This window comes from Apteryx mantelli, chromosome 5, assembly GCF_036417845.1.
Source record: "Apteryx mantelli isolate bAptMan1 chromosome 5, bAptMan1.hap1, whole genome shotgun sequence".
In the NCBI taxonomy this organism is placed as follows: domain Eukaryota; kingdom Metazoa; phylum Chordata; class Aves; order Apterygiformes; family Apterygidae; genus Apteryx; species Apteryx mantelli.
Window position 1 is genome coordinate 87,371,346 of NC_089982.1, and position 61,008 is coordinate 87,432,353.

The window sequence follows — 61,008 nt, forward strand, 5'->3', positions numbered from 1 at the left end:
TGCTCTCATCCCCGAGCGGCGACATCGCATCCCGGAAGCCAGGCGGCTGGTTCTGGGAAGCACCGGCGGGCCTCACGGTGTGGAGGGGGGGATTTCCCAGCAGCGGGTGGGGGGTGCTGGGCCCCTCATGGGGCGGCGAAGACCCGGGCACGCCACTCAGCGCCCCTTCCCTCTGCTGCCGCTGCCATCCTGCAAATCCCCCCCGGCTTCGGTAAACTGCCCCCCGGCCCTGCCCGCCGCAGCCCCTCCGCCCTCGGCTTGGTGCGGAGCGTTCGCTGGGGAGGGCAGGGACGTCGGGGGTGGCGAGGGCAGCGTTTGCGGGTGGGTCTTTCCGCTCGCTGCCGGGGAGCGAGGGCTGGAAAGGCCACCGAGGCCGCTCGGAGAGCAGGGATGCTCCTGCGCTTTATGTCCCGGACTGGGACTCGGCTGTCTGCTCCTGCTCCTGCTTTTTTCCCCCCCTTCTCTTCCAGGCAGCCCCACAGCCAGCCACTTGCACAGCAAGTGCTCAGCACCCTGCGCTGCTTCTGTGTGAGCACCCACCAGCCCTGAGGGCACCCACCTCCTGCATCCTGCCCCCTCCCTTGGAAAACGCTGGATTTTGGGGCTGCCCCGATGCCCTGCAGAGGTGGATTCCCCGGTGCAACGCCTCGTGCAGGCCCCTGCAGCGCCCGCTGCGGTGGACGAGCCCGCGCATCCAAGCCCCTTCGGACAAGGAAGCCACACAGAGGAGGCCATCATGGGAACAACCTGTGATTTCTGGGGAATATATCCGAACCAGACACCCAAGTTCCAGGTCCCCTTTGTGAGCCAGGCTGGTTTGGGGGATGTAGATGTGCCTCCGGACACCAGACGCCTGGAGCTTTAGCCACGAGCCCTGGGTGCTGCCTGGAGCCCTCTGCCTTGGGGGGTCTCCAGCGCCGGGAGCCCTGTGCGGCCCCTCTGGATGCGGCCGTCACAGTGCCGCAAGGCTTCCTCCGGTTGCTCCACGTCCAGGTCCGGTCTCCCCGGGTCAGGCCACTGAGGAGCTCGGGGTCCACTGATCACAGCTTCACCCTCGGGTGCCTGCAGCCCCCTGAAGCCTGGGTCCCCCCAGCGCCCGCTTTGGCAGCGCTGCTGGGACTGGGGAAAGGGGCTGCGGGTCTCGGCTGCCCCTTTCCAAACCCAGTCCCTGAGCCGTTCCTCCACTAGGGGCTGGGCTGGGGATCCTCTCCCCTGGCTACTGCCTGGCACAGACACACCCCTCCTTGCACACACACCCCTTGCACACACACTCCTCCTTGCACACACACTCCTCCTTGCACACACACCCCTTTGCGCACATACACTGCCCTTGCACATACATCTCTTTGCACACACGCAGCCCCCAGGTCCTGGGGCCCAGGGGTCCTGGCATGGGTGTCCCTGGGCATGGGGGTCCTGCAGCCACGGGGACCCCGGGGTGCAGGGAATTGAGCTGCAGGGCCCCTGAGGCTTGGGGTCCCAGCATACGGGTGTCCCGGGGTGCGGGGTCCTGGGGGCCTCAGGGTGCAGGGGTCCTGGAGTGCAGAATTCCCAGAGCGTGGCTGTCTAGGGATGCAGGGTCAAGACATGCAGGGTTTCCACTGTGCCGGGACCTTTGGTGTGGGGATCCCAGAACGCCGGGATCTTGGGACATGGGGATCCTGGGGTGCAGGAGTCCCAAGGTACGGGGGTCCTGGGACATGGGTTTCCCTGGGGGCATGGGTGGCCGGCAGTGCGGGTGTCCCAGTGTGTGGATGTTGCAGGTTATGGGGATCCTGGGATGTGGGGGTGCAATGGTGTGGGGGTCCTGGAGCAGGGGTTTCCTGGGGGACACTGAGGTCCGGTAGCGTGGGGGACCCAGGGTGCAGGTTTCCTTGGGGACACAGGGGTGCGGTGGTGCAGGGGTGCCAGGAAGCAGGTTTCCCTGGGGGTCTGGCGGTGTGGGAGTCCCGGGAAGCAGGTTTTCCCGGGTGCTTAGGGGTCCCGCGGTGTGGGGTTCCCAGGTGCGGGTTTCCCCGGGGGTCCGGCAGTGCAGGGCTCCCAGGTGCGGCTTTCCCCGGGGGTCCGGCGGGGCAGGGCTCCCAGGTGCGGGTTTCCCGGGCATCCCAGGTGCTGGGTCCCGGGGCGCCGCGGGACCCGGGCACCGGAGCCGTAGCGCAGCGCCGGGAGCGGCGGAGTGTGGGGGGAGGGGCCGGGCGGCGGGGGAGGGCGCCGAGGCGGGGCCGCGGCCGGCGCGGCCGATAAAGCCCGGCGGAGCGGCGGCGGCGGCGGCAGCAGCGGCGGGGCCGCCCCGTCGGGGCGCCGCGGCCATGCAGGCGGCGGTGGCGGTGGCGGCGGTGGCGGCGGGGAACGGCTCGCAGCCCGCGGCGCTGCCGGCGGGGCTGGCGGCCTGGGCGGCGGGCGGCGCCGCGCCGGGGCTGCTGGTGCCGCTGGGCGCGTTGGGCGCCGCGGGGGCGGCCGGCAACGCGGCGCTGGCGGCCGCCGTGCTGGGCGCCGGCCCCGGCGGCGCCGGGCGGCCGCTGCTGCTGGGGCTCTGCGCCGCCGAGCTGCTGCTGCTGCTGGGCTGCCTGCCCGCCCGCCTGGCCGCCGCCGCCGCCGCCCGCGGCCCCGGCGCCTTCCTCTGCCGCACCGGCGACTGGGCCCTGCACGCCTGCCTGCTGGCCAAGAGCTGGGCGCTGGCGGCGCTGGGCCAGGCCGGCTCCCGACGGCTCCCGGCAGCCCGGCCCGCCGCCCTGGCCGCCGTCGCGGCGCTGCTGTGGGCGCCGGCGCTGCTGCTGCCGCTGCCGCTGCTGCTCTTCACCCGCCTGCGGCCCGGCGCCGCCCGGCCCCGCTGCCTCTTCCAGCCGCCCCCCGCCGCCGCCGCCTTCGTGGAGGTCTTCGGCAAGGCGTTCCCGGCGCTGGCCTTCCTGCTGCCCGCCTGCCTCGCCTGGGCCGCCTACGGGCGGGCGCTGCGCCGCGGCGGCGGCGGCGGCGGCGGCGGGCGGCGGCGGCGCGCGGGCGGCGCGGGGCCGTCGGGGCGGCGGCTGCGCTGGGCGCTGCTGGCGCTCAGCCTGCTCTTCCAGGCGCTCTGCCTGCCGCTCTGGGGCCTGTGGCTCTGGGAGCGGCGGCCCGGAGCCCCGGCGCCGCCCGCCGCCCTGGCCGTGCTGGCGCAGGCGCTGCTCTTCGCGCACAGCTCGCTCAGCCCCGGCGTCCTCCTGGCCGCCTCGGCGGAGAGTCGCCGCGGGCTGCGCCGCGCCTGGCTCGCCCTGCGCCGCGGCCGGGCGGCGGGCGGCCCCGCGGGGCCCGTGGAGGGCGCGCAGGCGCTGCGGGACGTGGGCGCGGCGGGCGGCGAGCAGGCGCCGCCCGACGTGGAGCTCTTCTGGCAGGAGCGCAGGAAGGCGGCCGACGGCGAGGAGAGCGACCCGGTGCCCTGGGAGCACCAGGGCGGCCCCTGAGGCGCCGCCCGCCGACGGGGCGCACGGAGAGACCGCCCGCGCCGGCAGCACCGGGCAGCGCTCGGGATGCCGGCACCGGGATGGAGGGAACGAGGGCACCGCGGAGCGCTCGGGATGCCGGCACCGGGAAGGAGGCACCGCAGAGCTCCCGGGATGCCGGCACCGGGATGGAGGGAACGAGGGCACCGCGGAGCGCTCGGGATGCTGGCACCGGGATGGAGGGAACGAGGGCACCGCGGAGCGCTCGGGATGCCGGCACCGGGATGGAGGCACCGCGGAGCTCCCGGGATGCCGGCACCGGGATGGAGGGACCGAGGGCACCGCGGAGCGCACGGGATGCCGGCACCGGGAAGGAGGGACCACGGAGCGCACGGGATGGAGAAACCGGGAATCACGGACCGGGGGCACCGGGGACGGAGGCACCGGGGGATGGGGGGGGGGGGGCACCGGGGCCGCCCCGTCTCCCCGCCCTCCCCCGCCGCTCTCCAGGGTGCTGCGGACCGGAGCGGCGGGGAGCGAACCGGGGGGTGGCGGGGTCGGGTCGGGCCGGGCCGGGCTGCCGTGCGCCCCGCACCGCGGGACGGGGCCACCCAGAGCCGCAGCCCCGGGAGCGCCCGTCGGTCTGTCCGTGTGTCCATCGGTCCATCCGTGTGCCCGTCGGTCCGTCCGTGTGCCCGTCGGTCCATCCGTGTGCCCGTTGGTGTGTCGGTGTGCCCGTCGGCCTGTGCATCCGTGTGCCCACCAGACTGTCCACGCGCCTGTTGGCCCATCCATGGATCTGTCGGCTTGTCCGTGTGCCCATCAGTCCAGTCCGTCTGTGTGTGCATCAGTCTGTCTGTGTGGCTGTCCAGCCGTGTGCCCATCGGACCGCCCGTGTGCCCGTCGGTCCGTCCAGCCGTGTGCCCGTGTCTCCATGCGGGAGCGTGCTGCTGTCCAGGCGCAGCTCTGCTAAGCCAAGCAGCAGCTGCCCGTTCGCAGGCAAAACCCCCGGCAGGGCCCGGGTTCCTCGGAGGCACCACGCAGCCTCCCTGGGAAGGCGAGGGCAGCAGGCGAGCCCAGGAGCTGGGCACGGTGCAGAGTCCCAGGAAGCGGAGCAGCTCCAGCAGCAATGGGACTCGGCCCGTCTGGCTGAGCAAGGAGTATCCCAGCAGCCAGGACGGCCTCGGTCCTGGACACAGCGTGGTGAACCCAGGCGATGCTCAGCGGCACCGGGGGACACTCGCTGAGTGGTCACGAATGAACCCTGGAGAAGCCGAGTGTCCTGGACGGTGCCGGACACTCCATCAGTAGCAGCACCCCGACCAAACCCCCTCGTACAGCCTCGGTGGCAGCTCTGTGTGTCTGTGACCATTAAAGGTTTCCAGTAGAGCCAGACCCAGTGCATGCGTGCTCTGTGTGAACAGTACAGCCTTTCCACGGGCACTGCCAGCCCCGGCTGGTCCCTGCTCCCCAGACACAGCAGAGCCAGTCCTTGCAGCCCCAGGGAGGCAGGAGCTGCACCAGTGGGGAAACTGAGGCACGGACTGAGCGTCTGGGGATCTCCTGGGGAGATTACAACAGTGCCGGGGACTGAAGGCGGCTCTGGTTGGTCTCTCCGTCACAGTGCAATACCACGCGCTTCTCTGGCCCCCAAGTTTTCCCTGTAAATGTGTCTGCAGGTGGGTGCACAGCCCCCCACGCCTGCAGGTGCCCCGGGGCCCTGTGCTCTCCCAGGCTGACCCACTGCACGGGGTCTGGCGGGGGCGATGCCGCTGTCCCAGTGAGGCCACCAGCTGCTCGCTGCTGCAAGCACGTCCCTCACGTGGTGCATCACAGCCCATCGCAGTGCTGGGGCTGGGGTGCTGCTGCAGGGTGCCCCCATCCCAGCTCGCCCCACACTCGCATCCCCAGGGAGCCCCAAACAACCCCCCTGGCCCCGGACTGGCAATGGGAAACAGGGCACGGCCTAGCCTGGCACTTGGCCTAAAATCATCTTAATAAACTAATACAGAATAAAACTGCAAATCTTTTAAGCTGTTGTGGCCATTGGTGCTCGGTCACGAATGCAGAGACTCTTCTCCGGTCTTGCAGGGTTTGCTGGCGTGTTTAAATGCGCTTCGATGCACAGGTAGTAGTGATGCTCTGTAAACCGGCACCAGCCTCTCCTCTTAGCGTCTCAGAGCACATTACAGGGGAGAGCGAGCCCGTCCGGCCATGCCAACGGCAGGCGACTTGGGGCCAGGAGGCTCCCGCGTCTTTGGGACCAGGGCTTTGCAGCCAGAGCAGTGACAGCCACAAGCGCCCACTCGCTTCAGCTTCTCTGCAGTAAGAGACTTGGCCAATGCCTCTCTCGGGTCGTGTGGCAAAGGCGGCTGATGCTGTCTTGGGACACCCGTGCAGCTGGCAGGGACATCTGAAGCCAGGACTAGGTTGGGTGCTGGCCAGGGACCCCTCCGGGCATGCCAGCTCCCCGGGCAGGACTGCTGGGGAACGCATCAGCTCTGCTCGTGCAGCGACCCCGAAGCATCCCAAGGCCTCGGCAAGAGCCTGCAGCAGCGTCCCGCCGAGCCGTGAGCTCAGGGCTTTGCCCAGCCGCCTGCACACGTCCTCGGCGGGTATCGGGAGCTCGCAGGCACCGGCCCCGGGGCGGGAAGGAAGCCACAGGCGCCGCCTGCAAAGCCCAGCACCGAGCTGCAAGTTACAGCCAAGCCTTTCCCGGCCAGGCTGCCCGCGGGTGCTCTGCTTCCCTGCCCCTGCTCCCTGTGGCTGGGCGGCGTTTCGGCAGCGCTCCCCCGGGCCAGCGCGGGGCCTTTCTGCCCACATCCCTTTTTATTCTTTGAACATGTGTTTTTTTCTTGCTCCCAGTGATGCACCCGGGTGAGTCCTGCGGGTTTCTGTGCGAAGAAGTGAAAACAGCCTCCTGCAAGGATGCAGGGCAGAGGGCCCCCGGCTGGTGCCGAGCTGGTGCCCACGGCCCCACCGCAGAGCCGAGAGGGAACCAGCCCTCGTTGCTTGTGTGGCCCGACCGGCAGGAGCCGGACCGGCAGCGTCGGGGCAGAGCAGGGCTGCCCCGTGTCCCCCCCCCCCCCCCCCGAGGCAGGGCTCGGTGCCGCACCGTGGCTCGGAGCCCCCTGCGTGAAGAGCCTGGCCCAGCCACAATCCACCTGCAGAGCAGGGGAGCAGCAGCTCCCCCCCTTCCCGCACCGCCGGCACATTAACGAGGACCCCACCAACCCGAGTTTAATTGCCTGTCATCCCAACTTAACCAAACCGCCGGAGACGCCTGATTGCAGTGCTGATGGGGCCGGCGGTGCTGCCTGGGAGAGCCAGGCACCTCGCTGTCTTCCAGCTCAGCATTGCCCACCAGGATCCCAGCCCGGCAGCGAGGGCATCCGTCCAATCCACCCATGTGGACGGGGGCTTGGGCAGCAGGAGCCTGTGCCGGGTCGGACACGCACCCAGGCTGAGCAAAGAGCCAGGGCGCTCCACGGGAAGCAGCGGCGGTGTCCTGCCCTGTCCCTCTCGCCCGCGCTCACTGCCTGCGGGTTGCATCAAGCCGTCCTCTGCCGCTCCTCCGGCTCCCTGCGACAGGGCCCCGCACGTCCCCGGCACAGCCAGGCACCGGCTGCCGGCAATGGGAAGCGCAGAGCCCGGCCCAGCCCTGTCTGGCTTCCAAGGAGCCGTGCGGGGAAAGAGAGAATTTAGGAAACGGCTTTGCAAATATTACCCGAGCATCAGCGCTGGCTTTATTAACCCCGAGGTCTAACACCTTCTACGCAGGTCCATCGGGGACACGCTGCGCTGAGGAGCTCACAGCACGGAGCTGCCCCGCGGCTCCCTTTGCTCCGGCCTGGGATGGAGCAAACCCAGGGAACAGGGCAGGTTTGGAGCAGACCCCCCTGCCTCGGGAAGCGGAGCTGGGGGCCCCGCTGGCGGGACGGTCTGGTCCCGATCCCGTCCCTGCACAACAGGTCATCCTTTGGGGGGGGGGGGGGAAGGCGTAACTGCCCAGCTGTTTCCAAAGGAACCTCAGTTGATCCCGAAGGGCTCCAGCTGATCCCAAATGATCTCAGCCAACCCCAGAGCCCCCCCCGATCCCAGCTGATCCCAAAGGATTCCAGACGATCCCTGAGGGCCCCAGATATCCCCAGCCAAGCCCAGAAGGCCCTGCTCCCAATCCCAGCTGATCCCAGAGAAACCTCAGTTGATCCCAAAGGGTTCTGGCTGATCCCAGAGAATCCCACCTGATCCTGGTCAACCCCAGCTGATCCCAAAGGATCTCAGCCAACCCCAGGGGACCCCCTCTCCCAATCCCAGCTGATCCCAAAGGATCCTGGGTGATCCCTGAGGCTCCCCCGGCCAACCCTGGTGGATCCAGGAGGAGCCCAGCCCCGCCGGGAGCAGTCCCTGAGGCCAGGGCCTGGAGCCGGAGCGGGACGCAGGCCCGGCCGGAGCAAGGCACAGCCCCAGGCCCGCCGCAGGCCCTTGATGCCCATCTCTGGCACATCAACTTGTGGGGGGGTGAGAAGGGGAAGGCAAACCCAGCCCGGCCCCACTGAGGGCCCCCAGCACCACAGGGGACCCCAACCTGCCCCCCCGGCCCCGCAGCGCCCTGTAGTACCCCAAAACCACCTCCCTTTCCCGTACCCAAAATGGCGGCCGCAGCCTCTCCCCGAGCGCCTGCCCTCACTCAAGATGTCTGATGCCCCGACTGGGCAGGGCGAGCGCTCCGTGACGTCATCCAAGAGAGCCGCGGCCTTGCCAAAATGGCCGCCCGCCCTTCCGTCCCTTCCGCGGTGCCAGCGCACTGCCCTTATTCAAGATGGCGGCACAAACAAGGGGGAGGCGGGGGCGCTCTGCCCTGCTCTAAGATGGCGTCCTCGGCGTCAGGGCCGGTCGCGCCGTCGCGCAAGGCCTCTCTGCGACGCCCCGAGCACGTGGCTCGGGGTAGGGGCGTGGCGGGAGAAAGCGAAAGTGTCGGAGGGACCGGAAGGGGAACGAGAGCGGGAACGGGAGCGGGAGCGGGAGCGGGGCCCGCCCCGGCGGGGACGCAGGCAGGCAGGCAGGCAGGCAGGCCCCGGCGCGCCGCCACCGCCGAGCGGCGCCGCCGCCCCCTGCCGGGCGCGGGGCGGGGCTGGCGCCCCCTGCCGGGCGCCGCCGGCGCCGCGCGGCGTCGGGGGGGGCCCGGGACACGGGGACCCCCCGTCTCCTCCCCCGTCCTCCCCCGAAGAGGGGGCCGGGGACAGGGCTCCCCCCGCAGGGAGGGGGCCCGGGACACGGGGACCCCCCTGTCCCCACCAGAGAGGGGGCCTGGGGCAAGGGACCCCTTCGTCCCCCCTAGAGAGGGGGCCGGCACAGGGGGCACCCCCCCAAAGGGGACACCCAGGACACGGGGACCCCCTTGTCCCCCCCGCCCCCCACATCCAGAGCGGGGACACGGGGTCCGTCCGTCCATCTGTCCCCCCGGGCAGCACACAAGAGGGGGTCCCCGGCGGCCATGTCGCGGCTGGAGGCGGTGGCCAACGTGGCGCTGCGGGTGCCGGGGCTGGCGCTGCTGGACCTGCTGTACCGCTGGGACGCGGCGGCCCTGGCCGACCTGCTGCGGCCCAAGCACGGGGACGCCTTCCTCCGGCCCCGCGCCCTCTGGAGCGCCTACTGCCTGGGTGAGGGGGGCCCCCGGGGCGGGCGGTGCGGGTGACCCCGCTCGGGGCGGAGGGGACCGGACGAGCCCACCTCCGGAGGCCCCTTCCAGCCTCGACCCTTGGGCGATGCTCCGCATGGATGCGCCGTGCATCCTCTCGGCCCCGTCTCAGCACGAGCGTCTTCCGCTTTACCGCCAGCCTCCCCCCCCCCCCCCGTAGCGAGGGACACGGCGGTGCTGGAGTTGGCCGCGCTCCGGCAGGACGACGGCCGAGCCCGGCTCTCGCACCGCGCCAGCCCTTTCCTCCTGGTCTGGCCGCTCTCGTGGAGGGCTGCTGCCGTGTGGTTATCCGGTTTGCCGGCTTTTTTTCCCGCCCTGCCAAGTGCCCGTCTCAGGCAGCTTCGGGACATGTTTTTGTGGGTGAAATCGCAGCCGTTATCTGAGCAAACGTTGCCCTGTCTGCCAGCCCCCCGGCACCGGCGGAGAAGGGTGGTTGCAAGCAGGGGACTGGGAAGGCGCTGGCGCGCAGCCTGGCATCCCGGGCTGTCCTGCGCGTCCCTGCGTAGCTCCTCCGTGGCCGTCACGGGTGGGAGCTGCCCGGCAGCAGGCTGTTCCCTGCTCATCCCGCTACGGCAGGCGGGGAGAAAAGAGACCCCTGCTCCGCTCCTCCTACCCCACGAGGGGTTTCCTCCCGGAGGGAGGGTCCCGGGCCGGGGCTCGACGGGGCCGGGGGCTCGGCGGGGCCGTCTCACCTCCTGCTTTCCTTCCCGCCCAGGCCACGTGCTGTGCGTGGTGATGCTGATGCTGCCGGTGCGGTCGCTGGTGAAGCTCTACCTCTACCTCCTCACGGTGCTGCTGCTCTCTGTGGGGCACCAGACGGCCAGGTGAGCCCCGCGGGCGAGCCGTGCGGGGGGCCGGGGCAGGAGCCTGGCGTCTGCTCCGTGCCCGGGGTGCAGCCCGGAGATGGGACAACCGGTCCCGCTGCCCCCGGAGCTGGGGCTGCCGGGACGTGCGGTTGGGGGCAGGACCGGAGATCCCCGCGGGTCCCCTGCTTCCCTCGTGGTGATGCAGCGGGGGAGACGTGGCGAGGCTCTCCGCAGCAGGGTGCAAATGCCCCCCCCTTTGCCGGGCTGCCCGGAGCAGTCTCGGTGCCGCAAGCGTGGCCCTGGCACCGCGGGAGGCGGTGGGGCCATTCCCGGGCGCTGGGCAGGTGCCGGGTGCTGAGCCTCTCTCCCGGCAGGGACTACATCCGCCGCGAGCTGGAGTACGAGTTCCAGGGTGCAGTGTATGACGATCCCGTTGTGCTCGGCCGCTTCGTCACCGCTCTCGCAGGTGAGACCCCTCCCGAGCTGCCCCTCTGCCACCCTCCTCCGGCAGGCGAAAGCCCCCGGCTCTCCCCGGGGAACAGGCGACGGCGGGCAGGTCACCGGGACCTGCGGGAATGGGGAAGGGCTGCAGAGCTGCGGACGGGGCAGAGCCTGGGCTTGCCTCCGCGGGCTGTGAAGCTGGTGTCTCCCCTTAGCCGGGAGGGATCAGACGAAGCAGGGCTGATCCCTGTTGAGGATTGTGCCCTCCCGGGGGAGAAGTTTCCTTCATTGCCCCAGCTCTCCCAGCATCCCGCGGGATCGCGTGCTGGGTGGCGGTTGCCGAGCGGGACGGTCCGAACCAGCTCGGCCGCGGCCAGCGGCTCGCTCCCGCGTGTCCGGGAGCCTGGCGTCTCCCCGGAGCTTGTGCCGAGCTTCTCGGGGGCTCTGGGGGGAAAGGCGGGGTGGCGTGGGGAGGGCGCACGTCCTCCCTGCGTGCCCAGGCCGTCTTCCGTCCCCTCCGCAGGCCAGGTCTCCGTGTGCGCCCTCTGCTCGCTCCTGATGAGGACCAAGCAAGTGTGGCTGTTCTCCGCCCCGCTGCTGCCCTTGCTGGCCCGGCTCTGTGGCTTCCCCCTCCACGTGCTGCCCGTGGTCAACACCTTCGCCACCGTCCTCACCGGGCTGGAGGTGCTCTACGTCGTCACCTCCCACATCCTCGTGCCCTTCCAGCTGGCTGCCGTGGCCTGCAGGGAGCTGGCGCAGGTGCGTGGGGCTGTGCCGCAGCCCTCCCGGGCTGGGTTCGGAGGGGCGAGGGCGGGACTGAGCGCCAGACCTCGGCCTCGCCGAAACTCCGTCCTCTTCTTTGGGCAGAGGAGCCCCCGGCTCGGCGGTGGGAGATGGCATGCGGTGCCTTGTCCCGACGCAGCCTCCAGGATGCTCCGCGTGAGCCCAGGGGTGTCCAGCTCGGGGGAGACCAGCTTGGTGCAGAGTTCGCTCCAGGTTGTCCCCTCTGTGTCGGGCCCTCCGTGCCCCCCTCTCCCATGCACGTGGGAAGATACAGAGCCACATCGCTGCCTCCTGGCCTCTCCAGAGCCAGCGATGTCCTGGAGCTCCTCTGGGACCAGCTGGGACTCTGCAGGGCCCCCAGCCCACCTCCGCGGTCCTGGCGCGGCTGGAGGAGTTCCCGACTCCTGTGGGCAGCCTTTGCCCACCGCCCCCGTGCTCAGAGCCGGAGGGGTGAGGGAGAGGAGGCTGTTTTGTGCCAGCCCCGTGCCCTGAGTGCCGGGGCCCGGTGCAGCCCAGCGTGTCCTGAGTGCTGGCGGTTCTCAGCCAGGCGTGCTGGCGGCGGCTCTGGCCCCGCTGCCCCGCTGACGTCGCGTCCCCGCAGGCGCTGGAGGCGTACAGGCTGCTCGCGCTGGGGGTGTCGCTCTGGAGCCAGCTGGCCGTCCCGCTCCTCTTCCTCGTGTTCTGGCTGGTGCTCTTCTCCCTGCGGCTCTCCTCCTTCCTGGCCTCCTCCAGCAGCCCCCTCGCCCAGCAGGGCCTGCTCTTCGTCCTCCTCAGCAGGTAGGAGCGCGGGGCCGCGCCGCAGCCGGGGCACGCGGGGCAAGCGCTCTCCGGGTACGGCTGGGGCGCAGCTGCAGGCAACAGCTCTGTGAGCTTTGCCTTCCTCCACCTTGGCTGCAGGAGGAGGAAGAGGAGGGACTGCAGCCCCCGGGGCTTTGGAGAGCGTTCCCTCCTGGCCTGGGTTTGTGCCGCGGCACCGCCGGGGAGTTGCCCGGCCCCGGCAGACCCTCGCTCGGTGCCTGCGCTCACGCCGGGCTCTGTTGCAGCGTGGCCGAGTGCTGCAGCACGCCCTACTCCCTCGTCGGCCTCACCTTCACCGTCTCCTACCTTGCCCTGGGCGTGCTGAACCTCTGCAAGTTCTACCTGCTGGGCTACGGTGCCTTCCAGAACGGCAATGTCATGCACAGGTGAGCCCTGCGCGGGCGCTCGCCGCGGCCTGGGACTCGGCATCCCAGTGGCGAGCTGCCGGGGCGGGCGGCGGAGCAGGTATCCCGGTGCCGCCTGCCTCCAATGGGAGGCAGCAGGGACATCCCTTGCCCAAGCCCTGTGGTGGGTCTGGCTCTGAGCCCCCTTGGCTGCCCTGAGCTTCCTCGGGCTGGGAGATGGCTCCTGCCCTGCCAGAGGCGCGCAGAGAGCTGCGGGTAGTTGGCACATCTCTGCAGTGCTGAACAGCCGGAGAATTTCCTTGTTCTTGACAGTTTGCACCCCAGAGCCCCGTGCAGGAGAGAGTGGGGAGCACGTGGGTGTTGTGAGGAGCAGATCCAGGGTTGGGGTAGGTCCCGCAGGGATGAGGTGCCACCTGGGGGTAGGTCCCGCAGGGATGAGGTGCCACCTGGATGCTGCTGGGATGAAGCCAGAGCTGTGCCGCGTGCTGCCGGCTCTGGCCCAGCCCAGCCAAGCTGCCGGTCCTGCTCCAGGCTGTTTCTTTCCATGGGTGGGTCGTGCTGCCAGCCCAGCTGGATGAGCTGCCGTGGCCGAGCAGAGAGCTGCCCTGAAGGTGGAAATGGGGCCCGTGCGCCGTGCAAAGGCGGCAGGGCCGGCCGCGGAGGTCCGGGTGCCCCCTTTCCCGGCTGTGCCCCAGGCTGACGCGCGGTGTACGTCCCCGCGCCAGTCAGGCTGTGCGCGGTGCCGTGTGTGCGTGCTCGCACCCCGGCCTCACGCCCCGCTTCTCGCAGGGGGGTGACAGAGGGGGTGACGCTGCTGCTGCTGGCGCTGCAGACAGGGCTGCTCGACCTGCAGATCCTCCAGCGGACCTTCCTCCTCAGCATCATCCTCTTCATCGTGGTGACCTCCACGCTGCAGTCCATGATCGAGATAGCTGACCCCATCGTGCTGGCGCTGGGGGCCTCCCGCAACAGGTACTGGCCTCTTCTCTCAGTACTTGGGGAAGAGCGGCAGGATCCGGCCCCATCCCGCTGCCTGGCCCGGCCCCAGGACCAGCCCTGCCCAAGGGTGCACAGTTTGCCGCATAGGAGCTGGGAGGAGGCTCGGCAGAGCAGCGCTGGGGTTTCTTTCCAGGCTCAGGGTTATCCTCTCGCCCTCAAAGAAGAACCATATTGGGTACCGTGATCCCAGCGTGCAGCCGGGATGCCCCTGTCTCCCGGTCAGGTTTTCTCCAGACTTGGGAGTGCTGCCCCGTTCCCCCAGCCTGCCGAGACCTGTCCTGGACACCGTGGTGTCCCTGGAGCTGGGACTGTGGACCAGGCACGTCCGAGCTGGCCGGACCCACGAGCCTCCCTTTATTTCCGCTTGCCCAGCACCAGCCTGTGCATCCAGTCCTGCTTCGCGAGGACCGGTGCCCTGCCCGGCGGCTCCCTGGCCCTCCAGCTCCTTTTGGATCCTCTCTGCCCGCTCTCGGGAGGATACAGTGCTGGAGGACAGGTCCCGGAGGACACGGTCCCGGGGGCAGTGGGCGCCCCTGTCCGCAGCGTGGCGGCTGGGGGTGTGGGGGTCCTGCCGGCCAGGCCTGGGGCGGCACCACGTTGCTGACCTGCACCTTCCCTAGGAGCCCTTGGAAGCATTTCCGCGGTGTCAGCATGTGCCTCTTCTTGCTGGTTTTCCCTTGCTTCATGGCCTACAAGATTGCGCACTTCTTCCACCTGGATTTCTGGCTGCTGATCCTGGTCTCCAGCTGCATGCTCACCTCTCTGCAGGTACAGGGGGGCCCCAGCCCCAGGGGTCCGTCGCTGTCCCAGAGACGCCTTGCTCGGCCTCCCGGAATGGTTTTGCTCCCTCCGTCCTGGCCCTGCAGCCCCTGCCTGTCCCTTGTCCTGTGTTGGCATAAATATGTCCCCTACCACTGGCCCCAGGAGCCCCCTGCGCCAGCGAGAGGGAGCGGGCAGAGCTGTGGCCTCCCCCTTCCCCGGGGCATTGCCTGGCTGCCGCACGCGACGGGCCGTGTTCCCGCGGGTGTGCGCAGCCTGCGGGGATGGGCACTGGGTCGCGGTGTGTGGTCCGGCAGCCAGCCGGCCGCTGCCACCAACGCGCTGTCCCCGCTGTCCGCCAGGTGATGGGCACGCTCTTCATCTACGCGCTCTTCATGGTGGAGCTGTTCCAGGACACGCCGCTGGAGCGCATGGACGAGATCATCTACTATGTGAACGCGATGAGCCGGGTGCTGGAGTTCCTGGTGGCCGTGTGCGTGGTGGGCTACGGCACCTGGGAGTCCCTCTTCGGCGAGTGGAGCTGGATGGGCGCCTCCGTCATCATCATCCACTCCTACTTCAACGTCTGGCTGCGCGCCCAGTCGGGCTGGAAGAGCTTCCTGCTGCGCCGCGAGGCGGCGAAGAAGATCAACTCCCTGCCCAGGGCCACGCGCGGGCAGCTGCGGGACCACAACGACGTGTGTGCCATCTGCTTCCAGGTGAGCCCGCTGCGCGCCCGCTGTGCTCTCCTCGCAGGGTCCCGGCTGGCCCCGAGCGGCTGCTCCCCCTTCCCTGCCGTCCCCGGGCACCAGGAGGGCTACCAGGGTCTCCAGGAGGGCTAGCAGAGCTGGAAGATCCTGCTGTGCCCCTCTGAGGATGGGGCAAGGTCTTTGCCTTTTGGGATCTTTCCTCCTGAGCGTGCCGCGAGAGCTTTGGCCCGGTCCCCACTTCCCTTCCATGCCTAGCTCCAAGCCCAGCTTGCCTGCAGCCCGTGAGACGGGCTCAACCTGCAGCCTCCGCCGCTCCGGACGGGGCAGGAGGAGGGCTGAAACCCCCCCAGAGAGAGGCAGGCAGCAGGGCGCATATCCCAGCCCCAGACACCCCTTGGATTTACTGGGGGGAGGAGGGAGCCGGTCCCTGGCCCTGCTGGGAGACTGGCACAGACGGTAAGAGCCTGCACCCCGCCAGCGCTGAGCTCTGCCCTCGCTCCGCGGTGACGTCCTCTCTCTGCCCGCAGGACATGCAGGTGGCCGTGATCACCCCCTGCAACCACTTCTTCCACGGCGCCTGCCTCCGCAAGTGGCTCTACGTGCAGGACACCTGCCCCATGTGTCACCAGCAGGTCCAGCCGGCGGCTGCGCAGGGAGAACCGGGCGCCGGGGCCACGGCGGAGCCGGAGCCAGCCCACGAGGACAAGGTGCCGGAGGACGGAGGAGTCGCTGCGAGCCCCGGCCAGCCGGAGCAGAGCGCCCCGGTGCTGGCTCAGCCCCGGGACGAAGGGCTGCTCCCAGGACCGCTGCCCGGCCAGGGTGGGAGCTGGGCTTCCCAGGACCACGGGGCTGCTGGTCCGGACACTTCCTCCCGGCAGGAACGAGCAGCGGGTGCCTCCCCGGAGCCCTTGGGGGCAGAGACCTCCGGCCAGGACATGCAGCCCACCGCTGCCAGCCCGGACACTTTGGCCAGCCCCCGGCTGGGCGCGGGGGACAGCGGAGGCTCCCACAGCACCCACAGCCCCTCCTAGCACCACGGCTCTCGCCCCAACAAACTGCTGGGCGCTTTCCCCCCGCCCCGCAAGACCCCGGGACCCCGCGGGGAGAGGGAGCCCTCGGCACCGCTCCCCTGCCGCGGGCTCGGCATCGCCCCGCTGGAAAGCCCTGGGCGCAGCGCGGCGCCCCGGGGGGCGCTTGGGGCCGGGGCGAGCGGGCCCCCCACGGACTCTTTTCGCAATAAAGCAGGAACTAAAGTCGCCGCCGGCTGCGCTCGAGCGGAGTCTGAGCGGCGGCGGCGCCTTTGCTTCCGAGGCTCGGGCGTTTGGCTGCGGCCCCCCGGCAGCGATGGGGCGGGGGGCACGCGGGCTGAGCCCCCCCTCGGCCCTGGCCCATGGGAAACGGGGCTGGGGGCCGTAGCTGCTTGCTTGGACCCTGGGAAGACCCTGCAGAGGGGCAGGAGGGGGGGTCGGGTCGCTGCAGCCCCCTCCCCACGCGGTGTGAGGGCAGCCTGGGCCCACGGGCACCGTCCAGCTGGGGGGCTTGCAGGGCCGGCGTTGGGGAAGGACCGGGGAGGGGGGTGTGGGGGCGAGCACCCCAATTGGGGGGGCATCTCTAGCCGGTCCCTCACCCCGGGCGCGGGGAGCCCAGGCGTCTGAGCCCTGCGGGGTCTGCTCCGTGGTGCCGGACGGCTGCGCTTCCCTGGCACCGGCTTGCAGCTGGAGCAGGGGGTCCCAGGGCAGGGGCCGGGCCCCCCAAGGGTGCGTGCGCGGCGGGGTGCCCAGCTGCCTTCTGGCCTTCCCCCACTAGATGGCACGGATGGCACACGCCGAGCGGTGCGGCACAGCGTGGGGTGGCACGGCGTGGGGTGGCCTTGGTGCGCCGGCACCGCGTGGCAGGGCCCGGGCGCCCCGAGCCGGGCTGCCGCCGAAATTCCCGTTCCCCTGCGCCTCCCTGAGCCCATCCCAGGGCTGGACCCCGGGGCTCCATTGCCAGCGCAGACTCGGGAGCCCTGGCACTGGAGCTGAGTGGCTGGTGGCCTCTGCTCGATGCCGCCCCGAATCCGGCAGGGCAGAGCCCGGGCTCCAGGTTCCCCCCATCCCGGTGCCTGGATCCTGGCGCCTTCGTGGCTCAAGGGAGAAGCAGGCATCCCGCGGGATTCGAGGCATGAGCCCGCCTGCAAGGGGCACCTGCGCCAGGGCTGACCCCGCATGCTGGGGCCGCATCCAGCCCGGCCGGCTCTGGGCTTCTGGAAACACCTTTGCTGCCCCGTGTCGGCGGGGAAGGGGAGGAGGGGGGTCCCCGGGGACCCCGCGGGCCCCGGGGAGGCGGTAAATGGACTCCCTCCCCTTCCGGCTCAGCCCCACCCCGGCACTTACCCGAGCGGAGGCGATGGCAGCGTCCCAGCGGGGCTCTGCGCAAACCCATTAGCGGGAGGGAGAGAGCAGCCCGTCGATAAAACCCATCTGGGGGGGGGAGACGAGCGCGAGCGAGACCCCCCCCTCCTCCCGCTCCCGGCCTCCGCCGCCTCCATCCCCGATTCCCGGCCCGGCCTCGAGCCCCTCCGCCGCCCGCTGGCACCCCCCCGTGCAGCGGGGAGGCTGGTGCGGAGGCAGGGCTGAGCGCGGAGACCCCCGTTGCCCTGCCGCAGCATCCCGCACCCCCAGCGCCGCTGTCGTGCCGGGACCGGGGCGCTGCTGCCCGGGCAGGGCGAGGGGCTGCAGCAGGGCTGGCAGCCGCCCCGGACCCCCGGCCGGCGCCTTCCCCCTGCCCCTCAAGGAGGCTGCGGGGCATCTGCACGCCCGGAGCGCGGGCAAGCCGGGGAGCCGGGGTGGCGAGGGCAGGAGGGGCAGTGGTCCGGCGGCCGGTGTGACCACGCGCCTCTCCCTGCCTCCCCTCCACCGCGCTGCTTTCCATTAAGGCCCCATTAGCTCGGCGGCGGAGCCGGGCTGCAGAACAAAGCTCCCCCTGGGGCCGAGCCCAGGCGGAGGAACGCACCGTCCCCGGGGGCTCCGCCGAGCCGGCTAATGCTGCCTGGAAGCGGGAGAGAGCCGGCGGGTGGGAACGGCACGCGGCCGCTGGGAGGTGCGGGGCCCTGGAGTGCCCCCATCGCCTCAGGCTGAGCCCTCCTGGAGACCCCCGTGGCCGGGGGGGGGGCAGGGTCACCGCTGCCCACCGCTGCCCCGTCGCAGCCACAAGGGACCAGGCGACCACACGGGGCAGTGGGTGACGAGCTAGTGACACCGGTGACACGTGGACAGTGGGCTGGATGGGGGCATGGAAGGATGGACGCCGGGATGGACGAGTGCATAGATAGATGGATTCTGGGCTGGGTGGGTGCCTGCATGGATGCTGGGCTGGACGGGTGCACAGCTGGATGGAGGCTGGGCTGAGGGATGCACAGCTGGATGGAGGCTGGGCTGGACGGGTGCACAGCTGGATGGACACTGGTCTGAATGGGTGCACAGCTGGGTGAATGCTGGGCTGGACAAGTGCAGGGCTGGATGGATGCTGGGCTGGATGGGTGCACAGCTGGATGGGTGCTGAGCTGAGGAGTGCACAGCTGGGTGGACACCCCAGTCTCTGCAGGGAACAGCACGGCCCCGGCAGTGTCAGGGCGCAGAGGGGGCCGGCTGCTCCGCAGGGAAGGCAAGCCGGGACCAGAGCGGGCTGACGAGGCTGGCGCAAGCGGCCAAGTCCCAACAAGGAACTGGGATGCAGGGCGGAGCGGCACAGCCAGTCCGGATGTGGGCCAGAGACGGTGCCCAGGCCAGATGCAGCGCAGGGCTCAGCCAGCAGCCCACGGCACCGAGGCAGGTCCGAGGCCAGGCTGGGAAGCGTGGCCGGGGCCCGGGCCTGGTTTGGGTTCGGGTTCGGGTTCGGGTTCGGGTTCGGGTCCGGCTCGCAGGCGGGAGCCGGGGCGCAGGCGTAGTTGCCACGCGGGCGGGTGCAGCGCAGGCGGGGGCCGGCAGCGCAGCCTCTGCGGAAGCGCGGCTCCCGGGGGGAAGGAGGGGCAGCCCTCGCCTCTTGCTCTCTCTGCAACCGCTCTCCTCGGCGGAGGAGCCGGCTCCGCGCGCAGCCAGCTCCGCTCCTCCGTCAGCCCCCGAGCTCCTGGAAGGAGGACGCACCCGGGCCCTCGCAGCCCTCGGGAGGCTCTGGGAGAAAGCGGCGGGTGCTGCCGGGAGCAGCCCCCTCGACACGGACGGGGCGCAGGGATGGGGTGCAATGGGGCGCAGGATGCGCGACCGGGAGCCCAAGCGGGGCGGGAGAGGAGAGCGCGCAGGCGTCGAATATTAACCCGAAGACGGTGCCGCCGTGCTAGGCGGGAGCTCGTGCTGCAGGAATCGGCCGGGCCAAGCGGCGTCCATGCGTCTGCGGGGCTTGGCTGCCTCTGGGCCTCTCCCGGTCCCCAGGGAAGAACAGCCTACCCGGTGCACGAGCAAGAGTGCAGTGTGCGAGAGACACTGCCCGAGTGGAGCGGCTGCCTCGGGGTGGCCCTGGGGAGTTCACCCGCCAGCTCTGCGCTGGGCCTGGCTCCCCGGGGAATCCTCCCTCCCTGCTCCGTGCTTTCCTGCTCCATTTCTTAGTGGCTTTCCCGTACTGTTTTCCGTCAGCAGCTGCAGCTGGAGACAGAAGCGGCACGGATGCAAATCCCCCTGCTCCAGGGATACCCCCGGCAGGACTGGCTTCCCCACCCGGCACCCACGGGTGCTGGGGGACACTGGAGGAGGTGCTGGGGCTGGTGTTTCACCGGCTGCCCTGGGCAGGGGTCCCTCTGCCCCCGTGGGTGCTGGTGGAGCCGGGGCTGCAAGAGCATTGCTTTCCCGGCCCACATCCCAGGAGCAGGCTCTCTCCTCTGCCGGCCGACGTTCGCCATCTCCTCCCGCATCCCCGGAGCAAAGCGGCGCAATCCCCGCCAGCGCGTCCGCCGGGCCGGCAGCCCTCGGCAGCTCCCAAGCGCCGCAGCACCGTCTCCTGGTGCAGCCCTAGGCTCCCGCCCGCCGCCCGCTCCCAGCCCTGCCGTCGCAGCCAGAGGACGCTCCCGAAGGACAGCCGCCACGGTGGAGTGCCCCGCGCTGCAGCGTCAGCAGCCGCTGGCCCGCCGGGAGCGCCGCGACCTTCCGGTGCCGGCGGGCGGCTGCTGCAAGGAGCCGGAGCAGCTCTCGGCAAACCGAGCCAAAAAAGCAGCGTGCGGCCACCCATCCGCCAAGTTCCTTCTCCGGCCTCTGTCCTGGCTCAGGAGCTGTCTCGTTTGCAGCCCCGGGGCTGCATCTCCTTGGAAGTCACCGTGCAGTTCCCTCCGGAGCTGCGGGATCCCAGGGAAAGGCCTGCTGCTCTCTGCCAGCGCCGGGGCGAAGGAGGCACGGAGGACATCCCCCCGCCACGCGGCACACGCGGAGGATGCGCCCGGGACTTGACGGTCCCATGGCCGTGCCATGGGATGGAATCGGCCAGCACGTCCCCTTCTGGTCCCACCACCTGTTTCCTCACCAAATGCCCAGGACCTTCTTCCCAGACCCGGCTGGTGCTGCGCCACGGGAAGGGATGGAGACGGGACCCGCCGGCCCCAGATCTGCCGTGGGCCCAGCGGCGAGGGCGGGCGGCGCGGGGCGCCTGCAGCCGCCGGGGGTCCTCGTCCCTTGGGGCAGGGCTGGGGTGTCCACGGTGCTCCGTGGGGAGCACCCGTGGGTGCCAGTGCGGGCGGTGGGGCTGCCCCCTGTTTTGGGGTCACCGCGGGGTGTCTCAGGAGTGCAGGGGTCCCCTGCAGGGAGGGGTAGCTCAAGGCACCCAGGCAGTCATTGCTTTGGGGGGGCTTGGAGGCCCCTTTGGCATCGCTCTGGGGTGCCCAAGAGGCTCCTGTGGGGCCTCTTGGAATGCAGGAGACACGTGCAAGGCCACCATGGAGCATCTCAGGGAAAGCAGGGGTCCAGCGGGGTCACTCTGGGGTACACTGGGGGCGCAGGGGGCTGCGTGGGGTCTCCGTAGGGTGTGTGAGGGGCCATCTGGGGACATCCCAGGGTGTCTCTGGGGCCCATGTGGGGTGTCTCCAGGTTGTCTCCAGGATGTCCTAGGAGATGCAGCAGGGTCTCTCTGGGGTGTCTGCGGGGCCCTTTTGAGGGTCTCTCTGGGGTGTCTCCTGAGGCCCTGCCGAATCTCAGTGGGGTCTCTCTGCAGCGACCCGGGGGATGCAGCAGGGTCTGTGCAGGGTGTCTCCGGGGCCCTTCTGGGGTCTCTCTGGGAGGTCTCAGGGGACGCAGAGCGGTCTCTGCAAAGTGTCTCCGGGGCCCTTCTGGGGTCTCTCCGGGATGTCTCTGGGGATGCAGCGGGGTCTCTCCAGGGCATCTCTGGGGCCCGTTTGGGGTCTCTCCAGGGTGTCTCTGGGGCCTGCTTGGGGTGTCTCCAGAGTGTTTCCGGGGCCTGTTTGGGCCGTCTCCGGGAGGTCTCAGGGGCCCTTCTGGGGTCTCTCCGGGTTGTCTCTGGGGATGCAGCAGGGTCTCTCCAGGACAACTCTGGGACCTGTTTGGGGTCTCTGCAGGGCGTCTCTGGGGCCTGCTTGGGGTCTCTCCAGGGCGTCTCTGGGGCCCGTTTGGGGTGTCTCTGGGGCCTGCTTGGGGTGTCTCCAGGGTGTTTCTGGGGCCCATTTGGGGTGTCTCCAGGGCGTCTCTGGGGCCCATTTGGGCCGTCTCCGGGAGGTCTCAGGGGCCCTTCCGGGGTCTCTCCGGGATATCTCTGGGGATGCAGCAGGGTCTCTCCAGGGCATCTCTGGGACCTGTTTGGGGTCTCTGCAGGGCATCTCTGGGGCCTGCTTGGGGTCTCTCCAGGGTGTTTCTGGGGCCCGTTTGGGCCGTCTCCGGGAGGTCTCGGGGGCCCTTCCGGGGTCTCTCCGGGATGTCTCCGGAGACGCAGCGGGGCCTCCCCGGCGTGGCGCGGGGGACGCAGCGGGGTCTCTCCGGGGCGCCGCCGGGGCCCGGCCGCGGTGCCCGCCGGCTCCCCGGGGCTCCCCGCGGCGGCGGCGGGGCGCGGGGCCCGGGCGGGCGGCCGGTGCCGGCGCTGCCCGCGGACCCCCTCCGCCGGCGCGGGGAGGGACCGCTCCTCCCCGGAATGATGTCAGCCTGCCCGGCCGCGGCCCCCGCCTCCCCCCGGCGGCTCCGGCCCTGCCTCCCCGGGGAGGCGGCGGCGGCATGGCCCGGGCCGGCGGGGCGGCGGGGCGGCGGCGGCGGGTGCTGGTGCTTATGGTGCTGGTGGCCGCGGCGGGGCGGCGGGGCCGCGGCGCGGGGCGGCGGCGGGGCGGCGGCGCCCCCGGCCCCCCGCCGCCCCCGGAGCCCCCGCCGCCCCGGGGCCCCCCCGGCCGCCCGCTGCTGCTGCTGCTGCCGCTGCCGCTGCCGCCGCCGCCGCCGCCGCCGCCGCCGCCGCCGCCCAGCGCCGCGCCCGCCGCCGCCGCCGCCGCCGCCGCACGCCCGGTAACGAGCCCCGCGCCGCCGCCGCCGCCCCGGGCCGCCCCGGGCCGCCGCCGCCCGCACGCCTCCTGCCTCCCCCATCCCTCCCTCCACTCCTCCTCCCTGCCTCCCCCCACTCCTCCTCTGAGCCTTCCTCCATCCCTCCTTCCACTCCTCCTCCCTGCCTCCCCCATTCCTCCCCCCACTCCTCCTCCGAGCCTTCCTCCATCCCTCCTTCCACTCCTCCTCCCTGCCTCCCCCATTCCTCCCTCCACTCCTCCTCTGAGCCTTCCTCCATCCCTCCTTCCAATCCTCCCCTAAGCCTTCCTCCATCCCTCCTTCCACTCCTCCTCTGAGCCTTCCTCCATCCCTCCTTCCACTCCTCCTCCCTGCCTCCCCCATTCCTCCCTCCACTCCTCCTCTGAGCCTTCCTCCATCCCTCCTTCCACTCCTCCTCCCTGCCTCCCCCATTCCTCCCTTCCACTCCTCCTCTCTGCCTTTCTCCATCCCTCCTTCCATTCCTCCTCTCTGCCCTCCCCATCCCTCCTTCCACTCCTCCTGTCTGCCTCCCTCATCCCTCCTTCCACTCCTCCTCTGAGCCTTCCTCCATCCCTCCCTCCAGCCCTCCTCTCCGCCGCCCCCACCCCTCCATCCCGACCCCTCCTTCCACTCCTCCTCTCTGCCCTCCCCATCCCTCCCTGCCCTCCCCTTCTCCCGCTGCCCCCCGCCCCTTCCCCTCCCGGTCCCCGGCACTCGGCCGCTCGTCGCCTCCGTCTCCAACTTCTGGGCCCTGCCCCCGCCCGCCCCCGCCCCCCCCCGCCTCCCCGGCTCCCCTCCCGCCCCGCCGGCCGCCAGCCGCAGATGCCGCTTCCCCGGCGGCCGCGACGGCGGCCCGCGGCACCTGCCCGGCTCTGAGCCGCGGGCCCGAGCGCAAAGTTTGGGGCGGCGGCGGGGCCGGCGCGGCGGGCCGCCCCCGGCCCCCCCTCGCCATGTTCTCCATGCAGGAGGCGCTGCCCCGCGGCGGGCTGCCCATGAAGGAAGAGCCGCTGACGGCCGGACTGCCCTCCGTGCGGTGGCTGCAGAGCACCGGCATCCTGGACGCCAGCACGGCCGCGCAGAGGTGAGGCCACCGCGGGCACGCCGGGCACACCGGGCACACCGGGCATCCCAGGCACTCTGGGCATCCCGGGCACTCTGTGCATCCCGGGCACTGTGGGCACACTGGGCATCCCGGGCATCCCGGGCACCGCGGGCACACTGGGCATCCTGGGCACCGTGGGCATCCCGGGCACCGTGGGCACACCAGGCATCCCGGGCACTCTGCGCATCCTGGGCACCGCAGGCACACTGGGCATCCCAGGCATCGTGGGCATCCCGGGCACTCTGGGCATCCTAGGCATCGTGAGCATCCTGCGCATCCCAGATGCCCTGGGCACCCTGGGCATCGCAGGACTCCTGGGGCATCCCCGGTACCTTGTGCACCCCAGGTACTTCGGGCAGCACAAGTACCCCATGCGCCCTGGGCTCCTTGGGCATCTCCTGCAATCCATATCCCTGCAAACCTCGGGTATCCCAGGGATCCCCGCACGCTCCGGGCACCCTGTGCAGCGCATGCACTTCAGGAGCCCCCAGGTGCCCTGGGCAGCCCAGACACTTGGGCATCCTCAGTACCCCGTGCACCCGGGTACCTTGGGCATCCCAAGCACCCTGCACATGCTGGGCCTGCAGCCGCATGTCGGTGGGCCAGTGGGTGGTGGCAGTGGGGCAGGAGCCGCTGCCGGAGCTGCGAGGGGCTTGTCGTGCTGCGCTGTGCCGTGCCGTGCCGTGCCGTGCCGCGCTGCGTGTCCACCAGGGCTGGGACCTGCACTGCCCCGTCCTCCGTGTCGGGTGGGAAAAGCCACTGAGGGTGAGGGCAGGGGACCGGCCGCAGTGCCCTCCCCACCTCCCGGGCAGGGGTCACGGCATTGGGGCCGGGGGGGGAGTCACCGCTGCAACCGCTCACGCAGCCTGCACTGCCGAGCTTGCCGCGTTCCACAGCCCGGTGCCTTCCCCACGCGCCCTGGCCACCCCAGCTCCCGTGGGGCTGTGCTCCCTGCCGTTCCCTTGGGGACTGAGGCTCCGTGTGCCCCATTCCTGTCCCTGCCCTCCCCATGGGGCTCTGTGTGCCCCAGCCCTGTCCCTGCTGTCCCCATGGGACTCGGGGCTCCAGGTGCCTCATCCCCATCCTTGCTCTCTCCACCCCTATGCCAGGGGCTCCCAGGCCATGGCTGGGGGCTGCCCGTCCCCCTGTCGCAGCACCCTGGTCCCTGCTGTGCCCCGTGTGCGCCGTGGGGTGAGGGGGCCGCAGGGGGTGGCCACACGTGGAGCTCACCGCGGCTCGGTGCGGCCAGGGCTCACGGGGACGCCGTGACTTGGCCCTTGTGCCCCATGGCACTCAGGGGCAAGGGCACCCGGCCGGACAGGGCGCAGCCCCCTGGACCCGCTCCAAAGCCTCCCGGTGCCCGAGCCCCACGCGCAGGCTGCTCCATGGGGACGGTGGGACCCAGGGGTCAGGTGTCGGGGGGGGGGTCACCACCCCAGGGGAGCGAGGCACAGCCGCAACCCCAGCGCTCGCAACGCCGAGCTGCTTCGCCGCGCAGGCGAGAGCGCCGGGTCGTGCGCGCTGCCCCCGCGCTCGGGGTCCCCAGCCCCGCTGCCGCCCCGCTGCCGCCTCTCTGCTGGGGCTGCGTTTGCACCAGAGGCTGTGCCTTGTGGCTGAAGCCCCGGGGGGGAGGGGGGGGGGTCCCATCCCGAGCTGCCGTCTTTGCAAATAACTCCAGGGGGGCTGAAAACTGCAGGAGTTGCACTGCCGACCCCAGCAATCCAGCCCCGGCCCCGTGCAGCCGCTGCACCCCCCCCCTCTGCTCCCCAGCTCGGACACCCAGGAGGGGCCCGGAACGGGGCCGGAGCGAGGGTCCAGCCCTGCCCCAGGGTGCCCCAGCCCTGCCGGCCCCGGAGCCGGGGAGGGGACGATGCTGGTGGCGGCTGCCCCCGTGCACCCACGGACCTGCCCCACCAGGGTCCACGTCACCGGCAGCTTCTCCCCCACTGGGTGACGGGCACCGGGGAGGGGGGACGTGCACAGGAACCCCCCCGTTGCCGGGAATGGGGCAGGGTGGAGGCAAAGAGGCATCAGAGCTGGGGATCTCCGGCTGGTGCCGTGCAAAGGAGCCGCCGGCTGCCTCAACAGGGCATTTCGAGTGTGAATCCGCATGGGGTGCCAGGGTCCCTCAGACACCCAGACAGCCCCCGTGCCCATGCCGGAGGTGCCGGTCTTGCCTTCTGGGTGCAGAAACATCCCCTGCCCCAGAGCGGGCCGTGAGCGAGATGGATAAATACCTCCCCAGCCACCCGCTCCAGCGGCTCGGAGGGGCCGCGGGGACTTTGCACCGTGCCGGCAGCCGGGGTCCCATGTGGGGTGGCGCAGGGGGGCCGGGACCGAGCGGTGCTCCCGGCGCGCTGCCGGTGCAGCTAGCGAGGGCGCGGGCGCCGAAGGACCCGGCGGTGGATAAAGCCGCGGCGCTGAGGACTGCTGCTGCAGGCCCGGCAGCGGGCGCAGCCTCCCCAGCCCGGCGGGTTCAGGGCCGGGAGCCAGGGCCCGGGCAGCCAGTGTGGTCCAGACCCACCGCCTGGGTGCAAATCAGGAGCGCCGTGCCTGTGGACGTGGCAAACGGCATGCGAGGCTCCTGGCGGTCCCCAAACCCAGCCGGCCTGCGCCTGGCGTCCCAGACCCGTTCCAGACCCTTGGTGCTCCTGCGGTGCCTCGCTGCCGCTCTGCTCGGGTGGCAGCACACAGCAGCACCGCAGCGACCACCGGCAAGGGCCTGCGTGAGCCTGTCCGGCCCCGCAGGGTCGCTCCCTGCACGCTGCCTGGAGCCGCCAGCAAACCACCCGGGGAGCTGCAGCCCCGTGTGGCAGAGGGGCCGGGGTCCCAGTGGTGTAATGCACAGGGTTTGGGGTCCCAGCGGTGCGATGCAGAGGGGCTGGGGTCCTGGAGGTGTAATGCACAGGGGTTGGGGTCCCGGTGGTGTGATGCAGAGGGGCCGGGGTCCTGGAGGTGTAACACACAGGGGTTGGGGTCCCGGCAGTGCAATGCAGAGGAGCTGGGGTCCCAGCAGCGTAACGTACAGGGGCTGGGGTCCCAGCGGTGGGATGCAGAGGGGCTGGGGTCCGGGAGGTGTAATGCACAGGGGTTGGGGTCCCGGTGGTGCAATGCAGAGGGGTTGGGGTCCCAGCGGCGTAACACACAGGGATTGGGGTCCTGGCAGTGCAATACACAGGGGTTGGGGTCCCGGTGGTGAAATGCAGAGGGTTGGGGTCTCAGCAGTGTAACACACAGGCATTGGGGTCCCAGCGGTGCAATGTACAGGAGTTGGGGTCCTGGCGGTGCAATACAGAGGGTTGGGGTCCTGGCAGTGTAACACATGGGTTGGGGTCCCGGCAGTGCAAAGCAGAGGGGCTGGGATCCCGCAGGGAAGCCAATGCGCGTCTCAGGTTCCCAGGCCGCCCGGGCTCCCTCCCTCCCTCCCTGCCCAGCCCGTCGCAGCCGAGCGAGCGGAGCCCTGGCTGCGGAATTGCGGTGCCCCTTGTTCCTGGAGGATCCCTGAATGGGAGCTGTTGCTTTACTGTAACCGACATTCGCTGGGCTCGTTTGCTAGGAAATGCTCTGATTCCCTTTAATAATTAATGGCAGCCGGGCTGGGCTCGCGGAGCGCCGGGGTCTCGGCAGTGCTGCGAGCAGAGCTGCAGCTATTAGCGGGCCGGCGGCGGGCGGGCTCGGCCCCCTCCCCGCTGCGCTTGCGGGGCCGCCGCTTCGGGGAGCCGGGGGTGGGGGGGTGCAAGGGCCGGGGGGAGCGCTGCCTCGCCGGTGCTGCCTGCCTCCCCGCCTCCCGCTGGGACTGTGCTCCGGGCTCCGGCGTGGCCGGGTCGCCCAGCTCGGGATGCTGTGCAGGGCCCCGCTCCGGCTCGGGGAGAAGCCGCCGGAGCAGCTCCGCGGTGGCAGGCCAGGGGCTGGTGGCTAGGAGGGGGCCGTGGGGGCCGCAGGTCGGGGCCGAGGGTGGTTTCCTCCTCGCCTGCTGCTCGCTGCCGGCCTCCGGCCCGAGGCGGGTTTGGGGCCGTCCGTGCCCGATGGGGGCTTTCGGCGCAGATCCGGGCACAAGGGCAAACTTCTGGCAGCAGCCGGTTCGGTGTTTCCGTGAGCTCCGGGTGCCAATGCCGCCTGCTTCCCGCAGAGGGGAAACCGAGGCACCGGCAGGTGCGGGGACGGGTGCGGGCTGATCCAGGGAGCTGGCGGCAGAGCCGGGAGCATGGCCCAGCGCTCCAAGGCTCATCCCTGCAGCTGGCAGGGTGCTGCAGCCGGCAGGAGGGAGCAGGGCCAGGGTGCAGGGTGCTGCACCGGGGGGAGCAGGACCAGGGTGCAGGTCCCTGTCCCCCGGGGGCCAGGGTCCGGCCGTGCCCCCCCCCCCCCGCAGTTCCCGGGAGGCCCCACAGGTGGTGGCCTTGTCCCAGAGCAGTAGGACCCCCTCCCCTCCCCCCGCTGACACCCCCAGGCCCCCCCGGACCCCTGACACCCCCGGTCCCCCTCGCCCGAGCTCCCCGCTGTCCCCCGTGCTGCCCCCGGCCGCTGCCCACTGAGAGCCCCGCAGGGCCCCCCCCCGGCCCCCCCTCATCCATGCCCCTGGGTGGGAGCAGGGCCAGGGGGCTGGGGTGGGCAGGGCCCCCCCACACAACGGGGGGGGGGGGGTGTTGCCAATCCCAAAAGCGGGGAATTTTCTTTTATGTCTGCGGATTTCTCTTGGACACGGCGCCCCGCTGGCTGCTGAGCCGGACTGGGGGCCGGGTCCCCCCGCGGAGGGATGGGGAGGGGGGGCGAGGGCAGCGCCGGCCCCGCGCAGCCCCCCCCCCTCCCTGGGCCGCCACCGCCGCCGCCGCGCACGGCAGCCCCCCGAGGCGGGCGCCCGGCTCACGGCGCTCCCGCTGCCCGCAGCGGCGTGGGGCTGGCCCGGGCCCACTTCGAGAAGCAGCCGCCCTCCAACCTGCGCAAATCCAACTTCTTCCACTTCGTGCTGGCCATGTACGACCGGCAGGGCCAGCCCGTGGAGATCGAGCGCACCTCCTTCATCGACTTCGTGGAGAAGGACCGGGTGAGCGCCCCCGGGGCCGGGGCAGCAGGGCCCCCCCCCCCCCACTCACCCCCCCCCCTCCCGCCGGGAGCTTGCAGAGGCTGAGACCGTTCCCAAACTCATGACACGAGTGGCAGGGCCTGGTGCTCATCCTGCCGGGGGGGGGGGGGGGGGCAGGGCTGGTGAAGGGCTGCATCGCTGGGACGGGAGCGCGATGCCCCCAGGGCTCTGGGGTGCCGGCATGGCCCCCATCCCGCATCTGACCTCCCACCTCCCTCCCCAGGAGCAGAACGGCGAGAAAACCAACAACGGCATCCACTACCGCCTCCAGCTGCTCTACAGCAACGGTAGGGGCCGGTGGGGGGGGGGGGAACATCACCGGGACCGCGGCACGGCTCACGCGTCCCCCTCTCGTCCCGCAGGCATCCGGACGGAGCAGGACCTCTACGTGAGGCTCATCGACTCCATGTCCAAGCAGGTGAGGCGGCAGCGGGGCAGGACCGTGGCTGGGGCCCGGGGCTCGTCATGGGGGGTCGGGGTGGCCCTCGGCACCCCCTTCCCCGGGGGGGCCGTCAGCCACCCTGTCCCACGCAGGCACGGACCTGCCGGGCCCCCGAGCACGGCTCCAGCCGCCCTGCTGGGTATGCACACCTGGACATGTGCACACATAGGTGTGCTGGGCACACACATCTGGACATGTGCGTGCACACAGGGATGCCGGGCATGCACATCTGGACGTGTGCACACGCAGGGGTGCTGGGCACACACATCTGGGCATGTGCACACACACAGGTGTGCAGGGCATGCACAGATGCACCTATGCACACACTCAGGTGTGCAAGGCACGCATGTCCGTGCCTCTGTGCACACACAGGTGTGCAGGGCATGCACATCTGTACCTGTGCCCAAACACACAGGTGTGCAGGGCATGCACAGATGCACCTATGCACACACTCAGGTGTGCAAGGCACGCATGTCCGTGCCTCTGTGCACACACAGGTGTGCAGGGCATGCACATCTGTACCTGTGCCCAAACACACAAGCGTGCAGGGCACAGGTGTCCGGGGCGTGCGGCTCTCCACTTGGGCGCAGCCGTGCATCCACGCGTGCACCGTTGTTCGCTGGCTTGGAGGCCGGTGGGCGCGAGCCCCCGCGGGACGGGTGCCTGGGCACACGCCTCTGCTCTGCACACGTGCACCCGTGCATGCTCACGGAGGCACCTCGCCGAAATGCACTCGCCGCCAGGGTGCACGGCTGCAAGGCCCTGCACGTGCCCCCCTGCGGGGGGGAGGGGGGCGGGTTGGGGACAGGGGCAGGGACCCCACCTGGGTTCTCTCCCCCCCCCCAGGCCATCATCTACGAGGGGCAGGACAAGAACCCCGAGATGTGCCGGGTGCTGCTCACCCACGAGATCATGTGCAGGTAGGCGCCGCGCCGGGGTTGGGGGGGGGAGCCCCGTGCGGCCCCCGGGCACCGAGGTGGGGGGGGGTGGGGGGGCTGCCCCACGGGGGGCCTGCCGGCGCCCGCCCGTCCCCTGTGCCCCATTAGAGCAGCTCTTGTTTACCACACTCGCGCGCGGTGTTTGTGCAAATTAGCGCTCCGTGCCAGCGCCGCTAATTGATCTCGGGAGCCGCGCTAACGACACCGGGGCCGGGGGCCGCCAGGCTCCCCGCGGTGCTCCCGGGGCCCCCGCCGCCTCCCCGGCTCGCAGCCCCCCCCCGCCGTGGTGCTGCCGCCCGCCCCGTCCCGCCGTGGGGCAGGACCCCCCCCCCCCCCGTGCTGGGCTGGGGTGATGGGGGGACGTGGGGCGGGGGGGGGGGGGTCCTTGGGGCTGCGGGGGGGCTGCGCTCACGCCGGCCCCTCTCGCCCTGCCAGCCGCTGCTGCGACAAGAAGAGCTGCGGGAACCGCAACGAGACGCCGTCCGACCCCGTCATCATCGACAGGTGGGTGCCCGCGGGAGCCGCCCCGGGAATCAGCTCCCCCACCGCCCCCCGGCTCTGAGCATCCCGTGGGAGCCACCCCGGGAATCGGTTCCCCCATCACCCCCCAGCTCACAGCTCTGAGCATCCTGTGGGAGCTGCCCCGGAATCGGCTCCCCTGCTGCCCCCCCAGCTCGTGGCTCCGAGCATCCCATGGGAGCTGCCCTGGGATCAGTTCCCCCATCACCCCCCAGCTTGTGGCTCCAAGCATCCCGCGGGAGCTGCCCCGGGATTGGCTCCCCCACCGCCCCTTGGCTTGCAGCTCCGAGCATCCCGCAGGCCCCTGGGAACCACCAGCCCCGCTGCTCCGGGCTGGCAGCTCCGAGCATCCCGTGGGCCTGCAGGAGCTGGCTGGGACCGGTGTGGGCCACCTCGTTAGCGCTAATGACTTGGGGGAGGGTGGCAGCCCCAGCGCTGGGCTCGCGTCTCCGCTCCGTCTTCTCCGCGGTCCATGCATCCGCTGAAGCCGGCCGGCCGCTCCGTCGCATTAGGCAGCGCTCTGTAAATCCCTGCGGCCTCTCGTCCCCACCGGGCGGCAGAGCTCAGGGCTCGCGGTGGCGGCTCGGGGTGACGTCACGTGGGCTGAGGCCCCGCGCACTCGCTGCACGTGTGGCCTGCTGCACAGGGGGTGGCGGATGCAACCTGGGTCTCTGCTGCGCCGTCTGCGGGGCGGCGCGTCGGGGCAGGCGCGGGCGCCGTGCTGTGCCGTGCCGTGCCGTGCCGTGCCGCGCTCCCGGCTCGGAGCACCGGAGCGGGTGCTGGCCATGGGCTGCCGGGTGCCCCGCACTGGGCGGTGGCGACAGCCAGAGGTGACAGATGGGGGCAGCGACATTTGCCATCGGCGCAACACTTCCGACGCGCGTGGGACAAACAAATCATGCGGGCAGCATCCGGCCCCTTCCATTAGCCGAATGGGGGACGCGCGCGAGCCTGGCACGGGGGGGCCCGGCCCTCCACACCGCGGGGCACCTGCCGGGCATGGAGGGGACACGGCGCGGTCATCCCGCCCGCGCGGGCAGGCAGCCCCTCGGGGGGCAGCTTTCGGCTTCTCCCCCTGCCCCAGCCCCTGCCGGAGCCTTCGGGGGGGACGGACACGCCGCCAGGGCCAGGCGTATCCATCCACCCACCCATCCCTCCACCCTTCCCAACATCCAGTCCTCTATCCATCCCTCTTGCCATCCGGTCCTGTATCCATCCATCCCTCCCTGTATCCAGTCCTTTATCCATCCACCCCTTCCTCCAACCCTCCATCTATCCTTCCCCCATCTGGTCCTGTATCCATCCATCCACCTTTCCCTCCATCCCTCCATCCTTCCCCCCCATCCGGTCCTCTCTCTATCCATCCCTCCCTCCAACCTTCAGCCTAGCTGATCCTCTATCCATCCCTCGGTCCCTTCCTCCATCCAGTCCTCTATCTATCCATCCCTCCCTCCATCCCTTCATCCCTCCCCCCATCCAGTTCTCTATCTGTCCAACCATCCCTCTCTCCATCCCTCCATCCTTCCCCTGATCCTATCCTCTATCCATCCCTCCACCCTTCCCCCACCTAGTCCTCTGTCTATCCATCCGCCCATCCCTCTCTCCATCCTTCCATCCCTCCATCCTCCCCAATTCTATCTTCTATCCATCCCTCCATTCTTTCCCCCATCCAGTCCCCTATCTCTCCATCCCTCTCATCATCCATCAATCCACTCTTCCAACCATCCCCCATCCCTGCATCCTTCCCAGCATCCAGTCTGCTGTCCATCCATCCGCCCATCCCTCTCTCCATCCCTCCATCCTTCCCCCATCCAGTTCTCCCTCCCTGCCTCCCTCTCCACACCCCAGCACGGCACGCAGCTCCGCAGTGCCGCGAGGGAGTCGCAGGTCACCGGTGGGATGCTGCAGGGCTGCCGGGCTCGCGGGGATGGTGCGGCCCCCTCGCCTTGGCCCCGGCGAGCGGGAGAAGGGCGAGGGGATGGAGACAGCACCGGCTGCAGGGCGGTTCGGCTCGTGGGTGAGGTGCTGGGCCACCGGGAGCTCGTGGGGCTCCCATGGGGCTGGGCAACGTGGGCGCTCCTGCCCCTCGTCCCCGCCTGGCACCCTCACGCCTCCCCATGTGACGAGTTGCCCCGGGCTCAGCAGGACTCCTGGGTGGCCGCGGCCGCGCTGGCTGCACACCCCAGGGCCAAGGGGAGACGCGAGCCCCTGCCGGGAGCGCAGGCTCGTGGGTGCCGTGCGCTCCGGCGCCGCGCCGCCTCGGGGATGGGCACGCGGCTCCGGGCGGGAGCCCCCGGCCGCTCCGCCAGCAGCCCCGATCCCGCGCCCGCAGCTCCCCGAGCCCCCGCGCTCCGCTCGCCCGCCGCCTCCGGCCCCGCGCCCCCCTCGCGGCGTGGCGTGGCGCGGCCAGATGTGCTGGCTGCCGCCCCGGGCCGCCGGCCAGCTGTGCGGCCGCCCGCGCCTCCAGCTGTGCGCGGGCGCTTCCTCCCCGCGGCCGCCGGCCCTGTCACCCACCCCGCGGCGCGGCCCGAGAGCCCCCAGCACCCCGTGTGTCCCCCCCCCCCCCGCCCGTCACCCCTTCTCCCCAGGGGCGGCCGGGGGCTCTTCGCGCACCCTCCCCCCCCCCCGGCACAGCAGCCCCGTCCCCTGGGGCGCCCCGGCGCCGTCCCGCATCCCGGCCCTTCCTCCGTCGCCCTCTCCCGCAGCCACAGGGGCTTCCCCAGCGTGTCCCCCCCCCCCTCCCCGCCGCCGCCGGTCACCGGGGACCGGCCCGGCCCGGCCCGGCCCCGCTCCCTTCCCCCCGGCCCGCACCCTGCCCCCCCCCCCCGGCGCCCGCTCCCCGGCCCGACGCCCAGCCCCACTGGTTTAGAGAGCCAGATAAGTGCCCTATCAACATGTTAATCAAATTACTTAGGAGCTAAAATTGACGCTTTTCATTAATTATACAAGATTATTCTAATTGCGAATTCAAATTTATGCGCTCGGAACAGAAGGTGTTCGGCAGCATTGCCGGGAATTTGCATATTAAATGGAGAGCGCTGTGCATTACGGATGCTAATGTATGCGCATTGTCTGTATTTTTAACTCCCGGGCCCATATGCGCGGCTGCCGCTTAAGGAGGTGAAGAAGTCCGACGTGTTTTTATTATTATTTCCCCTCTCCTTGGCGCGAAGGCGCAGCGCTGGGGGGGGCCGGGGGGGCTCGCCCCGCAGCCCCACGCCGCCTCTGTCAATCTCCGCGCGGGGAGGGGGTTGTTTTGCCTTCCATTTCCACGCTCCTTCCTTCCTCTGATTACCACCTGGGAGGCTGGCGGGCGCCGTGGCAGGAGGCTCCACGCGGCCCCTCGGCTCGCCCGGCGCTCCGGCCCCTCGCCCGGCCCAGCGCCTCGCGGGGGCGGCCGGAGGGGGATTTACTCCCTTTTCCTCCATCGCCGTTGGAGCTGGCCCTCGGAGGGCCCGACGTCGCGGCAGGGCTGCTGCGGAGCATCCGGAGTGCCGGGCGGTGCCACAGCCTACCCAGAGCGGTTGCAGAGTCACGGAGGGAGCTGGGGCGGGATGGGGTGGCTGCAGGTGATGTGGGATGTGTGGCAGGATGTGGGGTGGGATGGGGGGGGGGTGGATGTGCGATGGGATGCCAGGGCAGGACAGCAGTGTGGGGATGCTGCAGAGGGATGCAGGGATGGGATGCTGGGGTGGGATGTGGGACCAGGATGGTGTAGAGGGATGGCAAGGCGGGATGTGGGACCAGGACGGTGTAGAGGGATGGTGAGGCAGGATGTGGGACCGGGATGGTGTAGAGGGATGGCGAGGCGGGATGTGGGACCAGGATGGTGTAGAGGGATGGTGAGGCGGGATGTGGGACCAGGATAGTGTAGAGGGATGGCGAGGCGAGATGTGGGACCAGGATAGTGTAGAGGGATGGCGAGGCGGGATGTGGGACCAGGACGATGTAGAGGGATGGTGAGGCGGGATGTGGGACCAGGACGATGTAGAGGGATGGTGAGGCGGAATGTGGGACCAGGACGATGTAGAGGGATGGTGAGGCGGGATGTGGGACCAGGATGGTGTAGAGGGATGGTGAGGCGGGATGCTGGGTTGGGATGTGGGGGCAGGATGCCAGGCGGGATGTCAGGCCGGGATGCAGGGCGGGATGCTGAGCAGGATGCTGGGGCAGGACAGTGAGGCACATGCCAGGTGAGCAGGGTCCGCAGGCGGGACGGGGTCTGGGGACACTGCCACCCTCTCTGGGGACCATTCCCTTCTGGGAGGCACAAGGGATAGGCAGGGAGATGAGGGCCTGGGCAGCAGGGGCCGTGCATGCCCTGTCCAGCAGCACTGGGTCCCAGGGCCACCGGGCGCCCACCCCTGCCTGGCATGGCATGGTGACCTGGCACAGTGGGGTGACATGGGACGGGGCTGGCCGCCCCCCCCCCCCATTTCGGGGCAGGTCCTGGGCACACAGCAGGGTCAGGCTGCCAGCGAGCTGCCGTGTGTGGCGCTGCGGGACGTGGGCAGAGGGCCCGGCACCATCGGCCTCCCAGCCATGTGCACGTGTGCGTTGTGCGCGTGTGCGTGTGCGCGTGTGTGTGTGCGCAGGGTGCCTGCACCGGGGTGCGTGTGCAAGGCACGTACAGCCGTGGGCATGTACGGGGCACGCGTGTCCCTGTGTGTGCGCAGGGTGCCTGCGCCTGGGTGCGTGTGCAAGGCACGTACAGCCGTGGGCATGTACGGGGCACGCGTGGCCCTGTGTGTGCACAGGGTGCCTGCGCCTGGGTGTGTGTGCCGTGTGCGTGTGCGTGCAGGGGTGTGTGCCCATGGCTGGTGTGCACACCCGTGTGCATGTGCCAGTGCACGCGTGTCCCCCTGTGTGTGTAGTACACGTGCTGTGTGCACGCGGCAGGCTGTGCGGGTGGCCCTGGAGAGCACGCGTGTGCCTGCGCTCCCACCAGCAGTGCCGGGAGCGTGTCCATGACCCCAGGAGCGTGTCCGTGGTCCCCGGAGTGTGTCTATGACCCCACAAGTGTGCCTGCAGTCCCTGGAGCGTGTCCGTGGTCCTAGGAGCATGGTCTGTGGTCCTGACAAGCATGTCTGTGGTCCAGGGAGCGTATCCGTGGTCCTAGAGAACGTGTGGCCTATGGTCCCAGGAACACAACCATGATCCAGGAACACATCTGTGGTCCTAGAGAGCGTGTGCCTATGGTCCCATGAATGTGTCCATGATCCCAGGAATGTGTCCATGGTTCCAGAAGTGTGTACATGGTCCCAGGAGCATGTCCATGATCCCAGGAGCATGTCCATGGTCCTGGCAAGTGCATGCCTGTGGTCCCAGGAGCATGTCCGTGGTCCCAGGAACATGTTTGGGATCCTAGGAGCATGCCCCACATTCCCAGGAGCATGTCCGTGACCCCAGGAACATGTCCATGGTCCTAGAGAGTGTGTGCCTGTGGTCCCAGGAATGTGTCCATGATCCCAGGAACATATCCATGGTTCAGAAGTTTGTACATGGTCCCAGGAACATGTCCATGATCCCAGGAACGTGTCATGGTCCTGGCAAGTGCATGCCTGTGGTCTCAGGAGCATGTCCATGACCCCAGGAGCATGTCCGTGGTCCCAGGAACCTGTCTGGGATCCCAGAAGCATGCCCATGTTCCCAGGAGCGTGTCCGCGACCCCAGGGGCCATGTGCCCACGGTCCGGGCATGCGGCTGCGTGTGTGTCCCCAAGGCCGAGCCGAGGACCCGGCCGTGCCCACGAGGGGGGGACGAGCTGGGGCAGGCGGTGCACACACCAGTGCATGCCGCGGTGGGTGCACGGACGAACGGGGACCGTGCATGGCGGGGAGCGACCGCACATGTCTCCGGGGCGGCCGGGCACCGACGGCTGGCGTCTCTCCTTCCCCCCTAGGTTTTTCCTCAAGTTCTTCCTCAAATGCAACCAAAACTGCTGAAGAACGCGGGGAACCCCCGGGACATGCGGCGCTTCCAGGTGAGCCCCGAGGCCACAAGTCAAACCCACTTATATTTCCCAAAGGGGTCTAGGGAATTCGGCGCTCGATTCCCCTTTGGGGAATCGAGCGCCCGAATTCCCCTAGACCCCTTTGCAAACTCTTCTTCCGTGTCCCCGCTTCCAGAGCCGAGCTTTCCCCGCGGCAGCTGGAGTTTCCTTTTGCAGAGCGGAGGGGGGGGGTCTGATCCCGTCTCCCACCCAGCACGGGTGCCTTCATTAGGGCCTCTCGTAAAGATATGATAATTGTGACATTTTTACATGATTAACGACCTATCCAATTTGCATAGCACCAAGCAGCTCCGGGAGAACAGCCAAGTCCACCCACCTCCACGCCGGAGGGGAGCGATCGAGGGGAGGCGTGGGGGTGTGGGCTGGGGTTGCAGGGGACGGCTCGGGGTGTCCCCACCGCGTGCCCGGTGCCCCCCGGCCCAGCGGCGGTGGTGACAGGCAGGTGACCAAGGCAGTGCCCTGGTCGATGCTGGGAGCTTGCGGCGCCGTGTTGTGCACAGTTGTGTGCACACATGCTCTCACACACACGTGTGCATGCACAGATGCATGGATGCATGCACACATGAGCACCACATGCACATGCGTATGCATGCACAGATGCATACGTGCACACGGATGCATGCACACATGAGCACCACATACACATGCACACGTGCGTGCATGCACAGATGCATGTGTGCACACGGATGCATGCATGCACACCAGTGCTTGCGTATGCACACATGCACAAATAAGCACCTACCTACACATGCACACACACACATGCACGCACAGATGCATACGTGCACACGGATGCATGCACACATGAGCACCGCATACACATGCACACGTGCGTGCATGCACAGATGCATGTGTGCACACGGATGCATGCATGCACACCAGTGCTTGCGTATGCACACATGCACAAATAAGCACCTACCTACATGCACACACACACACATGCACGCACAGATGCATACGTGCACACGGATGCATGCATGCACACAGGTGCTTGTGTATGCACACATAAGCACCCACATACACGTCCACACACACTTACACAGCTGCACACGTGTGTATTTGCACACACCTCACCACCACAGCTGTCCATCCGGGCCTGGAGGGTCCAGAGGGCAAGGCAAGGCCCTCCCAGGATGCTCAGAGGTGTGGGGGGGACACCAGGGATGAGCGGGGGGATGAGGACCCTCCAGCAGGACCGACTTGTCCATGGAAAGGGAAAGGATCCCAAGGGAGCAGCCGGGCGCGGGGTGCTCGCAGCCCCGACCCGGCTCTCCCCGCTGCGCCTCTCACGCAGGTGGTGGTGTCGACAACGGTGAACGTGGACGGCCACGTCCTGGCTGTGTCCGACAACATGTTCGTGCACAACAACTCCAAGCACGGCCGCCGGGCACGGCGCCTCGACCCTTCCGAAGGTGAGTCCCGGCAGCCGGGCCTGTGGCACGGGAGCCGGGCATGCACACGCACACGCACACCGTGTGTTTGCATGCACTGACGTGGGTGCACGTGTGCCCAGAAATGCCAAATGCAGCGCTGGAAAGCCAGCACCAGCTCTGTCCACAGTGCAGCGTGTGCGGGCGCTCCGTGTGTCCGGCCACGCCGCACACATGCCCCATCCGTGCAGCGCCGTGTCCCCCGGATGCCCCCCCCCGCACACCCGCCCTCTCACTGCCACCCCCTCTCTCCCCTCCCCCCCAAAGCAGCCACCCCCTGCATCAAAGCCATCAGCCCCAGCGAGGGCTGGACCACCGGCGGCGCCACCGTCATCGTCATCGGTGACAACTTCTTCGACGGGCTCCAGGTGGTCTTCGGCACCATGCTGGTGTGGAGCGAGGTAGGCGGCGGCGCTGGGGGGGGGCGCGGGCGGCACGAGCCCCCCGCCGGCGCCCGCCCGCCCGCCTCAGCCCCGCGCGCCCCCGCAGCTCATCACGCCGCACGCCATCCGGGTGCAGACCCCGCCGCGGCGACATCCTGGCGTGGTGGAGGTGACGCTCTCCTACAAGTCGAAGCAGTTCTGCAAGGGCGCCCCGGGCCGCTTCGTCTACACCGGTGAGGGCGCGTGGGACGCGGAATGCACGGCCGCCTGCGCCCCGGCGCTCCGGGGAGGGCTGACGCTGCACGTGTGCTGCACGCTGCACGTGTGCGCGTGGGTTTGACGTGCACGTAACACTGGGGGGGGAACCCCCATCCCCCTCAGCGTGCATGGTGCCATGAGCACGGGTGACACGGAGGAGGGCTGTACGTGTGCAACGCCGCACGCAGGACACGCTGGCCGGCGTGCGACGGTGCAAGACAGTCGCTGCGTGGGGAGGTTGTGTGCGCAGCACACATGCCACCGGGCGGAAGGCACTGGCTGAGACTCTGCATGTGTGATAACGTGTGTGAGAGCGTGTCAGTGCACGTGCGGCACAGCAAGTGCGTGACTGTGCGTGTGCGACGTGTCACGTGTCACAGGCACTGTGGGATCCTCCACGCGTGTGCAAAGGAGCGGTGCTGGGAGCCAGCATGCACCCGCCTGACGTTGCCATGCCGGGGCAGAGCTGGGAGCCTGTGTGTGCACGTGTGTGCACGTGTGTGCACGTGTGTGTGTGCATGTGCATGCCCGGGTGCAGCGCCGTGGTGCAGCCGGGTGTGCGACGGAAGCTGCGCTTACGGACTGTGCTGCCGGGGGCCATGTCCGGCAGGGCCGTGCACCAGAGCAGCAGCACGCTCCAGAGGACAAGTCACATTCCCGGCAGTGCCACGGTGTCCCCGTGCCCCAGGCCTCAGGGGCTCTGCCTGTGCCCCGGCACAGCCTGTCCCCAGGCCCAGGGGTCCCCACAGCGCCTGCCCGTGGCCCCGCAGCCTCCTCCCAGCTCCCTCCACCGCTCCATGGGAGATCCGGCACGACCCTGGGCAGCATGCCTGTGTGGCATAAGCGCAGCAGCATGCACACTCATGCGGTGCAAGCAGGGCAGCATGCACGTGCATGTGATGTGAGCGTGGCAGCATGCACGGTGCATGCAGTGAGCAGGGCAGCATGCATGCATGCAGAGCGAACAGGGCAGCGTGCACATGTACGTGGTGTGAGCAGGGGCCGTGCACACGCGTGCCATGTGCCGGGGGGGCCGTGCACACACGTGCAGTGTGAGCAGGGGCCGTGCACACGCGTGCGATGTGCCAGGGGGCCATGCACACATGTGCAGCGTGAGCAGGGGCCATGCACACATGTGCACTGTGCAGGGGACATGCAGGGCAGCATGTATGGTGCCGCAGGGATTCGATCCCAGTGTGGTGGCTGCCGTGCCGCGTGCCGTGGGCGCAGCACATGCTCCTGCGAGCGCAGGCACTCTGTCTCCGTCGCGGCTCCGTAGCAGGCCGCTCGCCAGCCCCGGCCATCCTCGGGGCGCTGCTGGGCAGGAGGCGGGGGGGGTCACAGCTGCCGGCCGCAGGGGGACGGGGTGACGCGTGGGGTGGCCCTGCAGGACCCAGGACACGCAGCAGGAGAGGTCGGCCGGGGATGGGGCTGTGCCCCCCCCCCCCGTGCCGTGCCTCTTGCCCGGCCCCGCGCCCCACGGCCCGTGCCTCAGTTTCCCCATGAGGCCAGGGCCGCCCGCGCGGCAGCCTCACCGCGGTGTCCCCTCGCCCAGCGCTGAACGGAGCCACCATCGACTACGGCTTCCAGCGGCTGCAGAAGGTCATTCCCCGGCACCCCGGCGACCCCGAGCGCTTGCCCAAGGTAGGGGAGCCGGGCGCCGGGGCTCTGGGGCGCCCGCAGACGGGGGGGGCAGGGTGCCCGCGCCCCCCCCCCCGACCCCGACCCGCTCCCCCGCAGGAGGTGCTGCTGAAGCGGGCGGCGACCTGGTGGAAGCGCTCTACGGGATGCCGCACAGCAACCAGGTACCGCCCGACCCGACCCCGCTGCCGCCGGCACCGCGGGCACCGCGCGCCGCCCCGGCCCGGCGCTGCGAGCGGGAGCGGGACGCCGGCGCTGGCCCCACATCTGCTTCGCGTTAGGATTCCTCGGGCGCTGAGTCAGGGCCCTGCCGGCCGCCCCCCACCTGGGCGGAAAGCGCAGCCGCCCAGGTCAGGGCCGCGCGGCTCCGCCGAGCCCGGCTTTGGCTCCGCTGAAGCCTCCTTTGTTCCCACGTCCTTCCTGGCTCGTGGCATGAGTGGGAGCAGCCTCAGCTGCCCCTGCCCCTTCCCTTCCCGGCACAGCCGTTCTCGTTCCTGGGGGAAGCTTGGGGCTGTGCATGTCCCGGGAGGTGGCACGAGTGGGAGCAGCCTCAGCTGCCCCTGCCCGTCTCCTCCCGGCACAGCCGGTTCCCATTCCTGGGGGAAGCTGGGGCCGCGCGCGCCCCGGTGACGCCGTCCCCGTCCCTGCAGGACATCATCCTGAAGCGAGCGGCGGACATCGCCGAGGCGCTGTACAGCGTCCCCCGCACGCCCGGCCAGCTGTCCTCGCTCGCCGGCAACCACGGCCACGCCGGCATGATGGCGGTGAACTCCTTCGGCAGCCAGCTGGCCGTCAACATCGGCGAGGCGGCGCAGGGCACCGAGCAAGGTGGGCCGGGGCTGGCGAGCCTGTCCTGAGCGCGGGGCCGGGACCGGTGCCGCCGCCGTCCCGCTGCCACCGCCGGCCGCTCTCGCCCGCAGGCTACTCCCGAAACACGAGCAGCGTCTCGCCGCGGGGCTACGTGCCCAGCTCCACGCCGCAGCAGAGCAGCTACAGCGGCGCCTCCAGCATCAACGGCTACGGCGGCGGCACCATGGCCAGCCTGGGGGTGCCCGGCTCCCCCAGCTTCCTCAACGGCTCCACCGCCAACTCCCCCTACGCCAGTGAGTCCGCGTCCGGGGCGGCGTGGCGGCCTCTGCGGGGGGCCGGGTCCTGCCAGTGTCCCGGATCCACGCGAGTCCCTCGAGCTGGCTGCAATATGGGGGAGCAGGGACCTGGGGGCTGCTTCCACCGGGTGTCCCGGGCGAGCTGGGAATGCTGCCTGGCCCCGGGGCTGCTCCCACTGGGTGTCCCAGATAAGGCAGGAGCGATGCCTGGCCCCGGGGCTGCTGCTGCCGGGTGTCCCGTGGGAGCCAGGAGCACTGCCCGGCCCCGGGGCTGCTCCCGCTGGGTGTCCCAGGTGAGCCGGGAGCGATGCCTGGCCCCGAGCTGCTCCCGCCGGGTGTCCTGTGGGAGCTGGGAGCGATGCCCGGCCCCAGGCTGCTCCTGCCGGGTGTCCCGGGTGAGCTGGGAGCGATGCCCAGCCCCGAGGCTGCTCCCACTGGGTGTCCCGGGTGAGCTGGGAGCGATGCCCGGCCCCAGGCTGCTCCTGCCGGGTGTCCCGGGTGAGCTGGGGGCAATGCCCAGCCCCGGGGGGGGCTGCTCTCCCCCCGTGCAGCCCTGCCAGCTCAGCGGGCGTCTCTTCCCCCCCCAGTTATGCCTTCCAGCCCCCCGCTCGGCGCCTCCTCCATCACCCTCCCGTCGGGCACCAACACCTCCACCCCCACCGGCGTCTTCTCCTTCTCCCCCGTCAACATGATCTCGGCGGTGAAGCAGAAAAGCGCCTTCGCCCCCGTGGTGCGGCCGCAGACCTCCCCGCCGCCCGCCTGCTCCAGCACCAGCGGCGGCAGCCTGCAAGGTGAGCGCAGCCCCCGGCCGCCCCGTGCCGTCCCCCCCCCCCGCCGGCGCGGCCCCGAGGGCAGCCCGTGCTCGGCTCACTGCCTCCCTCCTTCCCTTCCCTCCTTCCCTTCCCTCCTTCCCTCCTTCCCTCCCTCCGCGCCGCCCAGACGCGTCTTTCGAGGACTCGGACAAGTTTCACACGCCGGCGCGGTCGCTCCAAGGACTGGCCTATTCCTAAGCGCAGTAAGGGCTCGGGCGGCGCCGGAGCGCGTCCCGGCGGGGCCGGGGCCGGGGCCGGGGCCGGGGCCGGGGCCGGGGGCCGCGGAGGGCTCCGCTCCGCGCTGCCCCGGCGCTCCCCGCCCCTCCTCGCCGTCTCTTGCAGCCGGGAGCCCAGCGCCCGCCGCCCCCCCGTCCCCGCCGTCGCGGGGCGCAGCAGCGGCACCTTTGAGGGGACGGGGCCGGGCGGCAGGAGGCTTGTCCCCCCCCCCCGCCCCGGTGCCGCTGCGCCCCCCCCCCCCAGGACCCGGGGAGGGCTCCGAGCCCGGGCGCGCTGCGGCCCCGGTGCTGGCGCCGCGGAGGCCCCGCGCTCCGCACCGCCTCGGCCTTGCAGGGAGCCGCCGGATACGAACCAAAACCTCTGAGTTTAACCTCAAAACATCGCACGTTCCCCCTTCCCCCTCCCCCCCCACCCCCCCCCCCGGCGCGGGGCCACCCATCGGCCCGGGCGCGGGGGGTGCAGGAAGGCCCGGGAGGGGGGGGGGGGGGGGCTGCGCCGGGCCGGCCCAGCTCCCTCCCTCCTCCCTCGCACTTCCCAGCCCGTCCCAGCGGCCGCGCTCCCAGATGTTGCGCTCCAGATGTGGAGCCGCCCACCCGCGGCCCCCCGGCGCTCGGCGGGGACGGGACCCCCCGCCGGGGGGGCTGCGCCCCGCACAGACCCCCCAAGACGCAGGCAGCGGAGGGAGGGGGGCGCACGGGGGGGGGGTCCGGGCTGCCCCCCCCCCCCGCCAGCCCCGTGCCGGGATGCAGCCCCTCGCCCACGGGGATCGGCAGAGCAGCCAAGGGGAGCCGGCTGCCCCCGGGACGCCCGCCTGCAGCGCTTTCACTATTATGATTATCACTGTTATTATTAACGTTATTATTATTATTTTTAGCAAGAGGGCAGGCAGCGGCGGGGGGCTCTGGAGGGCCGGGCGGGGAGCCCCCCCCGGGGAGCCCCCCCAGCTCCGGCGCTGCCCCTCGCGCGCGTTTTGGCGTTTTTACCTTTCTTTCCAGGCGGGGGGGGGGGGGGGGGGGGGCAGAGCAGCCGCGAGTTTTGTAAATAAAGAAAAAGGGAAAAAACCAAAAGCCAAGGCGCGCTGCCCCCCCGGCGCCGCGTCCCCCCGCGCCCGCCAGCCGTGCCGTGCCGTGCCGCGGCTGCCGGTGAGGCCTTCACGCCCCGTTTCAATGTAAGCACATGTAAAGCGAATATTATCCCCGTGACCCACCAGTTAGGAGCTGGGTCCCCGACGCCTGTCCCCAGCCGCCCCCCCCCCCGACACCGGCCCTGGGGGGTGCCCCGGCGGGCGGGGGGCTCCGGCCCCGCGGTGCAGGCGGGGGCCTCCAGCCCGTGTCCCCCCCCACCGGGGCGCCCCGGCCCCCCCGGCCCCGGCTCCCCCCGTGCCGCTGTGCCAGCCCTGGCATGGGCCGGGGGGGCTGGGATGCCCGGGGGGGCCGTGAGGCTCCGAGCCGGGGGCTGCGGGAAATGGAAATAAAATGACTTGCAGAAAGGCTGCCGGCTCCACGTCCTCCGTGAGCGCCGCAGGACAGGGATGGGGGCGCAGGGCTGCGCCCCGGCGATGGGGACCTGCCACGGAGGGGACACGCAGGCCATGGACATGCAGCGCTCTGTGTCCCAGGGATGTCCCCATGGAGGGGACACGTGTGGTGCTCCATATCCCAGGAATGTCCCCATGGAGGGGACACGCAGGCCATGGCCATGTGGTGCTCTGTGTCCCAGGGATGTTCCCACGGAGGGGACACGTGTGGTGCTCCATGTCCCAGGGATGTCCCCATGGAGGGGACATGCATGCCATGGCCATGCGGTGCTCTGTGTCCCAGGGATGTCCCCATGGAGGGGACATGCAGCCCATGGCCATGCAGTGCTCCATGTCCCAGGGATGTCTCCCCATGGAGGGGACACATGCAGTGCTCCTTGTCCCAGGGATGTCCCCGTGGAGGGGACACACACAGTGCTCCGTGTCCCAGGGATGTCCCCATGGAGGGAACACACGCAGTGCTCCTTGTCCCAGGGACGTCCCCGTGGAGGGGACACACACAGTGCTCCGTGTCCCAGGGATGTCCCCATGGAGGGTACACACGCAGTGCTCCTTGTCCCAGGGACGTCCCCGTGGAGGGGACACGCAGGCCACGGACACGCAGTGCCACTCATCCCAGAGCCGAGCTGTCTCCTGGCCCTGCCCTGCTGCGCCTGGAAACGCTCAGCCCCGCTTGGCCGGAGCAGCCGGCCGCGCTCCCGGCTCCGGCCCCACATCTTGTTCCCATTGCCGGCGTCCCGGAAACACGGGAGCGGTTGTTCCTCCCCACGCCGGACTCCTGGGACCCCAAGAGAAACGCGCCCCCTCCTCCAGGCCGTACGCTGCTCTGGCTCCGGGGGGGCTGGGGCTGCTGCCCCCCCTCCCACAGCCCCCCGCACCCAGGGCACGGCGGTCGTCCCATGCTGCGCTGCACCCTGCTTCCTTGGGCCATGCCGTGCCGTGCCACGCTGTGCCACGCCGTGCCACGCTGTGCCAGGCCACCCCAGCCCTGCAGCACCGGAGACCCTGCCCGCTGCCCTCCCCGGTGCCCCGTTCCCGCACGGTGCTCCCCACGGCTCTGCCAGGCGCCTGCCGCGAGCGCGGGACTGGCTCAGCTCCCTGCGGATCCCTCCCAAAGCCGGACCCGGCCGGCATCGCCCGGCCCCGGCTGCAGCCGCCCGCCCGCCCGCCCGCCCGCGGGCAGCCAGCCCCCCGCGCCAGCGCCAAAGCAAACATCCTGCCGCCGCCGCAGGAGCGCGCCGGGAGCCCTCGGCCGCCCGCGTGGCCACGGCGCCGTGCAAGCAGCCCCCGCGCGGCGCTCCTCCCGGCCACCCCGGAGACGCCGGCCAGCGCAGCCCAGCACGGGGTGCAACACCCCGTGCCGTGGCACCAAATCCCCAGCACCCCGAGGCACCGCTCGGCCCCGGGGACGTGCCGAGAGGGGGGACGCAGCGGGGTGCATCCAGCCCGCACGGGGCCAGGGTGGACGGAGGAGCAGGGCGCCAGCCGGGCTTCCCAGCCGGGTGCCCCTGCGGGTGCGTGTGCACGTGTGTGCATGCATGTGCATGTGCATGCACACATATGCCTGCATGGCAGCTGCAGCCACACACCTGTGCGTGTGCCGGGGAAGGAGTGTGCACACGGGGCAGTGGGTGCACAAGGAGGTGTGCACGTGTGGGGGTGAGTGTGCAGGAGGAGTGTGTGCACACAGGGCAGTGGGTGCACAAGGAGGTGTGCACGTGGGGGGGGTGAGTGGAGCCCGGGGGCGGCAGCAGCCCTGGGGCCGTGCATGGGACATGTGCACACACATGAACAAGCACACGCACAGGCATGCAGCCGTGCACAGGCCAATGCACACGTGCACCGGCGTGCATGCATGTGCACATGGGCAAACGCACACATGCACAGGCACACACGTGCAGACATGCACAGGCACACAAGAAGCACGCGCACACACACACACACATGCACATACACACAGACATGCGCATGCCCATAGGTGTGCAGACACATGCACAGGCACACGCAGGCATGCTCACACAGGCACACACATGCACAGACACACGCATGCACACCCCCATGCCCTGAGACACGCAGAGCATGTTGCTGCCCCGGCAGAACCATGCAAGGCACCTGTGTCCCACCTCTGGCACCCCGGTTGCCCCCTGCGCCCGCCCGGGAGCTGCCCGGGGCTGCTGCGGCTGTGGGGTGCTGGGGAGAGGGTGGCCCGGCCGCAGCCCGTGGAGGCTCCCGGCCATCCTGGCATGCACCAGCGCAGCCCCAACCTGCACCTGGAGAAGCAAGCCACAGAGGGAGAGAAGGGGAATGTGCAAGCCGTTTCCTCTCAAAGTCCTGCCTGCTCCGGGGGCACCCACTTTGCGCCCGTGCTCACCCATGCTCCGGCCACGTGTGCACGCAAACATGATTTAGTGCACGATTGAAACCATGTGTGCAGAGCGTGCAGGCGGTGGGCAGCCGGGGCACCGCGCGGTGGGGAGCAGCACCGAGCGAGCGGGGCTTGCTAGCGCTGGGACGGATGCATGCGTGCACGTGGTGGTGCACAGCCAGGCAGGGACGGCCACGCGCGTGCACGCGGCAGCCGGGCAGCGCTGCTCTGGAGGCCGCGACTCCATCCCTCGAGCATCCGGGCTGGGCAAGGCCGGGCCGGCGGGGATGAGCACCCCCCCTGCGGCAGCCCGCTCTGGGTGGCCCCCGCAGGGAAAGCCGCCGCGGCAGCGCCAGCCCCCGAGCCCGCCGCCCTCCCCGCCACATGCCCGAGTAACACCTCCGGCGGAGCAGATTGCGCCGCGACTGTGCAGTTCGCGAGCCGCCGCAGCTGCGATTCCCCCGACAGCCGGGCCAACGGGGCTCTCTCTGTTTCCCAACTTTGCCAGCAGGATTTTGCCAACACGCGCGGGAGGAGGGAAGAGCTCAGGCATCGCCCGGCTGAGCCTGGCAGCCTGCCCTGGGCACGAGCGAGAGGGGGGGTGTGTGGGGGTCCCGTGCATGCGCATGGCCATGCACACGTGGCACAGCATGCACACGCAGCACGGCACGCACACACACAGCACAGCATGGCACACACGCAGCACAGCACACACGCAGCACAGCACACACAGCCTGGCGTGCATACACAGCACAGGCATGCACGCGCAGCACAGCACATGCACAGCACAGCATGTGCATGTGGCACAGGCATGCACACACAGCCTGGCATGCACATATGGCATGGGCATGCATGTGCAGCACGGGCACACGGCACAGCAGGCATACGCAGTACAGCATGCACATGCAGCACGGGCATGCACACGTGGCACAGCATGCACAAACAGCACACACATGGCCCAGCATGCACATGCAGCACATGCAGCACAGTGGCATGGCATGCACATGTGGCACAGCATGCGCACCGAGCACAGCACACACGCAGCACAGCATGCACACACGCAGCACAGCATGCACATGCAGTGCAGCACACACGCAGCACGCACACGCAGCACAGCATGCACAGGCACCATGGCACGCACAGGCACCACAGCATGCACACACACCGCTCATGCACACATCAGCGGGAGCGGCTGGGTTCGCTGGGGAGCTGCTGGCGGCCGGCGAGGAAGGCCTCTCCTCTGCTGCCCGGGACCCCTGCATGTCCCAGCACGTGCCTGACCCCAGCCCCAGATCCCTCCCCTCAACCCCCCTCCAGCTCCCAAGCTGCCCTCCAGTTCCCCTGCACTGAGTTGGAAACCCCCCCAGTGCAACAGCACTGCAGCATCCACAGCACCCCGCTGCGAGTGCCCTGCATGGCCGTGCCGGCAGCGTGGAGCTGCGGGGCTGCACCGGGGCAGCGGGGTGATGGCACACGGCCGGCGCGGCCAGGCAGGGTTGGGGTTCGCCCAGCCTCCCCCCTCACTGCCCAAGGCGCCAGGCCTCCTCCGGCTCCCAGGTTTGCTCCCGAGCAGGGACCCCTCCAGCCCTGACCCCAACCCCGCGCACCCCAGCCGGAGCCAGGCAGCGGGGGAGGGAGGCGCGTGGGCCACGGGTGGCAAACCCTGCCCAGGACGTGCGGCTCGGAGAGGCGGCGAGCGAGCGCCGGGAGCCGCCGGAGCCGGCAGCGGGTGTTTGGGCTGGCGCGGGTTGTTGTTGGCAGCTTCCTCCCTCGGCGTGCACACACCGCCGACTGCAAACAAACACCGAGCTGCTCTGCCTCCCCCTCGCCACGCAGGCAGGCAGCAGGCAGGCAGCAGGCAGGGAGGCCGCGCGGGCTCATCGCTTCACCCGGAGCATCCCGCACACCCAGCACGTGCCCGCGCGGCCGCCCGGCCAGGACTGAGCAGGACCAGGGCTGCAGCGGCAGCGGCGGCAGCGGCAGCGGCGGGGCGGCAGCGGCGGGTGTCACCCACGCCGGCAGCGCGTTGACAGACTCCTGGCGTCGCACAGATGCTGAGAGCATCTGCCTTTAAGGGCCATAAATATTTATCACCCTTTAAGCAGGCAGCGGTTCCCGCCTGCGGCGCCCGGCAGCCCGCTCCCGGCTCTCCGCAGCCCCTCGCCCGCTGCCGGCTCCCTGCACCACGGGGATGGGGCAGCTGAGGCCAGGCATCCCCGAGCCCCCCGCATGCCGGGCACCTTGCCGCAGCAGGAGAGCGGGGACGGCTGCAGCCAGCTGCGCCCGCCGGGTGCTGAGCCCCGAGGGGGGGACAGGGGCTGCCCTGAGCCCAGGCACCAGCACGGGGGCGTTTGGCCCCTTTGGGCAGTTCGGGTCTGGGGCTCGGCCCCTGCACGCGTGCGATGGGGCCAACCTGCCCCGTCCCCCACCACATCCCGTCGCTCTCAGCCCCCCCCAGGGCCCTGACTCCCCCCCATTCCCGGCCCCTCCGGGCCCCAGGCATCTTTAGGTCTCCCAACATCTCTGTGGTCCCCCAGCCCCCCAGGGTCCCCCAGCATCTCCAGGGTCCCCAGCCTCCCCAGGACCCCCAGGGTCCCCAGCCCCTTTGGGTCCCCCCCCAGCATCCCTGGGATCTCCAGCATCCCCAGCCTCTCTGGATCCCCCCCAGACTCTCCCGAGCCCCCAGCCCCTTTGGGTGCCCCAGCCCCTTCGTGGCCACCTACATTCCCTGCAGTGCTGCAATCCTGGCAGGGCCACGACCCTCCTCGACCCCCCCCAGCCCAGGGGTCTCCTGCTGCCCCAGGCCTCCTGGCCATGGGGCTGTTTCCACCGGGGGGGAGGCCTGGATGGGGGGGCAGCAGCAGAGCAGGGGCTCCGACAAGCCGCCCTGTCCGACGGATGGAACTCCCGGCCCCGGCCCTGGGCCACCCCGCATCCCGCACCCTGTGCACGGGGGTCTCCTGCCCCCGGCCTGGCCGAGGCGGGGCAGGGGAGGGAGGGGACCCACCCGGGGGGACCCCCGACCTCCCCCCGTGCCCCCGTCCCCCTCCGGCTGTGGGCGCCGTCTCCCGCCCCGAGCCCCATTGAGCAGAGCAGCCCGCGATGTTGAGATTAGAGGATAATGTGCTGGAAATAATTGCCTTAATCAAGAAAGGTTAATGAGGCTGCCTGTGCGTACAACGGCGGCGGCTGCCACCGCAGCCCGGGGCTCGCGCCAGCGCCGCCCGCGGCACCCAGCGCCGGGGGGACCCGGCCCGGAGCCCCCGAGCCCCGGAGGAGTCCCGGAGCCCCGGGGGGCGCGGGGGGCGCTCGGGCTCGGCGCTGCCCGGTGCCCCAGCGTCGGGGGCAGGCGCCGCTCGCCCCGGGCTGCCGCCCACCCCCCCACCCCCCCCAGGGCCGCTGGTCCCCGGCCCGGCGGCTGCAGCGGGGCCGCCGCCTCCGCGCTGCGCGCTGCGACCCCGCCGGGGCTCCGAGGCGGCGAGAGCGGCGGCGAGAGCGGCGGCTCCGCGGCGGCTGCGGCTGCGGCTCGGTTCGGCATCTCGCAGGGAGCGGAGCCACCTGCCGGCCGCGCCGCGCCGCGCCGAGCCCCGCACACGCGTGTGCCGCTTGCACGGGCAGCGGGCTTGCAACGGGGCCGCGCACGGACGTGACGCTCGCATGCACAGCGTGCTCGCAGCCGTGGCCCGCACACGCGTGGTGCTCACAAGGACAGCACGCTTGCAGCCGTGGCCCGCACACGCGTGGTGCTCACAAGGACAGCACGCTTGCAGCCGTGGCCCGCACACGCGTGGTGCTCACAAGGACAGCACGCTTGCAGCCGTGGCCCGCACACGCGTGGTGCTCACAAGGACAGCACGCTTGCAGCCGTGGCCCGCACACGCGTGGTGCTCACAAGGACAGCACGCTTGCAGCCGTGGCCCGCACACGCGTGGTGCTCACAAGGACAGCACGCTTGCAGCCGTGGCCCGCACACACGCGTGGTGCTCACACGGACAGCACGCTTGCAGCCGTGCCCCGCACACGCGTGGTGCTCACAAGGACAGCACGCTTGCAGCCGTGCCCCGCACACGCGTGGTGCTCACAAGGACAGCACGCTTGCAGCCGTGCCCCGCACACGCGTGGTGTTCACAAGGACAGCACGCTTGCAGCCGTACCCTGCACACGCGTGGTGCTCACAAGGACAGCACGCTTGCAGCTGTGCCCTGCACACGCGTGGTGCTCACAAGGACAGCACGCTTGCAGCCGTGCCCTGCACACGCGTGGTGCTCACAAGGACAGCACGCTTGCAGCCGTGCCCTGCACACGCGTGGTGCTCACACGGACAGCACGCTTGCAGCTGTGCCCTGCACACGCGTGGTGCTCACAAGGACAGCACGCTTGCAGCCGTGCCCTGCACACGCGTGGTGCTCACAAGGACAGCGTGCTCGCAGTCGCGCCCTGCACACGCGTGGTGCTCACAAGGACAGCACGCTTGCAGCTGTGCCCTGCACACGCGTGGTGCTCACACGGACAGCACGCTTGCAACGCTGCCTTCCACAGGCATGATGCTCACGTATGCAGCATGCTTGCAATAGTGCCCTGCATGCAGATGCCATTCACGTGGACAATGCGCTTGCAATGGAGCCCACACACGCGTACTGCTCATGTGGACAGCATGCCAGCAATGGTACCTGCACACACGTGCTGCTCACGTGGACAGCATGCCAGCAATGGTACCTGCACACACGTGCTGCTCACGTGGACAGCATGCCAGCAATGGTACCTGCACACACGTGCTGCTCACGTGGACAGCATGCCAGCAATGGTGCCCCACACACGCGTGAAGCTCACCCCCACCATTCCCATCACCCTCCCCATCACACCTGGCCCAGCCCAGCCATTGGCACTTGCGACCACTGGCCCTGAGCTGGGCCGAGCCCCGGAGCCCACACGTGCCCCACGGTGGCAGGGCAGCGGCAGTGCCACTGGCCGCAGCCCCAGCCGTGGGGTGAGCACCCCACAGCACTGTGTGTGTGTGTGTGTGTGTGTGTGTGCGCGCGTGTGTGCACACGTGTGGGAGCATGTCCACGGAGGTGAGCAGAGGCCAGCTGCTCTGGCATGAGCGCCCACCCCCAGCCACGACACAGCCCACCGAGGCTGCGCACAGAGCTGGCCGGGAGCTGGGGACCAAGCCAGCCTGGAGCTGGGGATGGAGCCAGCTGGGTGCAGGGCATGGAGCCGGCCTGGAGCTGGGGATGGAGCCAGCCGGGCGCAGGGGTTGACCGCTGCCGGGAGGAGCGTTGTCAGCGCGGTTCCCTGCTCGGAGCTGTCCCTTGTCGGGGCGCTGCTTTAAGGTCGCTCCCTGCTCTCCCCGGGGCTGGGACCCCCCAAGAGCCCGCCCGGGAGACGCTCGTCTTGGAGGGCTTTCCCCGGAGGGGAGCTCAGTGCTGCGACGTCGGAGACGGGCCGGGAGCCTTGAGCCAGGGCGGGAGCAGGGACACGGGGTGCCCGAGGCACAGGAGGCCCCTGATATCCCAACGTGCCTTTGCTTCGGGGTGAAAACCAGCCAAATCACCCTCGGGGCTCCCGGGACGGGGGGGGAAGCCAAGCAGCAGCCCCGGGCAAACCGGCCCCGGCCTCTGCCGCCCGGGGACCACAAGAGGGCCGCCGAGGCACACGGATGGCTGCTGCGCACCCCCGGCCAGCACCCGAGCGACGCACCGCAGCCCCGCGCCGCTACCCTGCGCCCCGGCCCTGCATCGCCGCCCTCCGCCCCGGCCCTGCACCGCTGTGCTGCAGCCCTGCAGCCCTGTGCAACCCCACCCCCCCCTCCCAGCCCCGTGCCCCTGCGCAACCCCAACCCCCCCTCCCAGCCCCATCTTTGCACCCCCTGCCCAGGTCGCCTTGCCCAGCACCTCTCCCCAGCACCCCCGGGCATCCCCTGCCTGGCTGGGGGGCAGAGGGTGCTGGGGGCAGTGCAGCACAGCAGGGCCAGGCCTGAGCTGCCCGAGGGGCCACGGTTCCTGCACAGACAGCACAGGCACATAAAGGGACTCGCCAGGACACCCTCAGGCACAGCACCCGGGGGCAGCACGCAGGGAGGAGGAGGAGGAGATGAACCTGGCAGCAGGGGAGGTGCTCCCTGCAACAGGGATCCCCAGGAGCATCAGCAGAGCAAAGCCCCCCTCCGCGGCCCACCTGCCCCCGAGCACCCTGCTCTCCCTCCCCAGACCATCCCAACCTGCCTCCCTGGAGCACCCTGCTCTCCCTTTCCAGACCATCCCAACCTGCCTCCCCGGAGCACCCTGCTCTCCCTACCCGGAGCATCCCAACCTGCCTCCCTGGAGCACCCTGCTCTCCCTACCCGGAGCATCCCAACCTGCCTCCCCGGAGCATCCTGCTCTCCCTCCCCGGAGCATCCCAACCTGCCTCCCCGGAGCACCCTGCTCTCCCTCCCTGGAGCATCCCAACCTGCCTCCCCGGAGCACCCTGCTCTCCCTCCCTGGAGCATCCCAACCTGCCTCCCCGGAGCACCCTGCTCTCCCTCCCTGGAGCATCCCAACCTGCCTCCCCGGAGCACCCTGCTCTCCCTCCCTGGAGCACCCCAATCTGCCTCCCTGGAGCACCCTGCTCTCCCTCCCTGGAGCACCCCAATCTGCCTCCCCGGAGCACCCTGCTCTCCCTCCCTGGAGCATCCCAACCTGCCTCCCCGGAGCACCCTGCTCTCCCTCCCTGGAGCATCCCAACCTGCCTCCCCGGAGCACCCTGCTCTCCCTCCCTGGAGCATCCCAACCTGCCTCCCCGGAGCACCCTGCTCTCCCTCCCTGGAGCATCCCAACCTGCCTCCCCGGAGCACCCTGCTCTCCCTCCCTGGAGCATCCCAACCTGCCTCCCCGGAGCACCCTGCTCTCCCTCCCTGGAGCACCCCAACCTGCCTCCCCGGAGCACCCTGCTCTCCCTCCCTGGAGCATCCCAACCTGCCTCCCTGGAGCACCCTGCTCTCCCTCCCTGGAGCATCCCAATCTGCCTCCCTGGAGCACCCTGCTCTCCCTCCCTGCAGCATCCCAACCTGCCTCCCCGGAGCACCCTGCTCTCCCTCCCCGGAGCACCCCAATCTGCCTCCGGCAGCCAGCCCGCAGCCCTGGAGGGCTCCAGCACCTGGCAGCCTTCGCCGCGCTGTATTTAAGACGGAGCTGCTGACATTTCCAGCAAATGGGATGCGTCAGGCACTCTCAGCCGCTCCTCGTGGCTCATTAAAAGCCAGACGAGCTGTGGCAGTAATTGCTTTAATTTATTTGCTTATGGCTGGGGCAGAGGGGAGAGGCATGTGGCACTCGCTGCCTTTATGGGCACCATATGGACCCTATTTATCACCATTTGCTGTGGCAGGGCAGGCGGGGGTGGGGGGTAAAGACTTTTATTAACTCACCCGTAATCTCAAACTTTTCTAATCAAGCCCCTGCTGCGAGCGACGCTGCGTTTAATATGGCCCGTGGTCCGCAGAGCCAGCGGCAGCCTTCGGGCAGCGTCGGCGGTGCCCAGGAGGGCCTGGGGCTGGGCACCGGTCCCGTGGAGGACGCAGTGCCGCGACCAGCCCTTGCACGGCCCCACGCACTGCTGGGACCCCTCGGCGGGTTGCCAGCATCCCCCCGGCCCCAGTGCTTGCCCCGGCTCCGACCACATCCCAGTGGGAGCAGATCCCTGCCCGTCCCCCGTGGTGATGCCCCACCATGGTCCCTGGTAGCCTCATCGCACCTGGCTCAAGCCCAGCAGAGCCACGACACCAGCGGAGGCTTTCCCGTGTATTGAGTGGGACGCCGCTCCGGTCACACCTCCCTCGGCTGGATCCAGGAGGTGGGACGGCGGCGAGCGGAGGAAACGCGGCTGGGATGCGTGGGGAACCAGAGCGGCACGGGATCAGGGTGCGCGGAGATTATCCCGGCTTCAGCCGCAGCGAAGACGAAGAGGAGGCAGAGCAGGAGCCCCGGAGCTGCTGTCACCCCGCGGGGACCTCGGCGGCTGCAGCCCCCCGGGGCCGGCGGCGCCCGTCAAGCGCAGTCCAGGAGGACGCGGGAGAGGGTGAGGCACATGCGGACGTAGAAGTAGAAGCAGACGGCTGGGATGAGGAGGCGGAAGGCGTCCAGGTCCGGCAGCGGGACGAAGGGGACGAAGAGCGCCACGGGGAGGAGGAGGAGCAGCAGGAGGAGGAGGAGGGTGGCCGGGGCCGGGCTCACGAGGAAGCCGAGGACGCGGCCGGCGGCGTGGGGCGCCTCCGCGGGGCCGCCCCGCTGGGACACGCTGCGGGGGGGTCGCAAGGCAAGGGCTGGATACGGCCGCCCCTGGCTCCACGGGCGCCTCGCGACGTCCCTCCCCGCTCGGTCCCACCGTGCTGGGGGCGCGTTGCTAAAATCCCAGATCCGCCCGCTGCTCCCCTGGGCAGGCGCTGCGGGAGCCCCCGGCCCGGCACAGGCTGCTCCCAGCACGGGCATCCGCTGCGCCCTGCGGCCCGGCACCCCACGCCCAGGCGGATGCATCTCCGGCCTCACCGACCCACCGCGGCATTGTGACCCTGCGGCAGCCGGCGCCACCCGGCATCACCATGCCGGAGGCGGCCGCGGTCCTCCTGCTCCCGGCCCTCGGCATCGCAGCGGAGAACGGAGCCGGCGGCCAAGCCTCACCGGCGTCCACCTCCGGCCCTGCGGCACGGCCGAGGTGACGCTGGTCTAGGGAGGCCAGGTCGATCCCGTCGGACACAGCCGCCCACGCTGGCTCTGCACACGGAGCCGGGGGGCCACGGCGTGGGCGCACGCAGGAGGTGGACACGGGGCGATGCCTGGCAGCTGTATTGCCTGGCGGCTGGCGGTGCCGCTCACCACGCGAGCGCGAGGAGCTGCCGGGCAAGCGGCACCAGCAGCTGCGTCACGCAGAGGAAGATGAGGAAGGGCAGGGAGAGGGCGAGGAGGAAGGCCGCCACGGCTGGCAGCAGCTTGTTGAAGAAGCTGTCGGCCAGGGGGACGGCCGAGAGCAGGAAGGTGAGCAGGGCTGGCAGCAGGTGGTCGTACGCCACGAACAGGGGCAGGAGCAGGAAGAAGAGGAAGATGAAGACGAGGCGGAACAGGAGATCGCAGAAGATCAGCGTGATGATGAAGGACAGGAGCTTCCCGAGCGCCTGGAGGGAGCGTCGGAGGGCAGTGTGCATGCTGCGGGCGCCGGGTCCCTGCTCCCAGCTCCCTCCTCCGACGCAGCTCTGCCTGGGAGAAGTAGGAGACAGGCCCCGGTGAGTGGGACGCGACCCTGGCTTGCAACATCCAGGCCCCTCCGGGGGCGCGGACCCGGCTCCGCTGACGTCTCCAGGCTCCCACTGCTCCCAGGGCCGCCCCACTGACCTCCGTGCGTGCTCGGCGCTGCCCGTCCCGCTGCGGGGCCCGTGCCGCGGTGCTGCCGGCTCCTGTGAAGTCACAGAGCCGGGAGCGTGGCTGCAGGGAGCTCCCTGTTCCCACCCAGTCCGTGAAAAACCTCCTCTTAAAATATGAATAAAAGCTACAAAAGAGCCCAGGGAAATGTGCCACAGGGCACAGTGCAGCGCCTCCCTCGGCTCCGGTGCCAGCCTGGGCTGGGGCACGGAGCTGGGGCTGGGGCACGGAGCTGGGGCTGGGGCACGGAGCTGGGCTGGGAATGGAGATGGGCTGGGGCACAGAAATGGACTGGGGGATGGAGATGGGCTGGAGCATGGAGATGAGCTGGGAATGGAGATGGTCTGGGGATGGAGACGGGGCTGGGAATGGAGATGGGCTGGGGCACAGAAATGGACTGGAGCATGGAGATGGGCTGGGAATAGAGATGGGCTGGATCTCCAGGCTCGGAGGTGCTGTCAGACCCAGGGCAGTCTGGCTTTGGAGAAGAAGAGACCTTCTGGGGCAGGAAATCCCCATCGGAGACCTACCTGGGCCAACGTGCAGGGCTCGGTGCCGCGTGCCCCGTTGCAGGGCCGTGTCCCGGCAGCGCCCGGGGCTGCTCAGAAGACAAGTCTTCTCAGTTCGAGGTAAAGAGGCAGCAGGACCAGCCTCAAGGCAGAGTAGAGCGCGCCAGGGAGGGCCAGGGAGACGAGGAAGACGCCCAGCGCCCAGACCACCTCGTGGAAGAAGATGTCCGCGGCCGGCGTCAGGGCGCGGAAGAAGAGGTTGACGGCCGGGAGCAGGTACTTGGAGAAGGCGATGGTGGGCACCGTCAGGAAGATGAGGAAGTAGTAGGTGACGATGGCGAGGATGACGAAGTAGAGCAGGAGGGCGAGGAAGCCGAGGAGCCGCCTGGCGCCCTGCAGGACCTCCCTGGGGAAGGGCGGCATGGCGCCGAGCCTCGCGCCCGCCCGCGCCGGGCCCCGCGTCCCCGGCAGCCTCCGCTCAGCCCTGCGCACACGGGGACATGGGGACCGAGGGCAGCGCCGGAGCCGCCGGCACCGGGGCTGGATCCTGACCCCCCGGCTCCCTGCATCTGGCTCCTGCAGCTGGCCCTGCCGGGCAGCCCCGACACCCCGGTGATGGCCCCGCCACCCCACCGGAGCGGAGGGGCCCGTTTGCCTGGCAGAGCCGGTGCTTTGCAGGATGAGGCCATCCCAGCAGGACAAGGCTCACCTCTGCGGTGCTGGCGTTCATCTCCCGGCTCCTTGCCCCCGGTGCAGCCCTGCAGCCCCAGGGCCCCACCGCCACCGGCTGCCGGGTCACTGCCGCCGCCCGGGCGATGTCACAGAGTTGGCGGGGGGGGGGGGGGGGGATGACAGGGGCACCCGGGGATGCCTTCCCGCCCGGCAGGCCACGGAGCCGCTGCAAATCCTGGCTCCGGGGCAGAGACGATGCTGCCCCGCGGCGGGGGGGTTTAACGGTGCTGGCAGGGGGCTCCCGGTGCCGATGCCGCAGCGGGGAGCGGGGGCACCCCCAGATGTACCTGCCCCCTTTGCACCCGTCCGGGCTCTGCCCCGCTCCGCGCTGGGCCCTGCAGGGCCGGGAGCAGCCGGAGGAGCCATGTGGCTGGCAGGACCTGGAGCCGGCACGGGGCTCACGGCTGGTGCCGGGTGGCACCGTGGCTGGAGCGATGGGCGTGAAACGCGGGTGCTCTCGGGGGGCCAGGCAAGAGCATCCTCGTGCTCGGGGCGGGGGACTGGGGCATCCCATCCCTGGACACGCAGCCCCCGAGCCCGGACACACAGCCCTGGACACACAGCCCCATCCCCGGACATGCAGCCCCATCCCTGGACACAAAGCCCCATCCCTGGACACAAAGCCCCATTCCCAGACACACAGCCCCATTCCTGGACACACAGCCCCATCCCAGGACACTCAGCCCCATTCCCGGACACGCAGCCCCATCCCCAGAGACGCAGACACGGAGCCGCGGGGACGTTTCCAGCTTTATTGGCAGCTGCTGGCGGCAGCGGCGGTGGTGGCCGGCGGCTCCGCGGCAGTTGGCCGGTCACTCGGTCGCTCGCTCGCTCGGCAGAATGGCTCAGTGGCAGCTGCGCCTGCCGCGCCGGCGCCGCGACTGCTGCTGCTGGTGGCGGAGGTGGCGGCGGCGGCGGCTGCGCCCGTGCCGGCGGCGCCTGCGGTGCTGCTGGCCGTGGTCCCGCCGGTGGTGGCGGCGGCGGCGGCGGTGGCTCCTGCTGCGGGTCCTGCTGCGCCGGTAGCGGGCCATGGTGGGGGCCGGGCGAGCGGGGCGCGACGGGATGCGACGGGATGCGATGGGCGCCCTGGGCTGCCGGCGGGTCTCTGCCACCACCGCTGCCACCACGCCGCCTTTATGGGGGACCGCCGGGGCGAGGCCCTTTGTGACGGGCGCCCGTCGCCCCGGCGCCCCCCGCCCCAGAACATCACCTTTCCCACCAACAGGCCGCGCGGACGTTGCAAGCCGACTCCTCCATGGAGCGTTTCCCTGCGGGACGGTCCGAGCCCTGCGGCCCCGCGGGGTTTCCATCCCCTCTGCCCCCTCCTGGCAGCCCCAGGCCGGGTGCTGGATGCCGGGTGCCGGGTGCCGGGGTGCTTTCCCTCTCCCTCTGTGCGGACGTTACACCTTTGCCCCGGAGGAGACGCCCGCTCGGTCGCTGGCACGTGGCGGCACAGCACGGTCCGGCCCCGGGCTGGTGGCATTCGGGGTCACGGATCCCCTCCCTCCCCCGTGGTTCCTGCGAGCGGCTCCGGTCCTGCGATGCCCGGGGCTGCACTCGCGTGGCTCCGCAGGAAGCTCTGCTCCGCGCCAGCTGTTCACGTTTCTGCCCCCATGTCCTCACCCCCCCCCCGGGCCAGTTTTGCTCCCAGCTTTTCCTGGCTTTGGGAAAACTGATCTTTAAACACGCGTCTCTCGGTTACTCCTCGGCACTGGTGCGGTTTGTCCAGAGTGTGTTTAATAAGCCGCGATCCCGGTCGGCAGGCACGTAGCAGCCGGCGATGGGCTTGGCTTCACCCGGCAGCCGGAGCAGGTGCCAGGCACTGGAGCAATCCCGCTTCTCTGCTGGGATGTGCCGCCGGAGCGCACCTGCCCTTCCCGCCTGCCCCTCGCCGCCGGCGCTTCCGCCTCCTCCCGCAGCACCCGCAAGAGGTGGCACGAGAACGGCCGGGGCGCCCCGGTGCCGCCGTGCCCTCGCCTCACAGAGCCCCGCGGGGTGTGACGAGACGGGGGGGGGGGCCCATATAGAGGGGTCCGTCCCCACGGCGGGGGACCCGCACGCCCGGCGGCGCCGGCTCCCTGCAGAAAGCCCCCCCGGCGGAGCGGAGCGGGCTCCGGCTCTCCCCACCGGCAGCACCATGGCTCGGCCCCGGCACCCCCCTGCCACCCAGGGCCGCGGCGCAGGATGCAGGAGCAGGGTCCGGCAGTGGCGGCGGGCAGCGAGGAGCAGGCACGGTGCACGGAGGAAAAGGAGAGGTAGGGCGGGAGCGGGAGCGGGGCTGCCCGTGCCGCCGGGGCTCCGCGGCGCTTCCCAAGCCCCGGTGCACTGTGGTTGCAAGGGGCAGCTGCGGAAGAGCTGCCTGACGCCCGCTCGCGGCCCGCAGCGGTCGAGGCGCGCACCGTCTACTACTACAGGAAGAGGGGAGCACGCTGAAGACCCTCGCTGCGCCGGCGAACTCCCAGAACAGCCCCCGGCTTCCCGCGGCCAGGGGGATGGGAACCCCCCCCGGGTGCTTCCAGCGGGATGCCAGGATGCTCTGCCATTAAACGCCTCCGCACTCGCTCCCGTGCCTCCGCCCGGCCCGGCGCTGCAGACGGGTTTATTGGTGCCGGGCTCGCGCCGGCCCTCGCCGGGTCCCTGCTGTGGTGCCGGGGCTCCCGCGGCGCTAGAAGATCACGCTGCGGCGGTAGTGGTAGCGGCGCCGGGCTAGGAGAGAGGGCAGAGGGTCAGCAGCGCCGGCATGCCTCGGCACACTCCGGCACGCTCCGGGATGCTCTGGCATGCTCCAGCACGCTCTGGCATGCTCTGGTATGGCCCGGCCCCACGTCTCACCTCGCGGGCCGCGCCGGCGTCTCCGGTGCTGGGGGCAGCTCCGGCGGCAGCCGCAGGGCACCTGGCACCGCTGAGGCCTCGGCCGGCAGCCCCGGCTCAGGTAGCGGATGTAGCGGACCATGGCGCCGGGGGCCGCGGGGGCAGCGCTGGGGTGGCGGCGCCAGGGACGGGGGTCTGAGCCGGGGCCCCCACATGTCACAATGACACGGCAACGGGCTGCCGGGGGGGGACACGACTCGGGGGGGGCGGGATGAACCCCCCTGGGGATGGACCCCCCCGGGGATGAACCTCCCGGGAATGAATCCCCCATATGGGACCCCCCCCCAGGGATGAACCTCCTGGGGATGAGACCCCCCATGTAGGAACCCCCCAGGGATGAAGCCCCCCCCCGGGACAACCTTCCTCCCAAGGATGAACCCCCCAGGGATGAACCCCCCATGCAGGACCCCCCCCACCCCGGGATGATCTGCCCCCATGTGGGAACCCCCCCAGGGATGCCCCCCCCCAGGGCAGTTACCCCCCCCGGGGCTGAACCATGACCCAGCCCCCCCCCCCAACACCACCTCCCACCCCAGGCTCCTGGGGGGCCACATTTGGGCACCCTCGAGGGGCTGCGAGGGGCCCCCCGCCCTGCCGTCAGGCTCCCCCCCCCCGGGGGTGCTGGAGGCATCCCCACTGCATATATGTGTGTATATACCTGTACGTACGTACCTGTGCGTGTATATACGTGTGTGTGTATAGGGTCACTAACGGAGCTGCCTCCGGATGGGCAGAGGATGAGGCCGTGGGTGCTGCCGGCGCTCGGTGGTGCTGAGCGCTGCCGCTCCGTGCAGCCGGCTGTGCGCACAGGCAGACACGTGCGTTGCCCGGCCGTGCTGGTGTGGCTGCTCCGCCTGGCACGGCGCCGTGGCAGGATTCGGCAACAGCCGGCCCCGGGCTCGCCCCGCTCCCTGCATCCGCCCCCGGCCTGCCCAGGGACGTCGGGACCCCCGGCTCCGGCACTCCGGCTGGCACTCTGCCCCGGCATGCCGGGCACCATGCATGAGCGCCCGCGCTGTATCTGCCCTGCTCAGTGCGGCCCCTTCCTGGCACCATCCGCAGGGCGAGGAAGAGGAAGGCAGGGGCAGGGAGAGGAGGAAGGTGGGGAGCAGGCAGAGGGGCTCGTGGCACGGCCCCACCGCCGGCAGTGCCCGGGCGAGCGAGCCGGAGCCGGTGCCGGCAGGAAGGGGAGGAGAGGAGAGGAGAGGCGCGGAGGCGCCGAGGGGCTGCCAGGAGGCACAGGGCACGCTGGAGCCGGCGCTGGCGGCGGCACCCGGCTCGCTGCCCCGGCGGAGCTGCGAGCCGAGAGGAGCTGCGGCAGCGTGCCCGGTGCACGGGCGCATCCCGGCTCCTTCCCCCCGTTTCCAACCCCTCTCCCCTGGGCAGCACGCCGG

The 61,008-nt window shown here is 70.5% G+C and overlaps 3 protein-coding genes across 4 annotated transcripts; all 3 read left to right on the forward strand.

Moving 5' to 3' along the window:
- The first annotated feature begins 2,309 nt into the window (after nt 1-2,309).
- LOC136992238 (G-protein coupled receptor 151-like) lies at nt 2,310-3,434 on the forward strand. The gene has a single exon (XM_067297267.1). It carries the CDS (start codon nt 2,310-2,312, stop codon nt 3,432-3,434), a length of 1,125 nt encoding a protein of 374 aa, XP_067153368.1.
- A 5,148-nt stretch (nt 3,435-8,582) lies between these two features.
- On the forward strand, nt 8,583-16,033 carry LOC106487509 (RING finger protein 145-like). Of its 2 annotated transcripts, none has more exons than XM_067298422.1 (10): nt 8,583-9,076; nt 9,830-9,938; nt 10,295-10,386; nt 10,885-11,120; nt 11,746-11,921; nt 12,188-12,328; nt 13,187-13,279; nt 13,927-14,074; nt 14,428-14,784; nt 15,303-16,033. In XM_067298422.1, the coding sequence occupies exons 1-10, from the start codon at nt 8,911-8,913 to the stop codon at nt 15,804-15,806; spliced, it is 2,022 nt and encodes a 673-aa protein (XP_067154523.1). In that variant the 5' UTR covers nt 8,583-8,910; the 3' UTR covers nt 15,807-16,033. The 2 variants fall into 2 exon arrangements, with proteins under 2 accessions (XP_067154523.1, XP_067154522.1); XM_067298421.1 differs by having other exon boundaries at nt 8,584-9,076; nt 13,097-13,279.
- Nucleotides 16,034-21,953: 5,920 nt separating this feature from the next.
- EBF4 (EBF family member 4) lies at nt 21,954-42,219 on the forward strand. The gene is given in 19 exon segments (XM_067298424.1): nt 21,954-22,232; nt 23,213-23,328; nt 28,234-28,390; nt 28,653-28,716; nt 28,792-28,847; nt 29,718-29,791; nt 30,245-30,313; nt 36,231-36,268; nt 36,271-36,311; nt 37,636-37,753; nt 38,039-38,172; nt 38,261-38,387; nt 39,968-40,056; nt 40,153-40,171; nt 40,174-40,217; nt 40,704-40,881; nt 40,974-41,156; nt 41,747-41,950; nt 42,099-42,219. Coding segments are annotated over 19 exon segments (2,061 nt in total). The 3' UTR covers nt 42,170-42,219.
- Nucleotides 42,220-61,008: the final 18,789 nt, after the last annotated feature.

Bases quoted from the DNA above. Each gene is read 5' to 3' on its own strand.
- LOC136992238 (XM_067297267.1), top strand. From the start codon at position 2,310: ATGCAGGCGGCGGTGGCGGTGGCGGCGGTGGCGGCGGGGAACGGCTCG.
- LOC106487509 (XM_067298421.1), top strand. From the start codon at position 8,911: ATGTCGCGGCTGGAGGCGGTGGCCAACGTGGCGCTGCGGGTGCCGGGG. The intron at 13,280-13,926 runs GTACTGGCCTCT...CACCTTCCCTAG, and splicing joins CTGGGGGCCTCCCGCAACAG to GAGCCCTTGGAAGCATTTCC. The intron at 14,075-14,427 runs GTACAGGGGGGC...GCTGTCCGCCAG, and splicing joins GCATGCTCACCTCTCTGCAG to GTGATGGGCACGCTCTTCAT.